A 72,089-nucleotide genomic window follows, 5' to 3' on the forward strand; every position below is an offset into this window, starting at 1 on the left:
TGGGTGGCATACGTTTGATGTACATGGCCTTTCCCTTACACACTAGGCCACATGCAGCCCGCATGCAGCTAGCACGGGTGGGGTTCCTTTATGGAACCAATGGGATAGCGAGCTTGTGGATGCGCACAACCAAGTTTCTTTGGGCTGATGGCATGGTTGTGGCGACATGTCATGCATAACATCTGTCCATTGTCACTTCGAAGGCAGAGGGAGCTCATTTTCAGTTGCTGAGGATATTGTACATACGGCTACCGGAGTGTAGCTGCACGACTGTTCAGGACTATGTAGAGGGGGTATGTTATTTTTGGTTTTGATATTGAGTAGTATCTTTGATGTTCACATTTCAAAATATCTACGTTTTAATGTTATTCGTAGGTTGGTACTTTGTTGCTAGTCATTTTTTCACCCCCTAGAACTGGTGGGTGTCGTCTTCCAAGGTATGATCGAGCGGATGGAGAGATTGCGGCAAATGTACGTGGCTTCTTTGCATATGACGACATGTCGTGGGAGAAGCTACCAGGTACAGATCCCACACAGTGGACGCTTGATCGTATGGGCAGGCCTTATCGTAGAGGTGTTGAGAGGAGTCCAACGTTTGCCAGGTGCTAGAAACTTATTGGATGTTTTTTCTTCATGTTCCTAAAAAATTGAAGGTATAACAAATCTAAAGATTTCTGTTGTTTTGTAGATGGCTACTAGGTACCTTCACAAACATGGGAGATGATGTGCTGGATTGTTTTGCAGGAGTGGGGACATTGGCAGCACAATGTGTACTACTACGCAGGCATCGCATCAGTTGTGAGAAGGATAGGTCAGTTTTCAATGCTTATCTAGAGCTAGCTCAGCGCCTACCTTCCAATTTAGGCTCAACATTGATGTTTCGTAGGAGTGATAGAGTTCATAGACTGAGCATCCAAAGCAGGTGATAGAGTAGATTCATCCGCTGAGCCACCTTTGCCGACACCACTCAACAGTCAGGGCGGGGCAGTAGCAGCTCCATATACTACTTTCACAACCCCAATGTTGGCATGGCATGCAACTGGACCATCTCCCAATGCATTCAGTGCCTCCACATCTGAGGCCTCGACCGGAGTTGATCCATTGCCTCTTTCACTACCTACAAGCCCCCCCACATATGGTTCATACCCTCTACCATTTGGAGGAGTTCCCCCACCATTTGGTGCACTGCCCCCGTTGGCACGACCTTTGTTTCCTCCCAAAGCATATACCCCCCCACCGCCCTTCATCCACCTCACCCATGATGTATCCCCCCCCATATGTATTTACTTTTGATGCAATGGAACACATAGATTTGGGGTTTGCTATATGAAATAGTCCATAATTGTGTGTAAGGAACTTCTCTTTGTCTTATCAATAGTGTATTGAATGCATCCATGGTGGTTTTTGTTTGAATGTAACTTGGCCCTGAACCTGCAATCAAATTTTAGTTGAAGAGAGAGAGAGAGAGAGAGAGAGAGAGAGAGAGAGAGAGAGAGAGAGAGAGAGGTAGATAAAGGATCTTTTGAGAATCCGCTCGCCCGATTCTTAAAAAGCGCTCACCAGAAATTGCTTGCCAAAAAATTACGCCCACCACATGGCAACATACGATCGAGAATGCCACTCTCATTTTTCAAGCACACACTTCAATATTATTTTCTTTATTTCAAGCATAGATTATGTGTCACTAAACCTTTTTACACCTCAATTATTAAGGAGTTGCATAAACCACCTCATGTTATAGTTTTTGTAGCTACATTTCAAAATTTATGTCATGATTTTTATTGGTTGACTACGTGCATTGATGTGAATAAATTTTCTTCATCTTGTTTGGCATGCCAAAAAAGTGAGTCTGCCACCACATAAAAGAAATCATGTATCCACTTCCCATTCCCTCAGAACACAATTCAATGGATTTGGTGATGGGGTTTTTGCTTATTATTCATAAGCATGACATGATTTGAAATGTTATTGGTTATTTTACAAATTAAGCATATTTCATTCATTACAATGAAAAATCTCACAACACATCAAGCTGCACTAACGGTTTCTCAAATTTGTGTTTCCACATCATGGTTTACCAAAGGTTTCTGACATAGATTCAAAGTTTGTAGTACTTTTTGGACTACTTTATTTGAAAATCTTAGCACTAAACTTGGTTTTACTTCTTTATTTCATCCTGAATTGAATCGACAAAAAGAAGTAACTAACCACACTATTATTTTGCTACTAGTAAGTCACCATTTGAAGTTCTATCTCAAAGGGTCCATTGTATAATCATGTTAATATACCATGTGATTTAATAGGAGGGGATTTCTATTTTTGAAAATTTAAGCAACTTAGCATAGATACGTAAATAAGATGGGGTTTTTCAGTCCATTTGGTAAAAAACCCCATTAATTCATCAAAAAGAGGGGTCAATCTATTCATGTCAACATTTTAACAGAGGGTTTTTTTAAGTACCCTACAAACACACGTCATATGGGGGGTTTCTTAACAGTGGACCCTTCAATATATGGTTATTCACTTCCTACAATTGCATCTCATTTGTCTAACACTATACTTGTTTCTATTGATAAAATCTTTCATTGCTTTCATGAAATTTATACTAGAGTTCAATTTACAATTAAGCTCTCACAAGAACGATAAACTAAGCATGCCAATAAGCATAGGAAAGCAATCACAAGAACAATAACTAAGCATGCCAATAAGCATAGGAAAGCACGTGTTTTTAAGAAAGGAGATTATGTTATATTGTGTATAAGCGTAGGATCAAGAGTGTGAATACTAATTCTTTTGTCAAACTTGCTCTTCGTTTTATGGTTATTTTAAAATTTCAGATGTCATTAATGATTTCTCTTTTAAGTTAGATTTACCATGTCCTTGGCACATACACAATGCCCTTCGCATCATTCTTTTGAGACCTTTACTACCCTCTCATTTAATTTATGAAGATTGACTTGCGGCTCTTGCTAGCGATTCTACCTATGTTCTCACACCCTCGGTTTTAATTTGGTTTCCCTCCTTACTTGACAGAGAGAGGGTGCAGTTTGTGCCTCCATTGGGTTGATAATGAAGTTGAGAGACTCTAGTGGTTGAGAGAGTTTGATTGCTTACACGAAGGTTCAACCATAGTCTTCTTCTACCTTCTGCTTGGTGATTTTGGCTGAGAGGAGGTTTGAAGCTTGGCTTGACTCCCAGCCGCCTTGAGATCTCCAACCCGTAACCCAACTTGTGGTCTAAGAAAAATGCACTAGGGATATGTAGGTTTCACTAAGTCATCAAGTAAAACACATCAAAGAACTTCCTTAATAACCTTAAATTAGCCATAGTTAGACTTGCATGGTAGCATGCAAAGAGTAACACTACAAGAGGCTCTTCACATTAGCGACGCTCACACAGCGACGCTCACAAAAAAAATTCCCGGCGTCGCTATGAGCGTCGCTATAAGCGTCGCTATGAGCGTCGCAAATTTACAAAGAAATTTGCGACGCTCATAGCGACGCTTATAGCGACGCTCATAGCGACGCCAGCTGGGGTAAAAAAAATAACCGAGCGCGCCCAAAAACTCAGATCTCAGATCTGAGTTTTTCGGCGCCCTCAAGCAAAGAGCAGGTAACGCTCTCCCTCACTCTCTCTCTCTCTCTCTCTCTCTCTCTCTCTCTTTTTCTTTTACACACACACACACACACACACGAGGAGAGGAAGGAGAGCCAGGTATGCTCCTTCCCTCTCCTCATTCTCATGTTCCCTTCCCCTCTTTCTCTCTCCCTCGCTCTCTCTCTCACACACACACACATACACACACACATATAGTGTTTTTGAGAGAGAGAGAGAGAGAGAGAGAGAGCGAGAGAGAGTGCAAAAACGCACACACATACATAAACAAAGAATGCACACACACATTGAGAGAGAAAAAGAGAGAGAGAACATGCATAAACAAAAAACGCACGCATTGAGAGAGGAAAAGAGAGAGAGAACATGCATAAACAAAAAACGCACACATTGAAAGAGGAAAAGAGAAAGAAAACATGCATACGATCCAAAAAAACGCACACACATTGAGAGAGAAAGAAAGAGAAACTAAGGGAGCGTCGTAGGAAACTAATTAAGATTAAAAGACCTAAAGATCTAGCCGACGAGGAGTTGAACTGAAGACCTATTATTCAAGAGAGAAATGGCATAATCAATCTATCATACTTGGCATGGGTGATAGAAAGGTTATACCATTTATCTCTTTTTATTGGCACACACATCCACACACGCGCACACACACAGGAAGAAGAGAGTTATAACGTCGTAGGAAACTATCTTAAAAGACGTTAAAGATTAGGTTATATGTAGACTTACATTAAATTAGATTTAGGTTTATTTTTAACTAGATTTACGTTTATTTAAGCTAGATTTAGATTTATGTTATATTAGATTAGATGCGGGTCTCCATAGACTGCGATGCCTACATGAAGCGGGTGAAGAAAGCCCTCAATGGAATATAGGGTATTGCTGCCTTCACTCATAGTGGGCTCCGTCGATCCAAAAGTACTGGTGAAATGTCTTCAGAAGATAGGGAAGAAGGTGGATCTTCAGGGCGGCAAGAGTCACTACATCCCCGACACAATGACCATCTAGACAACCTCTAGTCATTAGACTTACGTTAAATTAGATTTAGCTTTATTTTTAGTTAGATTTACGTTTATTTAGATTTACGCTTATTTACGTTAGATCGAGTCCACGCAAGAATTACTGTCGGTTTAGGGTTTAGAGTTAGACGAACAGTGAAAAGATCTACTGTGAAAAGATGTTAAGATGAAGTGAAGTGCTACAGCTAGAGAAGAGGCAAAGGGATTTTGTCCACTACATGCAGTATCATGTAGGCGTGGGTGTCTAGATTTCTTGTACCCACAAATATAGGTATTGACCAATAAAGACGAGATTATAACCCGGTGGTTCTGATCTCCGTGCACCTCTAGACCGAGGTGTGCGGGGATTGGACATGACTAGAGAATGTGAGGTAAAGAGAGAGAGAGAGAGAGAGAGAGAGAGAGAGAGAGAGAGAGAGAGAGAGAGATAAGACGAAGAATGCCAATAGAATATTAAATTTGTTGTCTAGGTTATAAGTTTTTTATCCTCATTATGAGTAGCGACGAGGATGTGGGACCGTCCAACCGAAACACCTATCTCTCAACGAGGGTCTTATGTCCTTGTAATCAATGCAAGCATGCTGTGCGACGGACAAGACGTGTTTCTTTGCAGCACGTTCGTGAATTTGGCGAGTTCGATCCATCTATTATAGATCGAGTTGTTGCCAATTATAACTCGTCGGACTCTGACGCTGGCCAACAAGCAGCAATCTTGCAACCCAATAGACGTATTCGCAGGCGCTTTGGTCAAGCAGCATATGTGAGGCCACAAGATGTAGCCTCTGACAGCTCGGGGGATGATCATGCAGAGCACATTCCCAACGAGGCAATGTTTGAGCCCGAGATTGATGAAATGATCGAGACGATCATGGATTCAGAAAGGCTTATCTATGATGATATGAAAAGTGAAGCCGATACATCATTGTATAATGGAGCACGTATGTCTAGATTGAAAGCACTCCTGGTTCTTCTCAACATGGAGGCAAAGTTTGGATGGAGTGACACTAGCGTCACAGCGCTTTTCAGGTGATCTATTACAATTAGTTTACTTTAATAGAACTCATGGTGTATAATGATCTGATAGATTTTTACACGACTGTATCATATTTTTATGTTGTGTAGATTGCTGAAAGAGCACATTCTACCAGCTGACAATGTGATGCCAGATTCCCGAGATGAAGCAAGAAAGATTTTGCGAAACTTGGGGATGGATTACAATTCTATCCACGCTTGTCCTAATGACTGCATTCTTTTCAGAGGGGAATACACAGACATGGAGAAGTGTCCGAAATGTGATTCCGAAAGATATCGAGTAGATCTCCACGGGACAAAAATTCCACAAAAGGTTTTGCGACATTTTCCTTTGCTTCCTCGCATCAAGCATTTCTTCGAATGTAAGTCCATGGCCGCCCTAGCATCATGGCATGAGGAGAATAAATCTTCGGATGGTGTGCTACGAATTCCTGCAGATTGCGCAGCCTGGAAACATATAGATGGAACATGGTCGGATTTTGCCAGGGAAGCTCGAAATTTGCGCTTAGGCCTGGCTATGGATGGCGTAAATCCATTTGGTCAAAGATCAACATCTTACAGTGTATGGCCCGTTGTCATCGTCAACTACAACATTCCCCCGTGGTTGACTACGAAGAAGGGGCACCTATGGCTAAGCTTGATTGTGCCAGGGCGATATAAAGTGGGGAATATGGATGTGTATCTTCGTCCACTATTGGAAGAGCTACAACAATTGTGGATTGGCATAGAGGTGGTGGATATGAGCCGACACACAGGACGACGGAATGCTTTGATCAGAGGTATTCTAATGTGGACCATGCATGACTATCCCGGGCTAACAGAATGCTCAGGTGATCTATTGACACTCCTCTCTCAGACACTGTAAATCTTGTTTTTCCCCATAGTTGATCTATTATCATGTGTATACATGCAGGGCTTCAAACAAGCGGATACAGAGCATGTGTCACATGTGGACAACCAATTGAAAAGCGCACAACAATGCGGTGACGAAGTGACTGAAGAAGAGTGGGAGTACTCTCGGGGTTGCGCGACCAAGGTAAGTTTGCAATGTACGACTAGCAAGTGACTTTATTTATAAACGTTTGAACGGCCACTCATAATCTTTGTTCGTTGTAGTATAAGTCATACACAGCAGCATGGTGTAAAGGTCGACATTTTAGGGTGGAACGAATCGACAAAAAGCGTTTTACTCAAGATTGTGGAATCATGGCAAAATTTGAACAGTCTAGTCGACGACGTTCCTCTGATGCAGATCCCGTGGTGGCGGAACTCACTTACTTCGGCACGCTGCAAGAGATTTTGAGGATCGATTACAGAGGATTTTTTGTCGACTTGTTCGACGTGCAATGGTTCAAGATAATCATGGAGGGTCGAAACGCTACTGTGCGTAGAGGAGAGTCTGGTTTTCTTGAGGTGGATTCTACTAAGAAATGGACTGACCTAAGAGACACTTTCGTACTACCCGAGCATTGTGAACAAGTAAGTATATAAATAGTTAACATCCCCCTTTTACAAGTTATGTGCTTGAAAGCTCTCATGTAAGTTATGTGGCTCTGGCAGGTAGTATTTCATCCTACAAAGTCTACATCAAACTGGTGGTACGTCATAGAGTTAGCCCCTCGTAGTGCAAGGACGTATGAAGGCTACCATGTGCCAATCACAACGACATCAATGGAGGAGATCAGAGAAGATGCTCAATCAGAAGCCGCTGCGGTGGTGCCAGACGAGCATCAAGATGCTACTACTCTATATGGGGTGCATGCAGAGGAGCTACAAAATGAAACAGAGGATATGTGTTTAAACGGAGAGCTCTATATAGATATAGGAAGTTATGCTGAGTTATGCGAGGATGAGAGAGAGATCTCTTAAAGCCACAAATATTGTATTTGAACAATTTTGCTCCGTGCTGTAAAAGCTCTAGCTCTCTAAGTAGCTTCCATGGTGTGTAACGCTCTTTTCTACTCGCGCTCACATCTTTTGATTGAAAATTCTGAGTTTTCGACTTGCCTCTTCTACCACTCGATTCATTGCGTCATTGTATTTATATGCGTCATTACGTCATTGTATTTAATGGTCTTTGCGTCATTGTCTACTCTATTCATTCAATATTAAGTTTAAATATTCGTGTGTTTAATGCAGGTATGGATGATGAGGAGTTTCTTTCTTCTTTGTCACCGCAGCAGAGACAGTGGTACGTGGAGCGTCATCGCTCTGGCGCATCATCGCGCGTTCCTACACCATCCGCATCTCCCTCTCTTTCGGAGCATTCGGCGCACTCTGAAGCTTCGGCGTCGACGAGACGAGCGTCACACTCGTCTAGACACCGGCGCTCTAGTGGTGGCGGTGGCGGTTGTTGTGGGGATTCCGCCACCGATGCCTCCACACCGCCTCGTGTTCGACGAGGCTCTTTACCCTCCCCTTCTTTGCCCGCCCCCACACCAGCCACAGCATCGCCGTCTACGCAAGGTTTTGCACGGCTGACTGTTCCTAGAAGCTACACACCTCTACCTACTCCGCCAGGAGCCACCCCACTCGACACTCCTCGCTTCGGGGCCCAGACGCCGGTGGAGACACCTGACGTCCGTACCCCCATCGACACGCCGCTAGAGACCCCTGCCGGGACACCCAAGTTCACGCGTCACCGGCCAGAGGGCTTGCCTTACTCCGTCGACATCAGCGGCGGCATCATCATGGATGATGACGGCAAGAAGGTGATCTCGCGCATGCGTGGTCTTTGCTCTCAGCTGTTTAAACACTATATACTAAACAAATGGAGTGAAGTACCAAGTGATTTAAAAAACAGAGTCATCAGCATACTTCATGATGAGTTTCCCGTTCCAACACGGGATCAGCGCTTCAATGAAGACCTGATGAAGATTCGAATGCGCGAATACTGCAAACACAAGCGTTCCGAAGTGCAAAAAGCAATCAAGAATGGGTGGAATAGGCCAGATTGGCTCGCCAAAGAAGATTGGAAGAATGCGAAGAAAGCAGCGCGCGAGAATCCCGACAAGTGGAAGCAACAAAAGGATGCAGCCAGAGCGCGAGTAGAGGCAGGGAGCTCGCACCACTTGGGGAGCGGTGGATGGGCATCATTTGAGGCCGATTTTGTAAGTCTTTTCACATTGCTCTTTATGCATGTTCGATAGTTTAGGGTTTATGAGTTTTTTAGTTCTAACATAATGAAATCTTTGTATATTTTGACAGTGGTCGATGACAGGACGTGATCCCACACCGTACGAGCGCGAGTACGCAGGCAGGAAGGGCTTAAACGCCCTGATGGACATTCTCAGTTCTCGCGGCGGCATGGTTAGTATTAGGGTTTACTCTTTTTTATTTTTTGTATTGTTTTATAAATGTCGTTATATGTTTATACTTACTGAAAACTGTCTTATTGTCTTTTTTTGCAGAATCCGACAGATACGCCGCTTGGACGCGATGAGACGTCTGATTAGACGACGTCAGTTTAGCCGTAGCTAGATAGCATTAGTTTAGGGTTTCTCATAGCTTATGTATCATGAGACGGATTTTATACGTCTTTTTGAACCATGTATATTATTACATTTGTCACCGCAATTCCTTTTGCCAATCAATTCTTTATGCCTATGATGTTGTACAATTGTCATTATTACATTTGCCAATCAATTCAGTTTGTCTATGATGTGTACAATTGTCAATTTTGCAAACAATGCGTCTTGTGGGTGACTATTTTGGGTCTATTATTTACCTTTGCACTTTTTTTAAAAAGTGAATCAAGTACAATATGGTTGATGGGTGGCAGGGCATTGAATGCCCTGCCACCAAAAAAATATTCTCTCAAGCGTCGCTATAAGCGTCGCTATTTATGGCTCTGTAGCGTCGCTATATGCGTCGCTATACTCTTCTGTGAGAGCGTCGCTATAAGCGTCGCTATAGGCGTCGCTATAGACGTCGCTATATAGCGACGTCTATAGCGACGGCTATAGCGACGCATAGCGACGCTCTTGTAGCGACGCTTTTAGCGACGGTTATAGCGACGCCGGGGGTTATAAAAACCCAGTGTATTTCCGTCGCTATAGGCGTCACAAGAGCACATAACCTCTTGTAGTGTAATTGGCCCATGGAAACACATTTGTAAGCAAAAATAAATCTCTATGCTTATGTCTAATAAAAAATCACTAATAAAAAATCACTGCATGCAAGCCACAATATTGCATGCAATTAAGGAGCCGATTAATGCATAAATGAGACAAATAAACTGCACGCAAACATTATTAAGACACCAAAATAGGTGCGCATACAAATAAATCACTAAAGTTGAAGAGAAGAAATCAAGATTGTAATTCCAGGTTGCTTTCGTTTTATGCTTCAAGCAAACTGATCCACATCGTCCATATATGTGATTCACTGAGAGGACCTCAAATAGACATCTTCATAGGCAAGACCTTCGAGTGACTCCATCGAGCTCTTATCCTACAACCTAAGACATTAGAGATTGGCGAATCACCACCCAACTGTCCTATATAAAGGCTCAAAGTTTCCTGCAGCTCCCGATAGATAGGACCTTGTCTTCACAAGCCCCTTCTCCATTCTTGCTTTCCTTGACTACCTTTTCTCATATATCAAGCAAAATCAAATAGCACGGTTGAACCATGGGTTCTCGTGCAATGACTTGATTGGTCCATCAATGCCATGCGTTGGCAAAGGCTCTAGCCAAATTTTGAATTATGTATTTCACATTTTTTGCCTCGCATGAACATCATGGTATATGGAAGAAATCTCAACAAAGTCCTAAGTGAGCCTCAGAGAAGCTCATGAGGCCTATAAATGGCAAACTATTGTTGGGAATTATACACATAGCAGCATATTATCGTCAACAAACTCATTCAACCTTTTAGAAGGCAAACATGGCCTAGCCTACCTCAATTTCAATCCACTCTCTCTCATATACCTCTCTCTCTCTCTCTCTCTCTTCTCTATGTAGTCGCCACGAGAGCGAGCGAGTGGTACGCTTGTTGAGCTGCATCTTCGTTTTTCTTGTAGCCGCCCCCATCCCCGTCTCTCTGTGCAATCGCAGCCTCATTGGTGCCGCCGCCGCGGTCACCACCTCCAAGCCGCAGCGCCCTCACGCTCCTTTCCACTCCTCCACAGTTTGGGCGTGCGTTGCTTCACCTGTGATGCCCCGCAGGCCACAGCGCCTCTTCCCCTTCTTTACGTGCGGGCGCTCGTAGATCAACCTTGCTTTTCTCTCTCCCGCTGTTTTCTTCCTTCTGTAGCTGCTTCCCCGCTCCCTCTTCCTCGTTCAGCCGTATAAGCGAGGCAGCGAACGAACATCTTGAGCGTGAGGGGACGACGCCCCGCAGCCAGGTAGCTGCTTTTTTCTTTAAAAAGGGGGACACTTTTGGACGCAGAGCAGCTTTGCTACGGGGCCAACAGCTCAAGAAGATGGCGGAGACCTTGACTCCGGCTTCTTTAATGTCAAACGCCGCGTTCAAGCTCGCCAATACACAGGTACGGCGCCCATCTCACCCATTTGCTCACGTTTCTTTCATGCTCGCATCATGCTTGCTTTCTTAACAAGACTGCAAGCTTCGTGTTGTCGGCTTGCAGTAGCGCTCATGTTTACATTCTGTAGAGCCGTTCGAGGCTGTGCTCCCTCTTGTTGTCAACAGGGGATCTCTAGATAAGAGTCAACGTAGATCATCTTTTTTTTTTGCTCGCATTGCTGAACTCGCCACTTAGCGAAGTACTTATCGCGTTTCAGAAACTGCCACCCACGAGTATCCGGACCTCCAGGCCTACATGCAACTGGACTTCGTATGTGGGGATTGGGCGCTCCCTTCTCTCAGATCTGCCATGGCTTTTACACAACTAGAGTCCGCCGCAGGCAGCCAATTGGAGTGTGTATCCACATTAGATCTGTGACCCCATCCACCGAACCTCTACACTCAAGTGAGATTGTTCTCATGTGTGGCTAAAAGGGTGGGAGGTTGACATAGAGGTGGCTTTAGGTGCGTCGCACCTTGCGCTCTTGGGAGATTCATGCTTTGATGTGAGTTGGCCAATGCAGTCTTTTCATCTGTGATGGATGCTTGTGGGACTGGAAGCTAGAACATGTAGCGTTCGGCGTAGCAACAATGTAGGCATTTGCTGTCATGTAGTTTACATGTTGCAGAGGCTCAATTTTACTTTGGTGCGCTTCCTCTAATTTTCTCAGTCTGAGCAGTGGTTGACATAAGAGGGAATTGATTGCTTTGTTCTGGTAACTTTTGCATATTTTCAGCATTCATGACGAAGATTGAGAGATGGTTTTTTTGTTCTGGTTTACACGAACGTGGCTCAAAGATCAACTCATTCTAGTGTTGATTGTGACAATGTCAAAACTCTATATGAAGATAAACATATACTTAATAAAGTCAGTACTATGGTATGAAGTCTCTCGTTGATCTAGGGGCTGCTTTTGGTCTGATCTTGACATTATTGTGGAAGTGTGGACAATTGAGGAAACAACAAGGATATCAAGGTCCATGATTCACTTTTCCATAGTGCAGTCAACAATGGTTGTTGTGATATTGAGGAATTCTGCATCATGCAAAGATTGAGATTTTGCATGAAGGAAACCAAAGTTTTGGTCTTGAGGAATTCTACATCGCGCAATGAAGGAGCTTCTAAGTTCTAAGGAAATTTCACATTAAGGAAACCAAGTTTTTGTCTGGAAAGCAGTTTTCAAGCATTGACATCGTGATGCCTCCCATTTTGACGACCATCATGAGCTCTTACTGAACCTGTCATAGTCGCAGTCTGCAGAAATTGATGGCTGTAATGCAAAGGCCTCAAGGCGAATTTACAATACATAATGGGACGTTTCTAAAGTTTGATCCATCCGTTTTATCCATGATGACTACGTAAGGGCCATAGGCAAAGTGCGAAGGGACCCCCAATGTGTGGAAATGGGAAAAAGCCCAATGTTTAAATTTTTATGTGGGTTCTCAAATTGAATAGTGGGCTGTTCACAGTTCTTGTCCTTCCAGGCGATTCTGACAAGGGGACAGGCTATTCATGTTCCAGGAATGCAAAAAGGATGTCCGAATGTCCCTAACCATCTTAGTCTTCCCATTCTCCAGTCATAGTCTTGGCTTCCAAATGTACTTCTGCCTATCCCATGTGACTGTGGCTTCCCATTCTCCAGTCATAGTCTCAGCTTCCAAATGTACTTCTGCCTATCCCATGTGACTGTGGCTTTGTGCCTTGACATCAAACTTGACTAGATTTTCCAAACTGTACAGGAAAGCCCGAACTCATTCCTTCTCGATCTTCCTAAGCTGCTCACCAAGTTGTATAATTAAGACAACACAGGTGCATTATTCTGCTTGAGAATGCAGAAATCATCTGCTAGCCTATCAAGATATTGTGAAGGAAAAAAGCAGGACTTTTTAAATGCTCTTGAGACTCATCTCAACAGTGAGTGAGAAGAGTATCATCATCAGGCTCCGATGAGCATGCTGATACTCAATTTGTTCTCTACCAGTCCCCTCTTGACACCATCAAATTGCATCATTAGATAGATGCGAGTTAAACTTTTCTGTTGTTGCTGTTAGGCGTCATAGAGAAGCAAGCATTAAACTGTTGCAACCATGAATAGATAGTATGGCGCCCATCTAACCATGATACCATACGATCATAGCAACTATATGAGACTGTTATATTTAAGATAACAATTTGAATTTTCTTTTTGCGTGTATGCGTAGTATGATAGAAGGACATGCACATTACTTTGAATATGAGAAAGGTTGTACTTAAATGTTATGAACTAGCCGTATGGATTGAAAAGGTGGGCTTTATGGACAACCAACATGCATATATGTGTTGAGGGCATGAAGGGACTTGGCTGTGTGGTAGACCAATAATTGGGCAGCGTCTCTCTCTCTCTCTCTCTCAAATACAAAGATTTACATTGTTTCTTTTGCTGGAACAACACAATGTGGAATCATAGATGTGACACACTCACGACAGTAGACAAGTACAAGAGTGAGAGAGAATATAGAGAGAGATTGACAAGGGAAGGTTGAGATTGCTTTAATTAGCTATGAATAGATAGGTACAAAATGATAGGCCTAGGGGCTCTTTTATACTTCCCGTAGTAAGAACTAGTGTGAACGTTATATTATTGGACTTCCATCACAGCTACAGAAATACTGTTTGTCTAAGCAAGTTTGTGGTATGGAAGAGCTCATGGAATATGCTGTGATTGGCTACATCCTTATTGAAGGAACCGAACCATAACTTCGTGCAGAATAGAAAGCCAATTCTCTTTCGAGTTCGACTGACCGAGATCCACCTGAAATGATTAAGTTTGCTTTGTCTTTAGAAATTGTTGAATTTTGTTTGAGAATATTGCTTGAAATGGACTGTATCTGTTTTGAACTTGTTTTCTTGATTCTGGTTTCAATTGGCGCAGACATTGGTCTGGGAGGAGTATTCAAGAGAACTCTGTGCTTGAAAATGCTTGAATAGCTCATGGCTCGGGTCTTGATTTTGGGAGGAGTATTCACGTGGATGTGTAATTAGGAAACCTTTATACGACACAAGTTGCAGTCGTGGGAGCGTTTGGTTGTAAATGGAACCTCTGAACAATGCAGGCTGTAGTCTGGGGAGCGTTTGGTTGTATCATGCCTGTGAATCTCATGACTTGGACTTCGGTTCTTGTGGGGAATTGTGCCTTTGAATTTCTCATGGCTTGGGACCTCGGTACTCAAGGGGAGGATTCATTGGAGAGTTTATGTCTTTATGTCTTGTGACTGCATTCGTAATCATTTGTGTGGCATTGTGATATGTCGACTATATTTGCTCCATATTGTGTGAGATTGCCTGGGTATGTAATTTAGTGCATCAAGACACCCATTTAAAGATCAATGCGGTTTGGGTGTGATGGCTAACTTTCCTACGCTAGGATATCAAGAGCTCTCATACAGAATGAGAAAACTGATTGGTCTTCAAAATGATTCTCTGATTTTTGAAGTAACTTGATTGAGTTTTGTTGATCTAATTGCAGACGATTATTTTTCTTTCAAGAGGGGGGTATGTCACAATCTGGTGATGTGGCTCTAATTAAAGATCAACCTAGCAGCAAAAGAAGACTTGATCAACTTACTGAAGATAGCTAAGGGACCTAAAACCTATAATTGAAGTCAGAAGGGGTTACGATTATAAATCCTAACCCTAAACTAGCTACGATTATAAATCCTAACCCTAAACTAGCTTGGACACGTTGAAATCCGTTTCGACGTGTTTGGCTTTGAACTTTAAACTTGTTTGGACTCGTGGAAAACGAGACCCCGCTCTGAGTAGTTTAGACCCTATATAACGGGTGGATCAAGTCCAGATCCTATCACAAACTGATGACGTGGCATGACCACCGAGACAGATTTTGGATAAAATGTCATAAGTGTTCCAACTTATGGGGTCCCCGTCCGATGGGGCCCAGGGGACACATAATTAATCCACCCAAGATAGTGGTGTCTTCTCTGGGAATGTCGGAATCCCATATGCCATATCTCGTGTGAACTATGAGTGCTTAGGTGTGTCCATAGCAAATCACAAGTCACCACCCCGTCTGGAGTGCGCAACCGCTGAATGATGGCTGGCGGGAATGGATCTCTCAAAGATCGTACGCAGTAGCTGATCAAGCTGATGTCGAAGATATCGTCTCCAAATGTCACGTGACACATCCCAACCCTATGTGTCCGTGGACAAGCTACACCACAGCAGGGTTCAGTCAGTTCAGTCAAGTTTAGATTAGCAGTGATCTGGCACTTTTGTGAGTCTATTCGTAGACCGTGCATGCTCAGTCACTTAGCATAGATGCATATCCTCCGGTTGCACACAGCATGATCATCGGAATTCCCATCAGAATCCATTAGCATGAGCTAGGGGAATTTTCCAGTGCATTTAGCCTATTTTCCTATTTATTGGGATTTTCACTTATTATTTTTAAGTGACTTTCCAACAAAAGTAGGTAGGGCAATTTTGCTAAGTTAATATATAAGCAAACCCAAGTTAGCACTAAATGGCAGAAGAGGCAGCAGGAGCACCTTGCTCAACAGGCAACTTCTCAGCAAGACCAACCCCCGCGACTACTCTGGCGTTTTCTCCACAGAAGACCTAGTGTTTTTGCATCAGATCAGCCTTGGCGATTTGTGCACAGCAGATCAGCCCCGGCGTCATCACGACACAGCAGATCAGCCTAGCGTTTTTGCATTTGCAGAACTCCGGCGACAGAAGGACCAATTTCAGCCCGTGGCGTTTTTGGATTTCAGCAGCAAATTAAGACCGGCAATATTCACCTAAAGTGTAGCAGATTCAGCCCGTAAAGACCATCAGTTTTCAGCCCTAAGAAACCTCATTTTTCAGCCAATAAAAACGCAGCCAAAACAGTCATTTTCAGCCACCGAAACAGTCCCGAAATTCAGCGATTAGAAGATCTCAGATTTCAGCCATCGTCGTCGTCGTCGTCATCGTCACCGTCGTCGTCATTGGCATAGACCAAGTTGCATAGTCAATTGCATACGCATTGTACACCTTTGTGCAATCAAGTTAGACCACTCTCGCCGACGAGAGTGGGGCCTTCGGAGGAGGGTTTTACAATCTCTCGGTGTCGTATCTCTTCTCTCTCCTTCTCTCAGTCTCATTCATTTGCACGCACAATATCCACTCACTTTGTTCGTGAACACAGCACTCTATAGACGGAAAGCTCTCTCTTTCCCTAAGAACTAAAAGGAACCTTGAGCAATAAAGATCACTAATCTTGAGAAAATACAACATTCATTCCGCTGCACCTAACACCAAAGCCGTAGCAGTCCACAATAACCGCTCAGACAACCACCGGATGGTGTCATGACGAGTAATGGAGTGATCGACTATCCAATAGGCAAAAAGTAAGCCTACTGTCCACCCAAAAAATGTTGCAAAGGGTCTGAAAACGTTGCTGTAACAGAGATTTTAGGGTGCCTAGGGCGCCCGGACAAAGTGGGTGGCTGGATAGTGCAACCTAAATGCATATGCAAAGGGTGGCCAGCCCGGAGGCACACTAGCCATACATGCATGACCTAGACCTGTGAAGCAACAGTGGTGTAAGTCTAACAGAAGCTACTGTAAGCTGCAACAGTCATCGAGAGACCGCACGGACCACCGCCGGATGATGTCCTTTGAGTAGGTATGTCACGTGACACATCCAACCCTATGTGCCCGTGGACAAGCTACATCATGACCAGGGTTCAGTCAGTCTAGTCAGTCTAGATTTAGAAGTGATCTGACACTTTTGTTAGTCTATTCGTAGACCGTGCATGCCCAGTCACTTAGCATAGATGCATATCCTCTGGTTGCACACAACATGATCATCAGTATTCCCATCAGAATCCATTAGAATCAGTTAGGGTTTGCTCATTTTGGAGCCTGTTTTGGCCGTAAACTGCTCATCCGAGGTCGGATTTGAGCACTTTGACATTGTAGATTGGGGTTCTGGGCCGTTCCGGACGTGATGGCGCTGTCCATTTTGTCAAATTCCTCACTCTTTTTCTGCTGTTTTGGCTGTGTAAGTTTCTCCTATGAGCAAAGCTTCTGCTCCAATTTGTGATTGTATCTGGTACATTTTACCCATATTGTGTGAGCTATTTGCTCCATTGGTGTTGGCCCAAGCTCTATTGTATCTAAACATCAGAAATTCTCCTCTTTTGAGCTGAGTTTTTTTGGGTGTGTGTGTGTGAGTGTCTCTTTGTGTGGAGTGGGTAAATGGGTAATCTCTCTCCTCTCACTCCATCGATGTGTTCCCTGTCTTGGCCAGGTGGATTGTGTAAGCCGAGTGGTGTCCCATAGTGTGTGTGTATATCATCCCAAGAGTGTGTGTCGGGTCGTTATAGAGGCATTCTGTGTGTTTCCATCCCGCTCACATTCTTTTGTCGCCCCCACGGAGGATCTTCTTCAAGTACCTTCGGCCTCGAGCTTCCAGCTTCGAGATTCGGGATTACAGATTGCAGATTACAGGTTACAAGTTACAGGGACAGGTACAAGTACAGGTACAGGTGATTCACACAGGAACAGGTAGCTGGAGCAGAGTGATATAGTAGCAGTGGTGTCACTTCCAGTTGTTGTTGGTATGCATCATTTGGCGCCTGTTTGAGCGCATTGTCTACTGGTATTGTACGTTACTTGTGGAAACTGCCATTGTACGCCTTTGTGGAGCCATATTTGGTTTTATTTTGCAGTCCTAGCCATTTCTGAGACTTGGTCTGGAAGATAGTCATTTCTGAGATTTGACTGTACGCGATTTGCATTAGCCTTCGTGAGAGGGTCGATAGCGTGAGGTTTTATTGAGCTGGGGGATTTTCAAATGTGGAGATCCTTTCGGTGATACAGGTAGCTGAAGCACCCTTTTCGTGACCTCGCCATAGGCTATGTACTAGTGATTCCTACTTGATGCTCGGGTTCTATTGTTGGCAGTTTATGCATACATAGACAGTCTATATTTTGGGTTCTCACTGCTCTACTTCTGGGGAAACTTTGTCAAAAATTTTCCAAGTTATGATGGCTGGTTTTTTGGTCTTTTGAGCCATTTATGCTGTTATGTTGCTGACATTTTGGCAAAATCAGAGGATAAGTCAGGTGTGCCTTCTTGGGAGCTTCATGGTTGGCTTTAATGGATGATCAAAATGGCCCTCAATTCACTCCTTTTCATTTAACTCAGAGAATCCAAAGAAATGTTCATGTGTCCAGGAAGATTTTTTTCCAGCAGCGCATAGTCTTTATGTTCGGGCCAAGAAGATTACGAGAGATCCTGGAATGTCCTTTGCCTGTTGTAATTCCAATGATTAACTATGAAAACTCATTTGATGTACATGTGTTTGTCCTTATCTAAAGCTGAGCTCCATTGAAGTTTCTGGGGATTGGGTAGTGAAAGTTTTGGGTTCTTGTACGTGTGTTCGAAGGGGCTCTCAAAGCATCGTAACTTGGGTAGCCATGGATTTCTCTTATCCGGAGTTTCATGGAAGAAGTGATGAAGATGTGGAAGACTTTTTGTAAAAGATGGAGGTTGCCTGCATTAGCAACCAGATTCATGACCCGGCATAGATGTTACGTCTTCTCCAAATCTGTTTGAAAAGTGATGCATGAGTTTGGTCCAAAGCATTTGAAGAGGAGTTGCGTGTGGCTGATCCACCTGTAAGATTGAGTTGGGACAATCTACGGCATGGATTGTAAGTGGAGTTTGTGAAGATAGAAGATCCTGACAAAGTGTGGCAAGAAGTACAGGCTTTAGTGCAAAAGGAAGGTGAGCCAGTAGATGCGTACATACGTAAGTTCTCATTGGCATGAGAGAGGATGTGCAAGGCCTTAGCACCACAGGTACCCCCGCCTGACATGATGGACAGGTTCTTAGCTGGTCTTTGGGAGAATATACGTTGGAGAGTGGAGCTAAAGAAGCCTAGAACATATGAAGATGCATTGGAAGTGGCAATGAACAAAGAGTGGAAGTTGAGGAAAATGAGCCAGCTAGGGGTGGAGTCTTTGCCCATGAGGTCTGAATTTCAACCTATGGATTCTTCGCAAGGTCGAGTTCATCATGAACCAATGGTTCCTGTTACTCCTCAGATTATGTCAGCAGTGGTCACTACAACAGTGCAAGATGATGGGATAAGGCAAGACATGAGGCAAGTGGTAGATTTAATGAAGAATCTCAGCCTAAACATGCTAGGGTAAGTGGGAAATAATCGAGGTCGAGGGAGGTTTGCAAATCAGCCAGGAGGTGAGGAAAGACCTAGGAATGGTGGTGGACAAAGCAATGGTAGGTTCTGGAGGCAGACGTCCACATGTTATAATTGTGGAGAGTTGGGCCACATCAGCCCGCAATCTGATAAGCCACCAAGGATGGGGGGAGACATGTATCCATTGCTAAGACAGGTGCTAACTAGGTCAAATGATTATGGCATCGAAATTAAGGGAGAAGAAGGAACCAGTGGATTAACCCAAGAGGAAAAGGGAAAGACAAAAGTGTTAAGTGTAGTCACCTTGGAGAAGGCATCAAAGCTAGAGGATACATTAGTGATGCCTATTGGGAAGAGGACTACAGAAGACAAGGAAGGAAGAAGTGCCCCAGGTCCTAGTAAGAAGAAGGGAAAGAGTCATGAAGGCGAGGATGTCAAGGCCAAGAGGAAAAGGAGGGCTCGTCGCAAGTTTCATGTTTCAGATTTTCCACTAGGGGATGGGCAATCAAGCTATGACTTGAAGGAGGATTTGACAAGCAGGAAAGCAGATGTTACTTTTGGACAGCTTATAGAGATGGTGCCTAAGCTAAAGCGACAATGGAAGAGGATGGTTAACCCAATGGAGAAAGAACCAGAGAGAGGTTCAGTGAAGGTGCTTGCGATGGATGAGCTACCAGACATTTGCCCAATAGTAGATGTGTGGCATAAAAGGAAAAATTTGGGACAAGGCTATGTTGATGGCGGGGCCCAAATATGTGTGATAACACACTCATGCGTTGAGAAGATGGGTCTCATAGTGACTGGGGTGTCAGGTTTCCGGATCAGATTGGCAAACCATCAAAAAGTAAAATGTTTGGGTGTTGTAAAGAGCTTAGAAGTGGAAGCATATGATGCAAAGGCAGTGGTTGATTTTCATGTGATGCCAGCGGGGTTGGGAGCATATCCTATTATATTGGGCAGACCATGGTTACGTGCAGTGGGAGCTGTTCAAGATTGGAGATGTGGTACGATTAGCCTCTATGGAAAGACAGGTTGCCAAGAAGCTATATAATATGGACACAAGGAAACGATTGGAGGAGCTTTATGAAGATGAAGATGAGTCTAGTGATGAAGACTATTCCACAGTGTCTGACGAGGACAGTGATAGTACTACCAGCAGTGATGAGGATGCTAATGTTGCATTTCTTTTGATGGATAAAGAAATCCAGGAGTCTGGCTTAATTGCATTTGCGAATGAAGTTGAAGATGAAAGTGAAGGGCCTTATAAAGTGATTGAAGGGTTGATGCAAACCAAGGTTGAATTGTCAAAGAAGCAGGAATTGATGAGACAAATGATTAGTGAAGACCTCTCAGCTATTGAGAAGGAGATATATTTGCATATGTTGGCTAGTTTTCCTGATCTGTTCATTACTTCATATGAAGAGATCAGAGGGTTCAAGGGCGAAGAGATGCATATAGAGCTGACAGAAGGTGCTAAGCCAGTGCGGCAAAGGGTAAGAAGGATGGGTCAAGAGCAAATGGAAGCCTTGCGAGAAGAGGTGGACAAGTTATTGAAGGCAGGGTTCATAGTCCTTGTGGAGACCATAGAATGGGTGAGTCCAGTAGTAGTCAGCCCAAAGAAGGATGGGAAGTGGAGGATTTGTGTAGATTTTAAACCCTTAAATGCAACCACTAAGAAGAACCCATATCCTCTTCCATTCATTGATTAGATCTTGGATTCAGTGGTAGGTTATGAGAGGTACAGTGTGTGTGATGGTTTTTCATTCTATTTTCAATTGAAGATTGCTCTTAAAGACCGCACAAAGACAACTTTTATTACGCCATGGGACTGCTATTGCTACAGAGTATTGCCATTTGGGTTGACAAATGGACCATCTTTCTATCAAGAGAGAGCAAATTGGGTATTGAAACCATTCATTGGTAGTTGTGTTAAAGCTTTTATGGACGACTTTTGTGTCTATAACAGTAGGGCTGAACATCATGAGAAGCTGCAGATGGTATTGGCTCGATATGATGAATGTGGAGGACAACTAAATCCCAAGAAATGTCATCTAGCATAGCCAAGGGTGAAGTTATTGGGCCATATGGTGTCAGAAAATGGCATTGAGGCTGATCCAGATAAGGTTAAGTCTATTCTTCTTCTTCCATCACCTACGAGTACAAAGCAATTGGCAACTTTTATACACAAAGTGAAGTAGATGGCGCGGTTTATTCCATTGTCTTCAGAGCTTCTTTATCCATTACAACAAGTGGCAAAGCATGATCCATTGCAATGGGATGACAAGTGTGAAGAAGTGTTTCAAGAGGTGAAAGAGGTGTTAGGGGGGTTGTCAGCCATGCAGGCTCCTGATTGAGAGAAAGTGTTTTATGTCAATCCATCAGTAGGAGATGATGCCATTGGAGCCATGCTATTGCAAAAGGGGAAGGCAGCCATTATATGAGGCTAGTGTATTGTGCAAGCCGAGTGGAGTTGGTAGCAGAGAGAAAATTCTCGGAAGTAGAGCTAGTGATGGCCAATGTTATATTTGCTTGTCGACGATTTCGTCATTACTTGCTACCACGACCTTTTGTTTTCTTGACGAGTTATGCCTTTTTGCCACAGTTAATTAATGACACTAACATGTCAAATGTGGTGAAGAAATGGGTAATTGAGCTGCAAGAGTTTGAGTTCTCTTTTCTAGTGGAAGACAGTACAAGAGCTGCCCTAGCTGATTTGTTGACTTACAAGGAGAATCCCCTTCTTGTTAAGGAAGAGGTGGTGAGAAAGGTAGTTGAAGAAGTGCCACAGATCAGCAATGCACATGTGTTGTTCTTTGATGGTTCATACAGAAAGAGCCATGATGCAGCTTCAGGGGGTATAGCACTTTATGATCCAGAGGGGAAGCTAGTATGCAAGAGGGTTCAAGTTGGATGCACATAGTAACAATGAGGCTGAATATGCTACTTTGGAAGCCGGATTACACATTTGTTTGAAGCATGGGATTAGAAAGTTGAGCATAAAAGGTGATGCCTTGTTACTTGTGAAGCAAGTGCTGGGTGTGTGGAAGAGCAAGAACAACTCATTGAAGGAAATGTGTTTCAGAATTAAAGGCCTGTTAAAAAAGTTTGAAGCATGGAGCATCAGACACATTGAACGTTCTCTAAATGGAGAAGCACATGAAGCAGCTCAAAGCATGATTGGGGAGTTATTTGTGTTGAGGACCACTTTACCTCTTTATCATGGCCGGGAAAGTTTGGCTCAAGAAGAGGAGTTTTTGCCAATAGGAATCATTCCAAAGGAGATTCAGAAGTCTAAGAAGTATGGTTTTGTGCGTAGAGCATACATATACAAATTGATTGGTGATGTCTTATACATGAAAGGGGCTGATCTCGTGTTGAGACGTGTACCTTGGAGGGAGGAGCTTTACAGAGTGTTGGAAGAGAATCATGAAGGCGCATGTGGCGGCCATTTTGCTCTAAAGATCACTTTGCATAAGATCTTGCAAAAGGGGTATGTCTGGCCTAGTTTGCACAAGGATGTTCACCATTGGTGTAGGTCTTGCAATAGGTGTCAAGCATTTGGGAAGAGAGTGTTGAAGCCAGAGCTACGAAAAACCATTATGGCGTTTGATGTGTTTGAAAAGTGGGGGATTGATGCAATAGGCCCGTTACCTATCACAAGCAGGGGCAAAAGGTATATTTTGACTGCAGTGGACTATCTCTCTAGATGGGCAGAGGCTATAGCAGTAAAACAGATCACTGCAAAGTATGTGGCAAAATTTGTGTACGATGAAATATGTTGCAAGTTTGGGGTGCCACTGGAGCTACTTTCAGATAAGGGGCCTTGCTTTAGAGCTAAATTGCTAGATTTTTTATGCGCAAAGATGAAGATTAGGCACTAGCATATCACTCCTTATTATCCGTAGTGTAATGGCTTAAATGAAAGATTCAATGGTGAGTTGATACAAATCCTTTCGAAAGTGACAGAGCACCAAGGAAAAAATTGGGATTTGGAATTGCCCAGTGCATTATGGGCTTACCGTACTTCGGTGAAGACAGGTACAAGGTTTACTCCATTTCATTTGGTATATGGAAAGGAAGCACTATTGCCTGTGGAAGTGGAGTTGCCTGCAGTCAAGATGTTAGAGAAGTTGCTTGGGCCGCCTAGTGATGCATTCAAAGAGAGGCTCTTACAGTTACAAGAGGTTCCGCTGGATAGGATGAGTGTATTGGAACATTATGGACAGATGCAAGATAGGGCTTTGGCAAAGATAAATGAAAAGGTTAAAAGTAAAGGTATCAAGAAGCATAACTTGGTTTTGCGCTACAATAGTAAGCTGGACAACACCTTCCAAAAGAAGTTTCAAATTAAGTGGGAAGGCCCTTTCAAGGTAGTGTGGAGTGTTTCCCGAATGGTACATATCAGTTGGCTAACCTGGATGGAATTCTGCATAAGTCAAGGGTCAATGGATTGCGTCTTAAATTATATCATGCCAGGTTAATGATGGTGGAGCAAGATGAGTTGTCTGTGGAGCAAGTAATGTTGGTGAGGGATGAGGAAACTTGTGACGCGGCAAGTCTTATATCTCTTTTTGCTGCTGCTGATCATGAATGATCTAGCAGGCTAGGGGATGGGCAAATTATGTCAGGAGTTTTTTGGAGCAAGGGATTGCGCATATGGACATACACATGCATGGTGCATCAAATAAAGAATTGCCCATTCTCCAGAGCCAGGTGGTTATGTGGGGTCCACGTGTGTACAGGTAGGACAACATGTACATAGTGCATCGATTTTCACTATTACCAGTACTAGTGTGTTTTTTCTATAATAATGAGGAGTTGGTAGCGCGTAAAACTTCTCGAGAAAGCTATCCGCGGGCCAACGACATGAGGTAAGCAGGTGCGTCAGATGGCATCTAGTGGCGTCAGGAGGTCGAATGGGTCAATACTTGCACGTGGGTGAGTACGGACACAACGTGGGTGTTTTCTTGTGATAATTATGCAAAAAGGTCATCATGAGGACCATCTTTTGGGGCCACTTCACGTGGTTGCGAGACGCATTATTGGAAAAAGCTGAGTGCCAGGTGTGCGGATGGATGCAGCAGGGTGACAACTATGCACTGCGAGGTCAGTTTTTGGCGTGTTCGGAGTCCGTTTGAGGTCAACTAAAAGGCCAAGGGTGCCCAAGTAATAAAGCTAAGTGTGGGAACTGAAAAAATTGAGAGAAGACCAGAAAAAACGTGGAGGAGAGAGGAGGAACAGCCGCAACTGTGTTTTTGCTCATTTTGGAGCTTGTTTTGGCCGTAAACTGCTCATCCGAGGTCGGATTTGAGCACTTTGACATTGTAGACTGGGGTTGTGGGCCGTTCCGGACGCGATGGCGCTGTCCATTTTGCCAAATTCCTCACTCTTTTTCTGTTGTTTTGGCTGTGTAAGTTTCTCCTATGAGCGAAGCTCTTGCTCTAATTTGTGATTGTATCTGGTACATTTTACTCATATTGTGTGAGCTATTTGCTCCATTGGTGTCGGCCCAAGCTCTATTGTATCTAAATATCAGAAATTCTCCTCTTTTGAGTTGAGTTTTTTTGGGTGTGTGTGTGTGTGTGAGTGTCTCTTTGTGTGGAGTGGGTAAATGGGTAATCTCTCTCCTCTCACTCCATCGGTGTGTTCCCTGTCTCGGCCAGGTGGATTGTGTAAGCCGAGTGGTGCCCCATAGTGTGTGTGTATATCATCCCAAGAGTGTGTGTCGGGTCGTTATAGAGGCATTCTGTGTGTTTCCATCCCGCTCACAACGTGGTAGGCTGTACGGATTTCCGCGTTTTGCGCTGGCTGATGACGTGGCAGCTCTACGGATTTTCGTGATTTACGTTGGCAGCTTTTTGGCTTTGCTTTTGAACCAGATGCTTTTGAGTTTGAAGGCTTTTCACTGTAAATTGTTTTTGGGGCCTAGGGCCTTTAAATATGAGGTTAGGACTCAATCTCTGGCATGCTTCCTGGCGAAGGTGCAGAGTCTCGAGTACCGGCTTGTACTGTGTTGATGCAATATAAAGAAATACCGAAAGGGAGGCCAAGGTTTAGGGCCAATACTCTCTAGGGTGGAATTCCGCCACTCCGTGTCGCGTGTCGTCTCTCTCTCTCTCTCTCTCTCTCTCTCTCAGTTCAGTTGTTATTGAAGTGCTAAAAGTCTGTTCAGTCTGTTCTTTTCTATTGGCACGTGGTGCCCGCCTTGTGACAATGATATCAGAGCATTAGGCGTGAGCTTTTCTGAAAGCATACTAGTCCTACCAAAGAGCAAACATAGCAAGATCGCACTTCCAAAGTTCATTGGAAATTTTGGGTTCGTGCTCCGATCCCGGACTTATTAGCCACTTCCACCCTTACTTCATCGCGCATCGGGCGCGCTCCCGTCTTCACCGCTCATGTCTTACAGGGCATAAGCCATTAAGATCACTTGCAAGAGAAGGATCCAAGATTTTTTTTCGAGTCACTGTTTTTCTCAGAGACAGTACCATGCAGATGTCTATAGCTACCAAGCCACACACTTCCAAGGACTTGGCAAGCTTTTAAGAAAATTTTTTGCCCGAAGCTATGTAGTTTCTGACATCTTCCTTTAGAGTGCAACTTCTGGCAGAGTGGGGTATCCTGAAATGCTTGGCATGGAAACCCTAGCAGATTATAACTTGAAATTTCTCGACATCTCTCAATAGATGTCTCTTCTCGAGTTGATAACCTTGGAGGTTCAGTGCGATTGCTATCTTGGGACTACCATCACCGCTAGAGGAACATTGTCTGTCCAAAAGCCGATGAACCATGACGTGCTCGGCTACGACCTTATGGAAGGAATCTAACCCTGATTTTTGGTGCAGGTTTCAGGAAGGAAAGTCAGTCGACTTTTCGAGCTCGGCTGATGTCGAGATTGCTTTTTAAGTTTGAACTTTGTTTGAGAACTTGTTTGGTGATCTTGTTTGAAATGGATGTCATCTGTTTTGGTGCCGATTTGAAATGTTTGACTCTGGGTTTTAAATACTGGTTTCGCTTATAGGTGATTTTACTCCCGGGTGGAGAAGTAAGAAATACTGTTTTGTTTGAACCTCGAAACGACGCAGGCCGATGCTTGGGGAGCGTTTCGTTGTATGTTTGAAAACCTCGGAACCACACAGGCCGATGCCTGGGGAGCGTTCCGTTGTATGCTAGAAAACCTCCGAACGATCCAGGCCGATGCTTGGGGAGCGTTTGGTTGTATGCTTGTACCTGCAAGCGACGTAGACTGCGGTCTGGGGAGCGTTTGGTTGTACAGTTCCTGAGCTCATGGGCCAGACCTTTTTAGGTTATCTGCGAGGGGAGTGACGAGGTAGTCGTTGAGTAGCTTCATACCGCAGACTGTTTGTCTCGGGGGAGTGCTCAGCGGCGCTGTTTGTTGTGTCTTGTAACATGCATATGTCCCACTCCAGTCTATAGATTCAAGCAATGAACCTATCCAAGAAGAGATCCAAGATCCTCTCCCTAAGTCCATGTAGATGCTCCTGTGTAAGCAAGTGATCTGACGTGTTGAGGTCAAGTGGTAAGTGTGTGTCCACCCAAGATGGTGGTATCTTCTTTAGGAATGTCGGAATCCCATATGCGATGAGTATGACTATATCTCGCGTGAACTCCTGTGATGAGTGCATAGGTGTGTCCATAGCAAACCACAAGTCATCACCCCTCTGGAGTGCACAACAGCTGAATGATGGTTGGAATGAATGGATCTCCCAAGGATCGTACGCCAGTAGATGATCAAGCCGATATCGAAACTACCGTGTACTACAACAGTCACTAAGAGACGGCATGGACCACCACCGGATGATACCTTGGTAGGAGGTAACTTCATCCTCTGTGAAAAACACAAACCATGTGGCTGCTGTCCACCCAAAAACGTAACTGCGAGGTGATGAAACGTTGCTGTCCAGCGATTTTTATTTTGCTTGTACACTCCTTGTAGGGTCCGGAGCGATGCAGAGGGTGTAGGGAGGGTGGGGAATCAAAGTAACAACCCCAGGTGGGGCTGGAAACAAAGAAAACAGCAGGTGTATATGGATGAAATCTGAAGTGTATAGAGAGAGGATTCTGTGGCGGCAACGCACCGGATGCGAAGCCGTGTGGGTTGGGGCAAGATCCAATGGGTGAGAAGCCCAACGCTCCCTCCATGCTGTTGAAACCGCAGGTTATCCCCAAAAACGTAGATGAAGCAGAGGTAGTCCTGGCGATGAAACATGCCTCTGTGGCTAGCACTGATGGGGGAGGGTAGAGATCTGGTGTTCTCCAACAAAAACGCAAGGGGAAGGATGAGGTCTTTGCGATGGATATCCTCCAACTGATGGCGCCTGTAACCAACTTGGACACCCCAAGTCTAGATTCTATCACGACACGAGGAGAATCACTTCACAACTTTAAAATCACAGTTCAATTTTGGTTGACACAGCCCGACGTAGTTCCTTGCCAAGAGAGATTGGCCCCAAAGACTAGCGCCCATGTTGGTATTTCTTTTATATTAATCTTTGAGCAAAGTATAGCTCCCACAGGCTCCTCTGCTCTCAGACTCTGCGTCTAGATGCTCTGAAGAGTGAGGCCCTAGGGCTCGTTTATTCTTACAAGGGATGTCAAAAGCAGTTAAACTCAAAAGCATTCAAGCTTTAAAAGCTTTTAAAATAAAGCAATTGTTCCAAAAGCAACTGATCCCAAACATCTTTAAAAAAAAAGCATCAGCGTGATTTGCAAAAAATCCATACAGCAGCCAGCGTAAAATCCGGCCCTGTCACGTCAGCATCGTACGGACTGCAATGTCAGCATGTCAACGTGATTTCCGGGGATCCATGTCAGCAAAACTGTCCGTACTGGACTGCCATGTCAGCATCTGTCTGTGGGTTTGTCTGGGGACCTGCCACGTCACCAGCTTGTGACATACCCCACCCCCCTCTTGAAAGAATTGTAATTGCCCTCGATTACGCCTGCAAAACAGACAGAGGCCATAAACTGTCTTAGTAGACATTGACTGTTAGTATCGACGCACTAGACACGACACATCTAGCACATGTACAAAAACGACAGTCACATCATTGCACATGACATCACAGGACATCACATGACAATCAATCACAGAAACATTCATTCCAAATCTCAGACAATGACTGCCACCAACATATTTAGTAACCACATCTAGATCCATTCCGGACTTTATTGATGTCGGGTTAACTAATCCCATATTGCGATTATGTCTATAGAGATTAAAAATAAAAATAAAAATTTCCGACTCAAGCATTGTCGTGTTCAAGTAGTCATTCGCCTCAAGCCGTGTGCGAGAAATATTTCACCTCAAGCGTTGTCGTGTGCGAGAATCTGTTGCCTCAAGCACTGTCGTGTGCGAGAAATCTTTTCTAGGAATCTCAATCCATCACTAAGTTCATACTGAACAGAGTGGTCTAGTCATTCATTCCATTGAATCAGTCGTGATTCATGATTCATTATCAGGTTCTTTCTGGACCTGTGCTCGATCTCATTCTTAATCCTGCTCTTTTGTTTTTCCCAGATTCTTTCAGAAAACATCAGTTTTATTCAAAATTCAAAATCATCTTCCAAAAAGTCATGTTTCAGAAATCCATAAAGCCAAATAATGCTAATTCAAAAAGCTGTTCTGGAACGAGTATCGCCTCGTTCTGTTGTTCAGTCAATGTGCCAGTCATTCTGATTCTTGTGGCCTTTTGGGACACTTTGTAGCGATATGTCCTTGTTCTCCACATTCAAAACACTTCCCTGCTTTGAAATATTCATCCCTTTGATCTTCTATCAGTGAAGGTCGTCTATCTCTTCGTCGATTGTTTCTGCTATGACTTGTTGAAGGTTCATCTGATGGGTAAGTCAATTTACCCGAATGTATAGCAAATCCGCGCTTCGCATGTCCCATCAACTGTTGTATAGACTCGGACTTCTGTTCGAGACAGTAGTCTCGAATTTCTTCGGGAAGCCCACAACTAAACCGTTCAATCTGCTCCCTGAAACTGATCTTCTTAAATGATGAAACGGGTAGAAAATTTCCCAAAATCTTTCACAGTAAGAATCCAATGATTCTGTCTTGACCATCTGAACATGGTTCCAGTCAGTAATCACGTCTCGTTCGTATTCTTGTGTGAGCCATGAAGAAATAAAGAGTTTCTTAAATTTCAACCACTTTGTCAGCGCTTGTTTTCTTAACAACAGAGTGGACCACCATGTCCGTGCGTTGCCTTTCAAAATGGATGTCGCCCGTCTAATCTTGGAGTGCTCTGTATAGCGGCCTCCAGAGAATGCTATGTCAAACTGTTGGATAAAGTCTTGGGAGCATCTCGAAACCGTGAAAAATGCTCAAATTTTACTGCCTGTCCTCCCTCCTTGAATTCTTTGGGCTTTTTGTCCTTGTTGTCGAGGAAATCATATTGATTGGCTCTGTAACAATGCTTTCTTTTGGCATAAAACCGGTCATCGTCAGAGTCCGAACTTTCGGAAGATGAGTCCTCGGTAGAATTGTCAGAAACTGGGCAAAATTTAATCTTCTTTGCCTTTTTTTGGCCCTTTCCGAAGCTTTGCTTTTTGCTTCGCTTTTTCCCTTTTCTGTCTTCTTCGCTCGAATCAGAAGAGCTGGAAGAACTGTCAGAAAAAGAAGAAGAAGAAGAAGAATTGGGTAGTCCTTCAAATCGTACACGCTTCTTCTGGTTTTTCGTTGATGTAAAAGTAAATTGACGACCCAAATAATCCGGGAAGTCAATTCCTTTCTTTTGCTTTGTGTCGTGCTTTTTGGCTTTGTTGTTTGCGTCAAAAAGCTACGTAATCCGTGTAACAACCACCTCTTCCAATTCTTGCTCCGTAAACATCCTCGGAGCAGGAGGTTTCTTGAGTGCCGGTTTGATGGGTGGCTCTGTGGCTTTCTGCCACTGGGTGTGCACTTCATCGAAGGATTGCTGAGTCAAAAATTTTGCAAATTTTGGATCCTTCGCAATGTTAACCATCATCTTTGTCGTGTCGTCAACCAATTGTCGATGTTCCATCTCTGCAATTTCTGCCTGAGTAGGCCAAGGTGGGCAGTTCACTTCTGATTTGCTCATGAGAATCTTCTCCGTGATCTTCTCCCGCATCCCTAAATGCAGAGAAGTCAACTGATCTCTGCTAGAATCCATAAGTGTTGCAAGGAAAGGATCGGATCACAGTTCAATTTTGGTCGACACGGCCCGACGTAGTTTCGTGCCAAGAGAGATTGGCCCCAAAGACGGGCTCCTTTTTCGGTATTTCTTTTATATTAATCTTTGAGCAAAGTACAACTCCCACAGGGTCCTTTGCTCTCAGACTTTGCGTCCAGATGCTCCGAAGAGTGAGGCCCTTAGGGCCCTTTTATTCTTACAAGGGATGCCAAAAGCAGATCCCCAAAAGCAGTTAAACTCAAAAGCATTCAAGCTTCTAAAATAAAGAAATCGTTTCAAAAAGCAACTGATCCCAAAAATCTTTCAAAAAAAAGCATCAGCGTGATTTGCGGAAAATCAGTACAGCAGTCAACGTAAAATCCGACCCTGCCATGTCAGCACCGTACGGGCTGCCACGTCAGCATGTGAACGTGATTTCCGGGGATCCACGTCAGTAACTGTCCGTATTGGACTGCCATGTCAGCATCTGTGTGTGGGTTCGTCCGGGGACCTGCCACGTCACCAGTTTGTGACAACGTCTCCCCTCATGGTGTAAAAACGCTGGCGATGTGTAAAAACGCTGGCTGATCTGATTCCTTGGGAGGAGAACCTCATGCGGAAAGGTGCTGAAGCGCCTAGAACATGAAGAGCCTGAGCTCTGATACCATGTGTGTAAGGTGCAGCGGAAGTGAATGTTGAACTTTGCTCAAGATGAGTGCTCCGAATTGTGCTCAAGGGTTCCTTTTACTTACGGAAGGGAGAGCCTTCCATTCCTTTAGTGAGAGAGTGCAATGGACACAAACAAAGTGAATGGACATTGTGAATAAAGGTGCCGAGATTGAGAGATAGAGAGAGAAGAGAATACGACACTAGAATGTTGTCAAACCCTCCTTTGAAGGCCCCACTCTATATGGCGAGAGCGGTCTACTTATGATTGCACAAATCTCTGCAATGCTTGGACTTGCCGACGATGTCGACGACGATGAGGACGGGTTGAAATCAAATTTCAACCCGTCTTGTTGTCCTCATCGTCGTCGACATCGTCGACGACGAGACGGGTTGAAATCTGAAAACAAATCTTTATCTGCTGAATTCTGACTCTATGTTGATGACGACGCGGACGACGACGCAACGACGACGTGCTGAAAACACAGATGCTGAAATCTGCGTTTTCCGGGCTGAATCTGCAAACTTCGCAGGACCTGACTGTGCGGTGAGGATTTGCTGCGGGAAGGTGAGATCTGCGAGGTTCGGGACTTGTTCTGCTGTGTCTAAGTGCTGAAAACTGAAAACGCTGGTGCTTGTGTTGGTTCCATCATGGTAGATCTGCAAAACGCTGGACTGCCAGGCTGATGCAAAAACGCTAGGGCTGAAAACTGATCTTGCGGGGAAAACTGCTAACGCTAGGTCTGATCTGCTGTCATGCTGTGGAATCTGCTAACGCTAGGGCTGATTTGCAATGCAAAAACGCTGGCTGATCTGGGTTCTTGTCCAAAAACGCTAGCCCATCTGCAGTGATGCAAAAACGCTAGAGAATCTTGGGGTCCTGCTGATAAGTTGCCTGTTGAGCAAGTATTCTTGCCGCCTCTTCTGCCAGAAAGTGCTAGCGCTAGGTTTGCTTATATACAAACTTAGCAAAATTGCCCTACCTACTTTCTAACAAAAGTCACTTAAAAATAATAAGTGATGTAAGGTGCAACGGAATGAATGATGAACTTTGCTCAAGATGAGTGCTCCGAATTGTGCTCAAGGTTCCTTTTACTTATGGAAGGGAGAGCCTTCCGTTCTTAATGAGAGAGTGCAATGAACACAACAAAAGTGAATGGACTCTGTGCGTGAAGGTGTATGAGACTGAGGGATAGAGAGAGAAGAGAATACAACACCAGAGACGTGTAAAACCCTCCTCCGAAGGCCCCACTTTCGTTGGTGAGAGTGGTCTACTATTGATTGCACAAACTGGTACAAAGTGGATGGATGAGAACTGATGCAGTCTAGGGCTATGTCGATGTCGACGACGTGGATGACGAGACCGACTCGGTGGCTGAAAACTGATGTGCTTGCTCTGCTGTGCAAAAACGCCAATGGGCTGAAATCTGCTGCTGCAAAAACGCAAGTGCTGGAGCATGGAAAACGCTGATTTGCTGCAGAATTTCAGTGCCTTCTGATGCCCTAAAAAACGCTGATTTGCGGGCCCTTGAAGTCTTCCAAAAACGCTGGTTTGGCTGGTCTTTAAACGCTGAATTTCCGAGGCTTTATTGTTGAATTGCTGATGCTATGGCGCTGCTGAAAACGCTAGGGAAAGGGCGATGAGGCTAATGCTGAAAAACGCCAGGTGCTGGCCTTGCTTGAAGGAAAATCGCCACTAAGGGGGAAACTGTCTCGCTTGAGAGAGAGAGGGGGAACCTGCTGCCTTTGGTCTGTGTTCTCCTTGCTCTTGTGCCAAATAGTGCTAGCCTAGGTTTGCTTATATATTATCTTACCCAAATTGCCCTACTCAGTTCCCAACAAAAGTCACTTAAAATAATTAGTGGAAAATGTCAAAAAATGGGAAAAATAGGTTTAATGCACTGGAAAATTCTGTGATGGTAATACTGATGATCATGTTGTGTGCAACCAGAGGATATGCATCTACTCTAAGTGCCTGGGCATGCACGGTCTGCGAACAAACTCACAAAAGTGCAGAACACTTCCTAAGCTAGACTGACTGGACTGACTGAACCCTTGTCATGTTGTAGCTTGTCCACGGACACGTAGGGTTGGATGTGTCACGTGACATCCCCTCCTTTTTAAAGTGAGGTACTCGTACCGAGCTGCATAGCTTTCTTGTAGTCTGTCAACAACTCTGGATAATCCTTGAAAAACTCTTCGTCGACCCACACCGCTTCGTGGGTTCCTCAATCCTTGAACTTCAAGAAGTATTGTCTCACTTGCTTCTTCGAACCATATCAAAACCGATGCAACAACACTTGCTCCGGCTCCATGACTTCAGCTTCATCGATGATCTCCGGTTCTTCTTCTTCCGAAATGTCCTTTGGAGGTGTTCTCTGAAACACTTTCAACCAAGAAACATGGAAAACGTTGTGCATTGACCATGTGTTAGGCAACTGCAATTTCATTGAAACCTCATTTATCTTTTTAATGACTGGAAATGGACCATACATACGAAAAGACAACTTTGGACACTTCTTTCCAACTTGCTTAAGAAGTTGCTTCATGATTCTTAAATACACCCAATCCCCTTCCTTGATCGAAACATCCTGACGATGCTTATTAGCATGTCGTGAATAAGATTCTTGAGCCTTGCTTAGCCGAAGCTTCACACTCTCAGAAATCTCATCCAATGACTGACTTTCAACATTGGCATCAAGCATTTGACTGATCGAGCGAGTCAAAAGTGACTGGAACGGACGGCCAAAAGCTGCCTCATACGGAGTTCGATCAATGGCAGAAGAAAAAGAGTCATTCAAAATAGCCTGAACCAATGGGAGATAGAGCTCCCACTGAGACTACTGATCATGCACATATGACTTTAAAACATCAAAAGCCAATTGATTGTAAATCTCTGTTTGACCATCTGCTGTGGATGAAAAGCTGACGAAAAATTCAACTTAGTGCCAAAATTTTTAAAGTGCGCGCGCCAAAAATTGGACGTGAACTTAACATCCCTATCTGAAACAATTGATTTTGGCAAACCACAGAGGAGGTACCAATGCTTAATGAACAACCGTGCTACATCTTGTGCAGTGATTGTGGCTTTAACATGCAAAACCTGCTGAAACGATCGACAATTGTCAAACATTGAGTGTTTCTTCAATGCAAACTTGGTTGAAGGTTAGTCACAAAATCCATGGAAATATCTTGAAAAGGTCCATCGGGAATAGGCAGCGAAAGCAAGAGGCCTTGTTGCTTACCCCGAGGAGCTTTTACCTTTTGACATATAGTGCACTAAGTGACATAACGATACACATCCTTTCACATTTTAGGCCAATAAAAGAATCTTTGTTTTTTTTCCAAAGTGGTGTTCATTCCCCTGTGCCCACCCATGAGAGAATCATGTGCATCATGCAATATGGTTGGCCTGAGAGAAGGCACACACATAAACGTTGACGAAAATACAACAAACCATCACGAATGAGAGAGTTGCTTGGCCCTTGGGAAGCAAGAGCCTGCAACCAATGCTTACCAAACTCAGAATCCGCATACTGATTCTTCATGCTGTCGAAAGACACACCCTGAATAGAAAATGTGGATCTTGACTCAAGAGCCAAAATTTGTCCTTTGCGACTCAACGCATCTGCAACAACAGGGTTAGCTTTTTTAGGCACATACTCAATCAAACCTCCAAATTGCTCAAAAAATTGTGATCACCATGCCTGGCGGTCACTCCAATGAGCACTAGGCATAGACTGGAGCCACTTGAGGGCTTGATGATCTGTGCGAACTGTAAACTCTCTACCATAAAGAAAATGCTTCCAATGCTTAAGAGAGTGAATGACAGACAAAAGTTCTTTATCATAAACTGAATAATTCTTTTCCGCACTATTGAGCTTCCGGCTAAGGAAAGCTACAAGACGACCATGCTGCTAAAGCACAGCGCTTATGGCGCCATTGCTCGCATCCGTCCATACCTCAAAGGGATCATCTCAAGAGGCAAGGATAAGACACGGTGCTTCTATCACCGCAACCTTGAGAGCTGTGAAAGCCTCAATGGCTGCTTCGGGCAAGTCTACGCGTTGACGGCGAGTCTTTACCCCATTCAAAACATCAGGCATAGGTGCGGCAATGTGTGCAAAATTCCCTATGTGCGAACTATATGCTTGACATAAACCAAGAAAAGAACTCACATCATATGCAGTTTTGGGCAAATCCCAATTACGAACCTGTTCCACCTTCGCGGGATCTAGCTTGACTTCTTTTGCAGAAATGATATAACCCAGATAAGTGACTTCAGTAAGAAAAAAATTCAGACTTCTTAGCGGCAATGTACGACTGTTAGTACCCTTTCGATATCCCTTTCATGTTGTTCCCACGATGCAGAAAAAATAAAAATATCATCCAAAAAGATGAACACACATACACCGACCATATCGCCGAAACGACCTACCATGAGACGATTAAATGTAACCACGGCACCTATCAATCCAAAAGGCATAACAATATACTCCCTTTGTCCTCTCTCGGTGCGAAAAGCGGTCTTGAAGATGTCGCCTTTGAATACCCGTACCTGATGGTATCGACTCTTTAGATCGACTTTGCTGAAAACCTTTGCCCCATTGAGCCTATCAAGGATATACTCAATGCGAGGCATCGGAAACTTGTTCTTGACGGTCATCTTGTTCAATGCCCTGTAATCAATACACAAACGAGACGAACCATCCTTCTTGCGAACAAACAAAATAGGAGCAGCAAAAGGACTTACACTAGGACGTATGAATCCTCTAGCCACCAACTCCGTGAGTTGTCGCTCTAGCTCTTCCTCTTGTGTCTTGTTCAAACGGTAGGGAGCCTTAGTGACAGGCTGTGCCACCTCCATAAGCTCGATACGATGTTCCTCCGGCCGCTCGGGTGGGAGACGGGGTGGAAGATCGTCCTGCAAAAGGAGATGTTTAAACTTGGTAAACAAATTTGAATACTTAGCTGGAGCCTGAATGCTTTGGGAAACTGGAGCAGCACAGATGAATGCCGCTTGTGCTCCTCGTCGTAATTCACGCTTTACCTGTACATGAGAAATGAGAGGCAAAGAATGGAAACCCTTCTCAGCTCGAATGAGGAGGGGGAAGTTAGTTTTGGCATTTAATGTGAGAGTGTTAGCCTCCCAATCAATGAGAGGGTTATGCTCACGAAACCATCTTATGCCCAAAAGCATATCACATCGTGAGAGAGGAGACACAAGAAATTTCCTACGGAAAGCAGCTTGTTGAACTGTAAACATCACATCAAGGCACTCTTTCGTGATGAGAGAGTCCATACCAGGAGCGAAGCTAGAAACCTCGAGAGGAGATTTCTGACTAACCTTTAGGCGGGCTCTCTCAACAAGAGGCACTAATCACATCATGCATACTGCTTGGATCAAACAATATGACAAAACGCTGACCCTTTACATGACCATAACACTTCATGAGAGACTCATCAATATGTGTGTCAGAGACATGAGAAGATTCAACTTGGTTCATTAAAGTGCTTGTGGTTGCTGTGGGTGCCTTTGGTTCTTTAGGTAGGGATGTCTTAGGGCAAGCCTTCTTAATGTGACCCTTGACGTGACATTGATAACATGTACCTTAGCATAAATCACTTGTTCTTCAGCCGTGATGTATCCTCCTATAATTCCTTGTGCAGCTTTTTCATCCGGGGTTAGCTTAGGTTTTGCAGGTGCTTTAGCTTTACCCTTAGATTCATTGTTAGAGTTCTTTTCCAAAGAATTAGAGGAAGATAGGCTAGAAGAGTTACCATTCTTACCATTCTGCATGTTCTGAGAATTCTGAGGGGTTCCTTGAGAAGTCTTGTTTTCCTTAGGCTTTCCCTTGTTGTGCTTCATCTCCTGTGTGAGAGCAATCGCCACCGCCTTGTTGAGATCAAATTGGATCAAGCACCTCCACATCAAACTTGATATACTTGTCACAAGGCGGGCACCACGTGCCAATAGAAAAGAACAGACTGAACAGACTTTTAGCACTTCAATAACAACTGAATTGAGAGAGAGAGAGAGACGACACGCGACACGGAGTGGCGGAATTCTATCCCAGAGAGTATTGGCCCCAAACCTTAGCGCCCCTTTCGGTATTTCTTTATATTTCATCAACACAGTACAAGATGGTACTCCAGACTCTGCACCTTCTCCAGGAAGCATGCCAGAGAAATGAGCCCTAACCTCATATTTAAAGGCCCTTGGCCTAAAAAGCAGTTTATAGTAAAAAGCCTTCAAACTTAAAAGCATCTGGTTCAAAAGCAAAGCCAAAAAGCTGCCAACGTAAATCACGGAAATCCGTACAGCGTGCCACATCATCAGCCAGCGCAAAACCGTACAGTCTGCCACGTCATCATGTCAGCGCAATTTGCGGAATTCTACCACGTCATCAGTTTGTGTGTGTGTCCACAAGTCCTGCTTTATTGTAATCCTTTGTCACTTGGGGCCCCATCGAACGGGGTCCCCATAAGTTGGTAGGACTTCTTCTGTTACTTGCTCTTCTTAGGGTTTAGGCCCCTCAGCCGGCATTTGTAAGTGGGCTCCATTCTTTAGGCTTTGACACCTCAATTGTTTGTTACATCTCCCCTTCTTGAAAGAGAGTAATCGTCCGCGATTACAGCATATCTGCAAAGCAACTCAAGTTAGCTCAAAAATTTCCGAGGGTCATTCCGGGGGACAATCAGAGGGACAATCAGTTTGCTCTTTTTATTAAGGAGTTTGCTTCTCCTTTCAGCTCTTTTGATCAAGGAGTCAGCTTCTCCTTTCAGCTCTTTTGATCAAGGAGTTAGCTTCTCCTTTTAGCTCTTTTGATCAAGGAGTTAGCTTCCCCTTTCGTCCAGATCGGAACTCTTGATATTCCGGCGTAGTAAAATTAACCATCACACCCAGACCGTACTGATCTTCCAAGGGTCTCTTGATGCACTAAAATTACATACCCAGGCAATCTCATCCAATTAGGAATATTCAGTAATTGGCACATCACAATGCAACACAAATTCTTACATATGCATGTTACAAGACACAACAAACAGCGCCGCTGAGCACTCCCCCGAGACAAATGGTCTGCGGTATGAAGCTACTCAACGACTACTTCGTCACTCCCCCCGCAAATAACCTAAAAAGGTCTGGGCCATGAACTCAGAGGACTGTACAACCAAACGCTCCCTAGACCGCACTCTGCGTCGCTTGGAGGTTCAAGCATACAACCAAACGCTCCCCAGGCATCGACCTGCGTCGTTCGGAGGTTTTCTAGCATACAATGGAACGCTTCCCAGGCATCGGCTTGCGTTGTTCTGATGTTTTCAAACATACAATGAAACGCTCCCCAGGCATCGGCCTGCGTCGTTCCGAGGTTCAAACAATAACAAAACAGATTTTCTCACTTCTCCACCCAGGAGTACAATCACCAATCAACGAAACCAGTATTAAAACCAGAGTTAAACATTTCAAATCGGCACCAAGACAAGTTCAAAACAGATACCATCCATTTTAAACAGATTCCAAACAAGATTACCAAACAAGATCAAACAGAACTCAAACTTAAAAAGCAATCTCGACATTAGCTGAGCTCAAAAAGTTGACTGACTTTCCATCTTAGAACCTGCACCAAAAATTAGGGTTAGATTCCTTCAGTGTTCGGGAAAGTAGAAATTCCGTCCCAAAATAGAGAAAAATAGTGCAAAAACTTCCAAAATAGTGCAAAATAGTGCTAAGTTTGTATAAGTAGAAACCTAGCGCTAGCACTTTCTGGCAGAAGTGGCAGCAAGAGCACACGCTCAATAGGCACCTTCTCAGCAGGACCCCCAACAGCAGGCCTAGCGTTTTTGCAACTTAGCAAACCTAGCGTTTTTGGACCAGATCAGCCAACATTTTTGATTTTGCAGATTCCTGCCGACAGCAAGAAGCAGAAGACTCCTAGCGTTAGCAGATTTGCACTGCGACAACAGATCAGCCCTAGCATTAGCAGATTTTCACCGCAAGTCGGATTTTCAGCCCTAGCGTTTTTGCATCTGCCAAGCATTTCAGCGTTTTGCAGATTTACCGCGACGGAACCAACACAAGCACCAGCGTTTTCAGTTTTCAGCACTTAGACATCGCAAAACAAGTCTTGAACCTGGCAGATCTCACCTTCTTGCAACAGCAGATCCTCGCCGCACGGTGAAATCAGCAAAGTTTACAGTTTCAACCCGGAAAATGCAGATTTCAGCATGTGCATTTTCAGCGCGTCGTCGTCGCATCATTACCATCGACATCCTCACCGACATAGAATCAGAATTCAGCAGATAAAGATTTGCAGATTTCAGCCATTAGCATTTTCAGATTTCAGCCCGTCTCGTTGTCGTCGTCCTCATCGTCGTCGGCAAGTCCAAGCATTGTAGAGATTGTGCAATCATAAGTAGACCGCTCTTGCCATAGAGAGTGGGGCCTTCGGAGGAGCGTTTGACAACATTCTGGTGTCGTATTCTCTTCTCTCTCTATCTCTCAGTCTCAGCACCTTCATTCACAGTGTTCATCCACTTTGTTTGTGTCCATTGCACTCTCTCACTAAAGGAACGGAAGGCTCTCTCTTATGTAAGTAAAAGGAATCCTTGAGCACAGTTCGGAGCACTCATCTTGAGCAAAGTTCAACATTCACTTCCGCTGCACCTTACATTGGTATCAAAGCTTTGGCAGTGTTCTGTATCACGCAAGGAAAGAACCACAAGAACCACATCTTTGCTTGTTGCGGTCGCACGAAACCCAAGTCCTCTTGGGTGTGTCGATTCCTAATCGTGTATTTGAAGAGTGACAGGAAACCCAAGAAAGAAGGGCTTGTCCAGCCTCCCCTTGTGCTTCTTTTCACTCATTGAGAGCGGACCGTGCACTTAGCGGCCGGCCAATCGACGTGAGGTGGGAAAAAGCAACCTTGGTGTGAGCGCAAGGCCGCCAAGGGGTGCGCCCGCGGAAAAGAGTAGAACTCGGGTGAAGAGAAGAGCCTTCTCTAACACAGATTGCAAGCTAAAGAAGAACCTCAAGAACCTCAAGACCCTCAAGAACCCCAAGAACCAAGACCCCAAGAACCAAGATCCCAAGAACCCAAGTTCCTCGTGAACTTAAGAACCCAAGACCACAAGAACCCACAAGAACCCGAGACTTCAGTGGATGGTCATCAGTCGAAGCGGAATGGATACTTTGCTTGGAGGTGATGAGCATGAGAGAGGCGAAGAAGAATTTTCCCCACAAGGAGGTTTTTCCGACCCTCCCCCTTTCCCATCTATACGACAAGGATTGCACTAACTCCTATGGAGGCTTTCGACAAGATGATGATGGACAATAAGCTAGAAAGCGACGAAAAAATGGCAGCCATAGAACGGAAATAGGAAGAACGAATGGCAAGCATAGCACGTGAACGCGAAGAAAGATTGGTAGCCTTTGAGCGTAAGTACGAGCGAGCGTGCTTGGAAGACAAAGCAAGAGAAGCAGAATTTGATCGCGAGAACAAAGCAAGAAAAGAGAAGAGCGACCAACACATGAAAGAGTTCTTGCGACTTTTCAATTGTGCAGGCGCAGTTTGAACAGAATCAGGAGAAGGAGACTCTCTTAGTCTCTTCTTCTTCAAAGCATGACACACATGCCGATTTGCATGATGATTTGAATGATAATGACAAGCATGTTGAATTGCATGATGATGATTTGCACGATCAACATGTGATTTCTCACAAGCATGATGAGTTGCATGAAGATGATGTCATTGTTCACAAGGATGATGAGTTAGTTGATGCTTTTTCTAGCGAAGCTAACCTCGTTGCAGATTCGATCAAACACGAAGAGCCGATCTTGACTCTCGAGCCTAGGTCCAAAGAATCCTTACAAGAAATATTATGTGTTCGCATGATTAGTTAGCACGCATTGTACGAGTGTTTCATTCATGATCGTTGCCTGTATTTTAGTCAGTTTCTTTATGTGGTCCCTTTTCTTAGGCATGACATATTGTATGTTGAGCATGTTTTACTCATGAATGAGCGCGGATGTATGTGGATTTTTCATGAAAAGCTGAAAAGTATGCATTCACGGAAGTCACATTCCATGTCTCTTCCTTGACATGACAGATTCGTAGAAAGAGCACAAGAAAGTATGAGCACCAAGCATGGGCATTTCCATTGTGTTTTGCCACAATCGACTGATTTAGATCAGAAAGAAGACAAGATGTGATCTCATTGTTTGCGTGTGTGTGGTGAACGGTTTGGCACTCCGTCTATTTGTTCATCTATATTGTATGCACAGTCTTTAGAGAAGACGAGATTTTATCCACACTTTACATGGAATAGGTATGTTCATGTTTTTGTGTTGGAAGTGGTTTCAGGAATTTTCAGCCATGGAGATTCTGAAAGAAAGAAGAAGCATGACTCTAGACGAAGTTGAAGCATTAAAGGAGCCACAGAAGAATTTGTGTCGCTTTCGGCGCGGCCCAAAGAAGCAAGCGTTGCAGACCTTTATGAAGTTCAAGTATCGCGCGACCCACACCTCAGAGTGGGCCGGCGAAGAGTCCTTTCCAGGATTCCGGATGTTGTTAGCGATCTCCCTCGATGCCATACAGTTCGGTACCAGTACCTCACTTTGAAAAGGAGGGGATGTCACGTGACACATCCAACCCTATGTGTCCGTGGACAAGATACAACATGACCAGGGTTCGGTTCAGTTTAGTCAGTCTAGAATAAGAAGTGTTCTGACACTTTTGTGAGTCTGTTCGCAGACCGTGCATGTCGAGGCACTTAGATTAGATGCATATCCTCTGGTTGCACATAGCATGATCATCAAATTTCCATCAGAACCATCAGGAGCATTTTTACAGTGCGTAGACCTATTTTCCCTATTTTTGACTATTTTCACATATTAATTTTAAGTGACTTTTGTTGGAAACTAGGTAGGACAATTTTGCTAAGTTTGTATAAATAGAAACCTAGCGCTAGCACATTCTGGTAGAAGAGGCAGCAGGAGTACACGCTCAACAGCCGCCTTCTCAGCAGGACCCCCAACAGCAGGCCTAGCGTTTTTGCAACTCAGCATCAACCTAGCGTTTTTGGACCAGATCAGCCAGCGTTTTTGATTTTGCAGATTCCTGGCGACAACAAGAAGCAGAAGACTCCTAGTGTTAGGAGATTTGCACAGCGACAACAGATCAGCCCTAGCGTTAGCAGATTTCCACCGCAAGTCAAATTTTCAGCTCTAGCGTTTTTGCATCTGCCAGGCATTTCAGCGTTTTGTAGATCTACCGCGACGGAACCAACACAAGCACCAGCGTTTTCAGTTTTCAGCACTTAGACATCGCAGAACAAGTCCCGAACCTCGCAGATCTCACCTTCCCGCAGCAGATCCTTGCCGCACGGTGAAATCAACAAAGTTTACAGTTTCAACCCGGAAATGAAATCTGTGTTTTCAGCGCATCGTCGTCGCATCATCGCCATCGACATCGTCACTGACATAGAGTCAGAATTCAGCAGATAAAGATTTGCAGATTTCAGCCATTAGCATTTTGAGATTTCAGCCCATCCCGTCGTCGTCCTCATCATCGTTGACATCGTCGGCAAGTCCAAGCATTGTAGAGATTGTGCAATCATAAGTAGATCGCTCTCGCCATAGAGAGTGGGGCCTTTGGAGGAGGGTTTGACAACATTCTGGTGTCGTATTCTCTTCTCTCTCTATCTCTCAGTCTGAGCACTTTCATTTAGAGTGTTCATCCACTTTGTTTGTGTCCATTGCACTCTCTCACTAAAGGAACGGAAGGCTCTCCCTTCCGTAAGTAAAAGGAATCCTTGAGCACAGTTCGGAGCACTCATTCTGAGCAAAGTTCAACATTCACTTCCGCTGCACCTTACACCACAGCATGGTCCATCAGCTCTTGGACAAACAGTGTTCCTTTGGCGGCGATGGTAGTCCCAAGATAGCAATCGCACTGGACCTCCAAGGTCATCTGATCATGAAGAGACATCTATTGGGAGATGTCGAGAAACTTCAAGTTATAATCTGCTAGGCCATGGCAAGCATTTCAGGATACCCCACTTTGCAAGAAGTTGCACTCCGAAGGAAGAGGTCAGAAAACCATATAACTTCGGGCAATTTTTTTTTTTCTTGAAAGCTTGCTAAGTACTTGGAGTATTCTGCTTGGTAGCTGTAGACATCAACATCTGCATGGCATTACTTTTGAGAAAAACAGTGACTTGAAACAAATCTGGATCCTTCTCTTGCAAGTGATCTTAATTGGCTTATGCCCTGTAAGACATGAGCGGTGAAGACGGGAGCGCGCCCGATTTGCGATGAAGTAAGGGTGGGAGTGGCTAATAAGTCCGGGTACAGTAAAAAGCCTTTAAACTTAAAAGCATCTTGTCCAAAAGCAAAGCCAAAAAGCTGCCAACGTAAATCACAGAAATCCGTACAGCCTGCCACGTCATCAGCCATCGCAAAACGCGGAAATCCGTACAGCCTGCCACGTCATCATGTCAGCGCAATTTTTGGAATTCTACCACGTCATTAGTTTGTGTGTGTGTGTGCAGGTCCCGCTTTATTTTGATCCTTTGTCACTTGGGGCCCCATCGAACGGGGTCTCCATAAGTTGGTAGGACTTCTTATGTTACTTGCTCTTCTTAGGGTTTAGGCCCCTCGGCCGGCATTTGTAAGTTGGCTCCATTTTTTAGGCTTTGACACGTCAGTAGTTTGTTACAATACTAGCAGTTTGTTACAATACTCGTCCAATCCATAAAATAATGCCTCCTTGCGCTCCGCATCCGATTTGCGTAATTGAGTGCCGAGCTGCAAAACACGATTAGAGAAAGACATAACTGGCATACCATTTTGCTTGAGAGCACGCCAATCATCCTTCAATCGTGCGAGGTACTGAGGTGGCATAAACTGCGCCTTGAGCTTGTCTTGGAAATCAGCCCAACTGAAGGAAAGGGGCGTAAATTCATCAGCTTCCTCTAGGTGCGTGGCCAATTGTGCCTCTTGCCATGTGTGGTACCAATTTATGGCATCACCGGCAAGGTACATGGCTGCCGTCAAAACTTTGCTATTTCCTGTCTTCTTAGTTGTCGCAAAAAAAACATTAAATTGATGCAACCAAGAATGAATAACCGTAGCATCCATCTTACCATCATACTTACTGAAAGTCAACTTCTCTCTGGCTCGGTTGTTGGAGTCGGAATTGCGGTTTGCGCCACTTGAGGAACTACCAACATCTTTGGCTGGTTCGGACTTCGAGGCAAGAACCTGTCGAACCAATTCTTGAGTGCGTAGGTCTCTTTGAGCCTCACGATCGGCCCCAAAGGCCGCTCGTCTTGCTTCGGCGTCCCCCTTTCTTTGTGCTTTTCTTTCTTTTCGTGCATCGCGCTCGCGTTCCAAAGTAATGCGAGTCGTTTCTTGTTGTGCCAGCGCAACGCGATTCACTTCTTGTTGTTGTGCCAACGCAACACGATTTGCTTCTTGTTGTTGTGTTATCATGTCCATCATTGATTTCACCAAAGCCTCCATAGGGTTTGGTGCAATCCCTGGCGTAGATGGCGAAGAGGGAGGGTTAGGAAAACCTCCATGGTGAGGAAATTCTTTTTCACTACTTTCATGCTCATCACCTCCATGCAAAGTATCCATTCGGCTTCGGGTGATGACCATGCACTGTGATCTTTGGTTCTTAAGTTCACGAGGAACTTGGGTTCTTATGGGTCTTGGGTTCTTGAGGGTCTTCTTTCGCTTGCAATCTGTGTTAGAGAAGAATCTTCTCTTCACCCGAGTTCTGCTCTTTTCCGCGGGCGCACCCCTTGGCGGCCTTGCGCTCACACCAAGGTTGCTTTTTCCCACCTCACGTCGATTGGCCGGCCGCTAAGTGCACGGTCCGCTCTCAATGAGTGAAAAGAGGCACAAGGGGAGGCTGGACAAGCCCTTCTTTCTTGGGATTCCTGTCACTCTTCAAAAACACGATTAGGAATCGACACGCCCAAGTGAACTTGGGTTCGTGTGACCGCAACAAGCAAAAAAAATTCATGTGATTCTTATGGTTCTTTTCTTACAGGATACAGAACACTGCCAAAGCTCTGATACCAATGTAAGGTGCAGCGGAATGAATGATGAACTTTGCTCAAGATGAGTGCTCCGAATTGTGCTCAAGGGTCCTTTTACTTATGGAAGGGAGAGCCTCCCATTCTTAATGAGAGAGTGCAATGAACACAACAAAAGTGAATGGACAGTATGCGTGAAGGTGTATGAGACTAAGAGATAGAGGGAAAAGAGAATACGACACCAGAGACGTTGTAAAACCCTCCTCCGAAGGGCCCACTCTCGTTGGCGAGAGTGGTCTACTATTGATTGCACAAACTGGCACAAAGTGGATGGATGAGAACTGATGCAATCTAGGGCTATGTCGATGTCGACGATGTGGATGATGAGACCGACTCAGTGGCTGAAAACTGATGTGCTTGCTTTGCTGTCCAAAAACGCCAATGGGCTGAAATCTGCTGTTGCAAAAACGCAAGTGCTGGAGCATGGAAAACGCTGATTTGCTGCAGAATCTCAGTGCCTTCTGATGCCCTTAAAAACACTGATTTGCAGGCCCTTGAAGTCTTCCAAAAACGCTGGTTTAGCTGGTCTTTAAACGCTGAATTTCTGAGGCTTTATCGCTGAATTGCTGATGCTGTGGCGTTGCTGAAAATGCTAGGGAAAGGGCGATGAGGCTAATGCTGAAAAACGCCAGGTGCTGGCCTTGCTTGGAGGAAAATCGCCACCAAGGGGGAAACGGTCTTGCTTGAGAGAGAGAGGGGTAACTTGCTTCCTTTGGCCTGTGTTCTCCTTGCTCTTCTGCCAAATAGTGCTAGCCTAGGTTTGCTTACAAGTTATCTTACCCAAATTGCCCTACTCAGTTCCCAACAAAAGTCACTTAAAATAATAAGTGAAAAATGTCAAAAAATGGGAAAAATAGGTTTAATGCACTGAAAAATGCTCCTGATGGATTCTATTGGATTATGATGGTAATGCTGATGATCATGCTGTGTGCAACGAGAGGATATGCATCTACTCTAAGTGCCTGGGCATGCACGGCAGACTCACAAAAGTGCAGAACACTTCCTAAGCTAGACTGACTGTTTTCGGGTAGTGGGGACGTAGCAAAAGTATTCCCACACCTTAATACATCATTTGCATAACCTGTAATTTGCTGTCATAACCTGTAATTTGCTGATTTTGACCTAATTTCAGTCTGTTTTAGGTCAATTTCACTTGCCGGGAGCTGTCTAGTGTTTGTGGACGAGTCCTTTGGCGACGAAATTGCAAGATCTCGCGTGAAAGTTGACCTTCTTGGCTGAAATTCAGCGTTTGCAGGTTTGGGGGAAAACCCTAATCGGGCTCTGATACCAATTGATGAGCGCACAGCGGTGTGTGCAAGTGAAAGAGCACGCGAGAGTGTGCGGGGTGTGTGCAGGGAGAGGTGGCGAAGACCAGCAAGGAGCAAGGCGCTAGCAGAACGATAGAAGAGAGAGAGAAAGCACGCTATCTGTAGGGGAATAAGTGAGTGAGTAAGTTAAAACTCACTTTCCCTTTATTATTTGTATAGGACCAATTTATAAGTTAGTGGCCAAGTTGAATGTGAACTTGGCCAAAGGTTAGTAACCTTTAAAATATACATTAAAGGGGGCCATTTGGGCCTTTAACCCAACAATAGGCAAGGTTTTTGACTTACTAACCTGCTGAGGGTTAGGTAGGGTAAATTATCCACTAGACCCAACGAAATAAATCATATTAATGATATTTTAATGAATTGAACCAGGGGATCAGTTTTTGAGTTAAACTATTGCACATCTGCCCACTTGGGAATCTGATCAACGCGGAGGGTTACCTGCTGAGGGTTAGGTAGGGTAAATTATCCACTAGACCCAACGAAATAAATCATATTAATGATATTTTAATGAATTGAACCAGGGGGTCAGTTTTTGAGTTAAACTATTGCACATCTTGCCCACTTGGGAATCTGATCAACGCGGAGAATGGCTCGTTGGATTCCCCTAACCATTTGTCAAAACACGTGTATAATCCCGGTCTTTCCCAAGGTTAACAAACATACTAGTATCCTGCGCAAATGTGTGTAAAGCATCAAGATGGCGCTGCATCCCCTCAGGTGAATCTGAAATAAGCACAATATCATGTGCATACAACATTAGGGGTGTCCATGTCCTTGCCAATTGTGTTCCTCTGTCACCCTCCCTCTCTACGTAGTTTGAAGCCTCATCCACATACATGCCAAAAAGAGTGGGGGATGGTGGGCAACCCTGCCTCACCCCAATGGTGGAGTGAATGATCTCTGACATTCCCTGGTGCGTATGCATTCGTCCTGTAACTGTCCTGTACAAGGTCATGATCCCCCATATTTGAGAGAGAGAACACAGGCCACAATGCAAGAAAAACAGAGAGAAGTAACATGGAATGCCCATTTTTTGGCCTCTGGTTTCAACTATCCCTGTGTCCCCCTCGTGTCAACGTTGTCCAAGCCGTCCCCCTTGTTTCAAACCCCCCTTGGGAATCAAGGTTCCCCTCTAAACCCTGTCCCTCGTTCCCCGCCTTGACTATTTGGGATGTGACCCATGTTCCTATGAATTTGGTGCTCTAGAGATATGGTGTGCATAGCCTGTTGCCCTGTGGTTTGGAGTGAGTTGTTGTTGCATGGAGCAGGTCAGTGAGGCGTTTTGTCTTTTCAAATGAAGGATGTTCAATGGTTTTTCGCAGTGCTTGGGCCACAGAAGAGCTTCGGGCAGGTTTATGCAGCAGCTTCAACTCAGCTTTTGCCTTTTATTCAAGCTGCATGTACAGTGCTGCATTCCTATCTTTTTTCTGTCTGTACTGGCTTTTTCCCCATGGTTGTTTGCATTATGTATCTCAGCGATCCTTTCCCAATTTATTGTGTGCTCGTATGAATAAGTGTCTACTCATTTATACCATTGTTGTATTTCATTTAATTCCCCTTTTGGGCAGGCTGATGTAGAAGTGTCTACTCATGCATACCATTGTCGTATTTCATTTAATTCCTCTTTTGGGCAGACTGATCTTACTTTGGGTCCCAAGGCTGGAGAACCTGGTTTTACACCCTATGTTGGAGAAGCAATCACCAGTCCAAATCGAAGGGCTGTCATCAATCTTGTGAAGGATATTATCACCAGATATCCCTCCTTTGCCAAGGCCATACAAAAAAGATATCTGGGCCCGTCAGGAAGAATGGTAAGATTTGGGTTGAACAAGAAGAGTTACTTTGTTTGTCATATTTATTTTCGTTAATGTTGCAGGCGCTTCCAGTGTTATTTATGAGCACATACTTACTTGGATCAAAAGGACAAGCAGTTTTAGAGGATGAAGATGGTCTAAAGTGGAAAGTCGAATGGATGGGGTACATGCAATCTGGAAGGAGGCTTGCATTTACTCTCGGGTGGCCAGAATTTGTGTCATTTCGAAATGTTCAAGATGGGGATGTACTCATCCTTGAAATACTAGCGCCAGATTATTTCAGGGTTCATGTCATTCCTGTTGATGCTCCCTCCCTGAGGCAAGCGAGCTTAGATTTGGTATGTAATTTGCACTAGACTGTCAATCTCATTCAAACTTGTTTCATGGTCCCAGTCAAATTCAAGCTTTGTGGTTTTGCTTGTTAAGAATGATAATGGAGAAGCATACGGTATGTCCATGGATTCACCAGAGTTGGAAAGTGATTTCGAAGAGGATACAAATCTAGCACCGAACAGTGGGGAGCTCAGAGTTTCTTTTCCTCTCCTTGGAAGATCAACTGCAACTGAGAGTATAGCTTCAAGAAGCGAGAGATGTCCAGAAAGAAATAATGCCAATGAATCTTCTGATTTGAAATACACAAATACGGATAATGGATGGGTGCAGGTCAGTGGACTTGATCAGCTAGTTCAGGCATCCCTTTTATCTGTAGATTGTTTGCCTGAAAGCTCAATGCACATGGAGAATGAGAAACGCCCATCTTTGGAGGGGGTGGTCTCAACTTCAACATATGCGCCAATGAGGGGTACATCATTTAGGGGTGTCGTAGAAAAGCCCATTTTCAATAAGAAGCAGACTTACGAAGCTCAATTCTGCCTATCAGTCAGGGAATCATGCTCTCAGTATGCTCTACATGGATTCTGTTATTGCATTAAGCACATACTTGAAGAGCCTTCGGCTCCTTATAAGCAATGTGATTTTGTCGAGGGATTCACGCGTGCAAGATGCTCGTTTCCAGTGTGTCTCCACCTAGAGGACACCAGGTAACTTCCAAAACGTGATGTGCTTTGTTGTATCGATAGTTGGTTTGAGGTATGAAACTTGAACAGTTTTTGCTGTTTTAATTGCAGATTCTGTCAAGCCCATCAACAGGGGGGGTCTGTGGTTCCAAATGGACGTATCTTGTTACAGAAATATGAGAACAGCCTGTCCAATTTGGGGCCATTCTCTTCAGTGATGATGACAGCAGTGATGGCTCATCAGTTAAGAAATGAGGGCTATGTACAATTCACTCATGATACTCATACACTCCGTCCTTATCGGAGCTTGCAACCTGTAGCTCACGCTTCAAGAAAATTGCCACAAACAGATGTTCCTTCTCTCAGTAGTCTCGGACGTGCTTTAGCTACTGCGGCTGTCAACCGGAGGCACTTTGACACTGAAGCAACCAAGAATGCTAGTGAGAGTAAAATTTTACATTTGTTTTCTTCGAGAGACCATGAATATGGTGCTGAAAAGAAAGATGTACTCCACTTAACTGAGAGTGGAAGTTTTGGAGGAGCATCCAAGGAAAGCAAGAGTTTTTTTGCCAATTTGAGCAAAGACGGTCTTAGAAGAAATGCCTCAGAAGAGAAGGAAACCCAGTCTCTTTTAGATGTGGGACCAGTGAATGTTATGCAAGTGGGGCAGATGTGGGATCCTTCGAAATGGCAAAACCATCCTTTGCTGAGCTCAACTGAACTGGAGCACCAAAAGCAGCAGATTATGCCAATGTCAGAGACTGGAGTCTTGAGTGCTGTATCAGACGCTGGAGTAGTGAATGCTACGACAGTGGGTGGCCAGTCTGCTGCTGAAGGGAATTTTAGACTGGTCAACTATAATAAGAAGCAGAAAGAGCTTGAAATAGTGCGAAGTCAGGGTAAACGCATTTGTTTTTCTCGGTTTGTAGGTGTCCGCAAACGACCTTGGGGTGCCTATGGTGCTGAGATACGTACCCCTGAAGGGAAGAGATTGTGGCTAGGAACCTTTACAACAGAGGAAGAAGCTGCACATGCCTATGATGAAGCTGCCCGAATGTACCGTGGCAAGGGAGCAGTAACCAACTTTTTGCAAGGAGCTGTGCAAACTGCAGATGCGAGCGGTCCTTCACAAACTGATGCTTCTGGGTTGTTGAAAGAGACTCCAAAAAGGAGGAGATCATCGACTGGGAAGAAAAAAGATGAGGCCACAGCATCCAAAAACAGGTTGCTCAACAATTCAGCAGCTTCTGGTGGTTCAGAAGCTGGAACTGATATAACTACTTCGGCTTTCAAAGAGGACATAGAGGTTTCCAAAGCTCAAACCACTGATGGTGACAAGGAGGCATCAGTTTATTGTGGAGTTAATAGGGCAGCAGAGATTGACGGGTCTTCTGACCAAGAATTGCAAGAAACTTCAAGATGCCTTCTCAGTTTGAGAGATGAGCCACACTTGAGCTTTAACCTGGGGGAGTCTGGTGCAAAATCTCGTCAAGGATTTTCCAAAGAGGAGGGAGACTCTAAGGATAACCCAAGTAGTAGCTCATGCTTTATGCGAAGTGATGCTTCTCTGAGCCAACTAGATGGTGCAGAAAGTGCTGATCAAAAGGGTGCTTTGAAGCAACACAAAAAGCGATCTTTTATTCCGCGTAGTGGCAGACAAAGAAAGAAATTCAAAAGCCTATCATCAGCTGTAGCAGGAATGCAAGAAGCTGATATTCAGGCTGAATGCAACACCAATACAGAACAACGAATCTGCGAAGAAAAAAGTTTGGATTCTTTATCACTCCACAAGGATTCTGGTGAGTTTCAAGACCATGATGAAACAAAGAGCTCTTCTACAAGTACATTAGCTGACAAAGTTGAGAAGTTGTCTACTGGAGACCAGAGCATTGGTGCGGGTACCCATGTTAAAAAGAAGCGGAAGAGTGAGATGCTTGACAGGCTTGTCACCCAGCCTGGATGGGCTCCCGAGGCTTGTGAGGCAGTCAGTGGTGATGAGAATAAGGCTGCCTTGAGCGTGCCTAACCAAAACTTTAGTCTTAAAGTCTGCAAGGAGGAGCCTGGAGCACAAGTTTCCATGAAACAGGCTTCAACCAAAATTTGTGATATTTTAAGCTTGGCACTTGAATTGTTTCCGGTCAAAGCAGAGATTATAGACAAGGAGGAGGTTGGAGAGTTTGATGGAAGGCGTCCTGCGGTTGACAGCACAGAGCAGGAAAAAGAGGAAGCAAGCTGTAGTCAGCGTCAGAAAGCTGCAACTCATTCTGAAAGTGCTGAAGGTGGACGCCCTTTGAGGCGGCATAGAAGAACAATGCCATCATCTTCTGCTGCTACAAGAACCCGGCGTACGAGATCGCTTTATGGGTTTGATAATGACTTTTATATTGAGTCTGAGTACTCTCGCATATACAAGACGACTTCCCGACAACGTGCTTTGCAGGATAAGCAGGAGCAAAGATGTTCAAAGGATAAGGACAGAGATGATATCGAAGGTAATTCGGACGACACTCAACACAAGCATAGCTATGACGACGGTGAGATGAATAGAAGCCCCAATAACACGAGTAGAGTGAAGGAAGAGGATCCAAGTGAAACTAATGGCAGGGATATGGAACGTCCTCTGCCACTTCATTGCTCTAATTGGCCTGCTCCTTCATTTGGCCAGCTAGGGAGTAGTGAAGTAGCCACAGCAGAGTCCTGTGAGAGGAAATCGACAAAGCAATCGGAACCTTTAGCAGAGAGGCACAGAGTTAGCTCTGGTATGGGTTCTTCTGGTGCTGCACCAAAGCAGCACAGTAGCCGTAGTTGTCTTCCTTATCGTGGTGTTTATGTTACTAGGCACAAATACCAATCGTTATACTATAATCCGTCAACAAAGAAGCACACGTACTTGGGTACATTCTGCACAGCGGAAGAAGCTGCTTGCGCCTACGATGGGATGGCGATAAGGCAGTTTGGAGACTCTGCTGAGCTGAATTTTCCACCAGCAAGCCAACCAGTTTCAAGCAGTACTGCTGCATTGGATTCTTTTCCTCAGACACATGAAAGCTAGAGAAGGGAAGCTTAGCTTTTTTCTGGTGGCAGGTCCTCAGAGCCTCAGCTTGGGGCTCTGCTGATTGTAATGGTGGGAAGCACTTTCCGAAGTGCCGTGGCTTTTTGCTCTTGAGCTCTATCTCATGGGTCTTCAGAGAAAATATACCATGTCAAATAATCTGTGGAAGGCAGAGGAAATTTAAGCTTTCTTTGAAGAGTCCTGAAGCGTATACAGTGGAATGATTTTTTGTGGGAATCTTGTATTTATATTCCCAATTTCTTTGTATTTTGTAATTGTCTTGCAATGGCAGGTGGAAGTTTTGATTGGTGGTGTTTCAATTTGAAGCTACCTTTGTGGCTTGCAGAACGCTGTACAGAGGGTTTTCCAAAACCTCATTAATATACAAGAAGGTTTAATTGATCTTCTATACACAAAATTTGAGTTCCTTGTGCTTGGAGGGCTCTGCTTATATGAATTAAGGACTAGGGTGGTCACAAAGCACAAGCTTAAGCCTTTATCTCATGGGTCTTTGTTAAAAAAAAAGTATGTAGGGTAGAGGAGCCAATAAAAGGACGGTCCCAATCCTTTGTATCTTTTTCATTATTTGAATATTTGGTGTGGACGACATTTTGTACCTAAAGATTTTCACGTCAACCATCTTTGACATAAATTTGATTCAAAAAATCATGGAATATCATAAGAGATGGAATTGTGAAGATTGGAATTCCCTTAAATTGGCCCATATGATTTGAGTGTCCCTAAACCGGCTCCTCTACCCTCCAGTCCGATAAATTTTTTTTGTGTGGGAATCTTGTATTCATGTTCTTGGTTTCTTTGTATTTTGCAATTGTCTTGCAAGAGGCAGGTGGAAGTTTTGATTGGTGGTGTTTGAGTTTGAAGCTACCTTTGTGGCTGGCAGAATGCTGTCCATAAGTTTTCAAAGAATCACCAATTCGCTGTAGGGTTTTATTGAAATTCCATATAAAAATTCTGAGTTAAAAGTGTGCTTGAAGGTATGTGTGTGTGCGTGCACGCGTGTAAGAACATAATCGGCGCGAGTTTGTTGGTCAATGTTCTTATTTTGCCGGTTATTGGATTGCATATGTTGGCTTGCAAGATTTCTCGGGTTTACTAGTTCGTCATGAACTTAAGCCTGTTTTATTGCATAATGATCCGCATGGCCGGTGGATGGTTGTGCAATGTTTGTTAAATGGTCTGGTATGAATTTGGAGGTGTTATGTATATACAACCTCTGGGCACAGAGCGGCTTTATGGCAAGATATCTCCTCTCACCCATGGACTTCCAATGTATTTTTTTTTGTGGTGACCTTAATAATACCCATGCTACGAATGATGGTACCATGGGTAGTTTGCATGTGTTACTTGCGGAAAGGCAAGAATGGGCCTCTGCTCAATTGATTGATCTATGGCGTTGTCTGCATCCAAATGCTTTTAGATTTACCTTTCAGCATGTTGCTCATTCTTCTTATCCTGCATGGTTAGATCGTTGGCACTTGCTTAATTGGTAACAATATGAAGAGTTTGTATGTGATATGAGGGTTGATTACACACTGCGGTTATCGGACCGTTACCCTCTTTTATTGTCCTTGTACTTTGGGCAGTCTCTTTGTGATCGGCCTCTACCTAGGAAACGTTTGCTACATGTTAACAATGCCTATCTTACTCATGAGGTTTTTCGAGACATGATTGCAAACGTCATTCCCCCCACTCCACTTGTTCATATTCATCTTGATCTGGATACTTCCTGGTATCGTCTTGTCATGAGGGTACAATGTTATCCATGACTATGGTACGCATTATATGTAGTGCACTTGGAAGGGTGTCGTTGATGCGAAATAGGTCTGTCAACGATTGCAAGAATTGGCATGTAAGAATTGGTTGATTTGTAGCCTCTTTCTAACTCTGAAATGGTAGAGTTATGTGAAGCTACTGTGTGTATTCAACAAAATGATAAGCGGAAAGTTGCTAAGAGGCAGATGCGTGCCTGTCAACAGACGTTTATGGATAAAGACTGTGCTTCGAAGCATTTTTTCAAGCATCTGCATCATACAAGGGTCTTTAAAGCAATCCAGCGGGTTGTGCTTTTCTCGGGTGCATGGACTTCTTCGAAGCAGGAACTTGGAACTTACTGATGTTATGGTTTCACACTATCGACAGGTGTTTGCTGCTCCTTCTCAGCCTTCTTCGATTGTTCACAAGATGCATAATGCCTTGAGGACCCTTTCACTGATTCTGAATTGCATAGCGCTTTGCTTGCATTGGGCCGTTGGCGATCTCCCAGTTGTTGGGACGGCTTTACTATGGAATTTTTCCTCTCCTTTTGGAATGTTCTCAAACAACCACTGCTTTTCATGTTAAATACGACATGGGAGAAACAGGATTTGCCACTATCATGGAAAGAGGGTCTACTTAAATTGTTGCCTAAGCAAGGGCTTTGCAAACAATTCACTTATTGGTGGCCTATTATTTTGATGTCGGTTGTTACCATATGTTGGTGCATCGCATTAAGGACCATTTGTTTGCAGGGCTGCACTAGGCTCAATATGGTTTCATTCCACGTCCTCAAATCCTGGACAATTTGGCTAATGTTACGATTGGCATGGAGTATGCTAAGTACATGCTGCAAGATGTGTTGGTCATGCAAGTGGATATTGAAAAGACCTTTGACTCGTGCAGTGGGACTACATTGCTACCATGATGAGGTGCCTACGGTTTGGTCCTAAATTGACCAATATGGTTTATTTCTTGTATGCTTGTAGTATGTCTTCGGGGATCCTAGAAGGTGAATTGACAGAATCTTGGCCACTTGGTTGTTTAGTTAGGCAAGGCTGTTCCCTTATTAGTGCTTTGCTGTATGCTATATGGCCACTCACCCTTTGTTGATGTATCTTGATCATTTGACCTCTCTGCGGAGCATCTTCATGTCTTGTAGGTACCCTCGGGTCATACCTTTATTGGGCAGGCTTATGTGGATGACCCATTGTTTGCGCCTTGCAACCAGCAGAGGGATGTCCAAGTGATTATGGAAGCCTTGGAATTGTTTAGGATTGCGACCGGTCTTAAAGTCAACTTTTGTGAATCAAAGCTTCTGGCACTTTGTTCTTGCGTTGGCACAACCTATTGTGGCCAAGTGAGATTGTTCCTCCAAATGTGATCACCAGGAATTTGTGATATCCACAATTGTCTTTCATTCATGTGGGTCAGATTTTGGGCTTACTGGACTCTATGCCGACAACATACTGACTATATGTTCCATCGCATTCATGCAGTCACCTTTCCGTTTTTCAAGCTCTCTCAGGAAATCTTTGTGGTTCACCTTGGAAGTTGGTGATATCACCCTAGAGATACATTTTCCTATGAGTGGTTTTAGCCTTTCTGTACAGCTTAATCAAATCGCTTTACAAAAAAAAAAGTGTGCGTGCGCGTACTCGTGTGTGTGTGTGTGTGTGTGTGTGAGAGAGAGAGAGAGAGAGAGAGAGAGAGAGAAGAGAAAGAAGAGGTTTTATTGAAATTCCATATAAAAATACTGAGTTAGAAGTGTGCTTGAAGGTGTGTGTGTGTGTGTGTGTGTGTGTGTGTGTGTGTGTGTGAGAGAGAGAGAGAGAGAGAGAGAGAGAGAGAGAGAGAGGAGAAATGAAATGAAATGTTATATTAACGTCTTCAAACCAATGGGGAGGAAGCCTAAATTGTGAGACCAATGCCTCAACAACTAAAGACTCTCCTTAGCTGATGAGCTTCCTCCCTTAACTTCGTTTTGTCATTGAAGCATTTGTTTACGAGCTTGCTAGCTTGGGCTCTGCATAACTTTTCTTGAGAGTTGCTAAATTGGATCCCTTCCTTAAATTAAAGGCAATCAAGAAAAAAATCGTAACCTTGAGGGGATTTACAAATCTAATCAACTTCGAAATGTGAAAATTGCATCATGCTCCCAATGAAAGATGAATTTGATAGTTTAAAGATTGATATTTTTTTGACTTAATTTGAATGTTTAATTCTAGAAAAGTCAATATTTGAGTTTTTTCAAAGCTAGAGACACTCAAGGCCCAATAACAATACACTTTTCAATAAATCAAAAGTTGATTCCAACGGTAATGACTCATTTACCCTACTTTACTCCACACGTTTACGTTGAGAGCGATCATTGAAGAGCATTAAGAGTGATCATTCAGGAGGGTTGAGCACGGAGAAGAAGCATCTATTGTTGCTTCGTGTGTTGGAGTGACCGCTTAGATTGCTCCATTATTGCAAACCTTTAGATATTTAGCAGCAAAGTGTGTATCATGCGTCCACAGACCAAGCCCATTTGTCTATCAAGTGCCCACTCCTCTGGCAACTTATCAAGAGGAAGTTCAAATATGTAGCTTCTTTCTTTATGTATATATGAGGCTCTTTGTAATCACTTCGAGTTTTTATGACATTTTCTCGTAATCATGAATGTTTCATCAAGTATTCACCTTAACCATATTGTAGCAGAGAAGGTTAGGGGTTAATACCTTCTAATCGTACTTTGATTCTAAGTAAGGTCTTTTCTTTTGATATTGTGTGCATACACATTTTGTTGTTAAGTATATTACTTTGAGCTCTCTTTGATCAAGCGTATTCATTGAACTCTTGGTTCCTTGATTGTGAGTACGTTCATGGATCACTATTCATCATATTTTTGAGTGTAAATTGTGATGTAAGTAGAGCTCAAAGAAAGCCATAGTAGCACATAGTAGAAATATGATTAAATGTGTAGAGCTCAAAGAGAGCCATAGTAGCTATGGAGATCTTTGTGGGAGAGACAGAGAATAGTGAGCCTTCTGAGAGAAAGAGGCCTTGCTCTGCACGATGCGATTACCCTCTTGTGCATCAATAATTTGTATTTTTCACTCTCTTCCGCTCCTCGTTTCAAAAAGGGTTCAATACAAAAGTTGTAAATATCATTGTTTCTGGTCTATGCATGGAGTTGTTTTAAGAGATCCGCTCTCTATCATGAGATATTTCAAAAATAGTTTCACTAGGTCTCCTTTTGGTAGTTCAACCACTTCTAAGCCTTTCATTTCATTCTTTACCCACTACTTCCGTCTTGAGGAGTATCCACCACTCCTCCTTAAGAGGTGTGTGTGTTCATGGATAACTAGGAATCTTCAAGCTAAGTTCAAATTAGCCCACATTTTCCTTTTAGTTGGCATTCTCGCACACTTTTGGAAGCATTCAAGATCTGCGTTTAATATTTTTACAGTCCCATCAAAGCACATTGGATTTTGAAAAAAATTCCATTGGCAAATGTTGCTTCACCATTTTGGCATCCGAAGGTCGGAAAAGCACCTTATAACCATCTTCATAATTTTGGTCTTTTTAGTCTTTTTATTTTCCCTCTTTGAAATGGCTAGTTCTAAAATGAGAAAATTATTTAAGTAAACCAAAATTAAATTTGGTGACATTACCTCTTCATGTAGATATACAAGACAAGGTGAATTAGGTCCATTATTGGCATTTAGCTTGGTGCATTGAAACCATTCCACAATATATAATAAGTCTACAGGACACTTGGAATGTAGAGCTCACAAGCGTGTCTTATCATTGTAGCTAAGACACCGTTTTGCAATAGTAGCAAATCTACTTAGTACATGGGAGACGTAGCTGTCGCAAGTGTGTGTCTTTTTGTATTCATACATTTTGACATATTTAAAACATAAATGAAGAGCATTTAGATGAACAACTCAAACAAAACCAATATTTTTCTTCATTTTCTTTTGCAACATTTACATCAATGATTACTTTTCATGCATTTCATTGTAAGCATTAACTAAGTATACTTAATCCTTCAACTTAAATTAGCTTTAAATTAGATAGATATATTCTTAATGGCTTTTGAATGCTCCAAAAACATGCAGCTCATTTAGAGTCTAGCATGACCATTTCCATTACATTTACATCATCGATTCATACATTACAGATTATTTTCTTCCTCTAGCCTAAAAGGAGAAAATCATGTTTTAAATTTTAAAATTTATTTTTGTCAAAACATTATCAAATGTTACAAAATTAATTTCAATTATTAAATTTTGATGTGGCTCTTACCAAAATATAATTTTGGTGACATTACCTTGCCCTTGCATGATAGTCTTCCTGTCACGCCAAGGGCCAAAGGGTTTGAACGGCTCAGTATGGCTAGAAGTCAAGGGCAAGGCATAAGGTTAAGGGGTCCTACTTGCAAGAGCCAAGGGCTTTAAGTAGGGAGGTTGGAAAGAGATCATTCTACCGGTCCACCCTTTGGTCTTAGATTGGTATCAGAGCATAGGTTTGGAAAGGGGGAAAAGAGGGCGTGGTCCTACTAAGGCTTGCATGACTTTGCATGGCCGTGGAGGAGAAGGATAGGATTTTGAAATGTGTAGCAGGGCAGAGAACCGTCGCTTGGAGAGGGAAATAAGCTGAAGCTCTCAGAGCTGAAGTCATGCGAGAATGACTGCTAGCACACCCTCTTGGGGTTTCGTCGACTTGCATGCCTGGGCTTGATGGGAGCCCCCCTCATGGGCTGAAAACTTAAAGCATGGCTCAGAGCATGCTATATCCATTTTTTCCCCTGCACTGTCTGCTTGTTGATGCCACCATCGCTACAGAGTTTTTTTTTTTTTTTTTAGTTCACATTTTTGTTGAAAAAGGGACGCCCTATTTTGGGCATTCGACTGTTGTAATGTGGGACAAGCCTTGTAGATGTGGGGGGGGGGGGGGGGGGGGGGGGGGGGGGGGAGCAGTACATGAAGTGTAGTAACTGTTGATGATGGAAAAAAACGGGGCAAGGTGACAAAAATAGACAACATATAGGTCATGCGATGGCAAAGACATAAACACTTTGATGTGGAAATTTTGAAAGCAACGTATCTAATGCAGCTTCTTACAACAATCCACAATTGTGGGATCCATGCAAGGCATGCTAGAGGTTGTAAAAAGGGATGGACATGAAAAGGGCTGGCAATCTATCGGATTTGATCATGCACTAGAATCGAGCCAAATCCTATCAGGTACATTTTATTTAAAATCTGTTTTTTTGATGTTATCGAATTTTGTAGAAGGTGGCACCGTTTGTGTGCCTACGCAAGCCCAAGCTCTTCAATGAGCTTTGAAACTCTTATGGTTTCACAAGATCAAAAGTAGAAGGAAAAGTAAGAGCTTGTCAAGCCTAAACTTTTTTCAGTATAGCTCTCAAGGAAGCCAGAGCTCATACATTTCAAGAATGGGCGGTAAGTACGTTCAAATTAGAGATTTCAATTCTGTCCTCTTTGTGCTGTCAAGTGGAGGGGAAAATCAAGGCATTTAAACGCATGGCTCCCAATCTATATTTATGCATTAGGTGCATGATCCCTCCAAAGAAATTGTAGCTTGCCAGAGTGCATGCAAAGTAAGTACACGAAGTACATTGATAAAAATTGATAGCTATGCTTCTTGGGCTATCTATTTCAAGATTGGGTACTCTAAGGGTGCTCGATAAGCTGTATGCTTTGGCAAGCCTGATTTTCTTTATGAAAGATCAACAAGGTCGACTTTTTTTTTTTTGGCTTATTCTCCATTCTGTGGCGAAAGCCATTTTATGTTGATCTTTGGGATCTATAGTCAATTGTTTGTAACCAGAGAAGCCATCCAAAAAGCTATAAGCCTCCTTGCCAGCTACTCGTTCTAGCACATGGTCTATGATAGGAAGAGGATAGTTACCTTGTATAGTGGCAGCTTTCACCTTCATGAGATTCACACACATTTTGAGTTTTCCATTGTTTTTAGGCAACATGACAATTGGTGATACCCAAATCAGTGTGTTCTATCTCATAGATGAACTCGGCCTCCTTGAGTTTCTCGATCTCTTCCTTGATCTTTTTGGTAAATGTCTTATTACAGGTATATGGTCTTCGTCTGCTCAGCTTAGCATCATCTCTCATAGGAATAGTGTGCTGGCAAATGGCTGGATCCACCCGCTTGAGATCTTTGTAAGACCATGAAAAGACATCCCTATATTCCTTTAAAGTAAGAGTGAGAATCTCTTCTTCTTCTTGCGTAGCTAGGTATGCTGGTCTTGACTCTTCTCCATGCTCTGCAAGGTTGATTTGCTTGGCATTCTCAAGCCATTCAGAATATTTTCCTGGTTCTTTTGTTTGCTGCAAAGGTTTCTCTACAATGATCCTTCGATCTTGCAAAATGTACTTTTTATAATGGGATGGAACATTGATTTCTCCCGGTTTGTCATTATCCGACTCCATCTTCGTGGTGGTCAGAGTTCTTTCAAAGTTCGTTTCAGCTCTTATGTATTTTTCTTCGTGTTTCGTTTTTGTCATTAGAGGTTCTTTTCCTTCGGTCTTATCAAACTTGTGCAAATTTGGTTTTGTTTTGTTTTGTTACTCCAAATGTTTCCTGTTTGGATACCTTCTCATTACCTTGTCTTTTATGCAGTCTGCTGTATTTCCTTTCATCAAGAATTGAGTTTTGTTTTCCGACACAAGTTTTGCTGTTCTCTTTTTTAAGTTATTTCCGATATCTTTGTTGATGTCTTAGATGTTGATTTGGACATTCAAAAAACTTTTCCTCTCCTTCCTTGAGTAGAAGTTTGGCTCTTAAGTGCTCTTTTTTTGAATCTAATTCCTCCATTGTAATCGTTTCTTCTTTCAACTTGTCTGTGGTATTATAGTAGTGATCGGAGAAGACATGTTGCTCCTCGACCATTTCAATAAATACCATCTGGATCAGGACTAAATCATAGCCTTCCTCGTCACAAAATTGTGTAGGTGTAGATTCATTAATGCTCACATCCATTATGGAAAACTTCTGGGTCCACTTAAAAGGTTCAAACAATGTGTAGGGAATGGTTCAAGTATGTACGCTGTATCATTCACTTCTCTGTCTGAAACGTAGTATTCCTTTTGTGAACTACCCGATTCAAAAGTCTTGCACATCCAAATTAGATTATCTTTGTGTATTCATGACAAAAATTTAGTCCTGCTGAGGTTTTAGAGTCCAATTATTGTATACCTTGGGACATCCTTGTAGGAGTGATCTTTCAAGTTCACTCGGGTAATTGCTCCTACTTATTTCAGGTAGAGAGAATCATTGCCCCAATCTTGGATTAAGTGTATTTGTCTCATGAATGGTCTTCTCAAGATAGTTTCATAGTTGAATTTCTCTCCAAATCTATAATGGCAAAAGTGTGTTGGTAGTCAATTCCACAGGAGTTGACTATAACATTCTCTAGTAAGCCCATCGATTTCTCTACGTGTCCATCTGCCAATTGTAGTTTCATCCTTGTTTGTTAGATTGGTGGTTTTTCCCAAGCTTCCCAAACAACTTTAGTTGCTATGGCAATTACTGCTCCATTGTCCAAAATAGCCATGGTTATTACATCATTCTACTATACAAGAAGGGTAGTGTTTTCCTTGTTCTCTTCACAATAGTCTCCTACTTTGTTTAATTATGGGCACATAATTGACAAATTTAGTATGTGCCTCTTTGTTTTGCAATTTTTCCAAGTTCATTTGAGATACTCCCTTTAATCCCATATTTTTCATGGTAGTTTGAAAATTTCCCCATAGGTGTGATCATAACTTCAGTAGCTTGCCCAATGTGATTGTGCACTGAATTGGAATTAACATAATGGATTGTAAATTAGCCACATCCAGGTTTTGTTTTAGCCTATTTAGTTTCATCGTTTTGTAGACCATCAATTTCTCTTCGTCTTCTCCTAGTTACGAAGATAGTGTCTGCAGCAGTCCAACTTTTGTAGAGTGTGACTGCTTCAATCTCCAATATCCATACAAAGATTGTTCATCTAATTCGATGGTGGCGTATCCAGCTGTACTTCTTCAATTGGAGACGAATTTCAGAGTCAAATTCCCATCTTTGGCTTCCCTTACTTGTTCCACAGGTGGTTTGGCCAAGCTTCTTTGACTATTGGCACCATCCTTCCTCACTATAAAAAACTATTAGATTATGTAGTTGTGTGTCATCGTTCTCCAAAGTTTCCAACTCACCCTTTTCTTGAGCTTTTTCTCTAATGATTTTGGTCTCAAGTTCTGCTGGTTTCCTTATGATTTCTAATTGAGGTTTATATTTTTTTAAGCATGGTTTGCATGATTTGCATCAAGTTTTTGTATGCTTCTAATTTAGCTGCTTTCATAATAGGTGCCGCATAGTTTTCCCATTTGGTTTCTAATGTTTGATCAAAGGTAGTGTTGATTCGTTCGTAAATTTTATTGATCAGTATTGATCCAAGTGATTTTAGTTTAGGTTCCTTAAATTATGATGAAAGAGTTTGCATCTTTTCGTCTACCTCCTTCCGTATCTTCCCTTTAACCTTCTTTCTTGGTTTTTGTCTTTTCAGTTTGTATCATTTGCGTCTTTCTTTTCTAGAGTTTTTGGATGAGTTGTTGGGTACGTCCAACCCACTTGAATTTTTTTTGTTTATTCCCCTTGGCTTGTGCTCTAGTCACTACTCGAGCTGGGATTGTAGGTTCTCCTTCCAACAAACTACTTGGCACAACTTGAACAATATTTATTGCAGTCTTTCCTTTATTCACTCGATTCCTAGGATAGTCTTCAGGAAAGTGTCTACCCTTGTGGGCACATGCTCCACAATATGCCTCTATAGGTCTCACATTCTTATGTGGTTCAGGACAATTTTTTTTCCAATGGTAATGTGTCCCACAATTATGGAAATTTTTGGTTTTTGGTTTGGGCATTGGTTTGATCATAGGTGGTCTAGCTCCCTATGAAGTAAACCAGTGCTGTATCTGCAAGTGATTGATACATTGGTTCTATAGGAACTAGTGCCGATTGATTATACCACTCTTCTTCTACCCTCATTGCTACTAAACTCGTTTCAAGTTATGGTGTAATAGGTACTAGAGTCTGTTTATCCAGTTATCCCTCATGCAACATATACTTGACTAGTATAGAATTATTCCTTGGGACTGGTGGTTGTTGGTCTAACACTGGTTGTGGTCTCTCCATATTCATGGGCCATCTTTGCATTGGTGCCACATTTGGTGGGTATCTATACATGGGTTGCACTTGTGGCCTCATTGGTGTATACTGGACATCTCCATCGTATTTGGGCTTGTGGTAGCACTTATTTGTCTCATGATTTTTCCATTTTCCTTCAATGTCACACCATTTTAACAGCCTATTTTGTCCCATAGGTATCCTTGATTTGGTTCCTGTTCCGTGCCTCTCATAGGCATCCTTTGCATGTTGGTCATCATATCATTCATACATTTAAGCATATCTTCTATAGCATGGTAGGAGTTGCAATGGCTAGTCCTACTTGTGCTAGCACAATGGATGTAGTTCACTCGCACTGGGTATCTTTAGCAATGCTCTCCTTGTTGAAGATCTCGCAATTATCACTCAAGTCAATATCACTCAAGTCATTCACATCCAGACTACATGCTTCCCAAGTCATGTGTTTTTAGTTATACAAAATAGCATGCAAATATTTGTTTAATAGTCCCTCTAAAAACAGTGAGACAACTCTTTCCTCAATTGGAATCTCCAACTCCGGACATCTATCTATATATTGTCTCATCTGCCAACTCACACTATCTCTAATAGTTTCTCCTTGTTTTTATTTGAAACTGTAGATTTGTGTCACCGTACTATAATTGATTTTCCATTTTAGAACAAGCAGCAACAAATCTCATTGCCAAAGTGGGTAAGTCAGATATTGATCCAGGAGGTATGGTCTGGAACCAAGTGAAAGCTTTGCCCTCTAAGGTCATACCAAACCCCTCAAACTATGTATGGAAGTCAGTTATATGTTCAACTCTCAAAACCTATTCGAAGCTCGCTAAATGGTCATATGGATCCTTTGACCCGCTGTATTTTTTGACCCATTTTTGGAAGTCTATTGGTCTGACTTCATGGTTGTGCTCAGAGCCCTCTCTCTCTCTCTCTCTCTCTCTCTCTCTCTCTCTCTCTCTTCTAGCCGATGTTTCTCCCAATAAGCCTTCAAACTAGCTGTTTGGTAGATGTGACTCATGTAGACCTCTCCTTGGCCTAGTGCCACCCATTCTTTCCCTGTTCTAGGTGGTTTTTTTATTAATACCCCTGGTTCCATCATTGAGGTGGCTACCCTTGTTGTGCTTCCTCTTTGATTGAACATGCTATCATATGCTCTATCATTTGGGCCTACATTCTGTTCAATTTCATAAACCATCCCCGTAATCACTTCTCGGACTGAATGTCCCTAGTATTTGGTGTAATGGAATATGACTATGACATGGATAGTAGTGAAATTTAAATAACTATGACATGGATAGTAGTGAAATTTAAATAACCATAGTGAACATTTCAATTAAGGGGGTTCTTTAAGGAGTATAATAAGAGTACTTGGTTAAAAGTAGCAAAATGAACATTACACCTAATTAGCTTGGCATGAACAATACTTGTAAAAGAGAGAGAGAAAGGATTAGAGAAATTGATACTTGGAGCCGGTTCCCCCTCCAAAAGGCTTTTGTATTATAGATTTTTCCATATAGAGAGACTTGGTACACATTAGGAAAAATATGAACCCTCTAGGGGCCCTTTGGGATTAAGGTTAATTAGAGGTCAGCCAATAGGAAGAGGGTGGTGGACACACTCTATACCCTCAAAAAAGTAGGGGGACAAGGTAGCCTTACACCTCTTAATTGTCTCTTACCTAGTGAGAAGGTAAGGGAGGTGGCTAGGGGAAAGAGGGGGAGGGGGGGGGACCACTTTGACCTCTTTTCCCCCACTTTTTGGCCCGGATTTAAAAATACACTAAAAATTTCAAATTTCAAGTTTTCCCTCCTTAAAAGGTCCCCAAACCTATTTCATGGTCAAAAAAGTATTTTTGACCTTCAAAAGTTAAAAACGTGTACTAAAAAATCCAAAAAATTGATTTTTTAAAAAAACAAATCAAAACATCATTTTCACCCTCCAAAGTCTTTCCAAACCTATTCTATAGCTAAAAAGTGTTTTTCTCTCTCTACAAACCTTTTTCCAAGCTCTCCATTGCTGCAACAACCACATGCACCCCCTATAGTCTATCATTATCTCTCTGCTAGCTTTCTCCCACCTCCATTGTAGCACCAAGCAAGCTCCTCCTCCATCTCTTCCCCTTACCCACCACATAGTTTCACACCAAGCTAGCTCCTCTCCCTTCTCTCATCTCCGTTACAACATGAAACAAGATTCTACTCCTTCTACTTTCATTCACTCACACTACATGGAAACCTCTACTCCCGAAGGTGGCAAAAGTATGAGCTCACATGAGTTGCATACCACAACAATAGGAGGTGTGAATATCGCGTGGGCATTGCAAGGGTTCATCTCCAACATAAAGATAGAATGGTAAGAAAACTACCCTTGTAGCTTACATTCAGAGCTTAACATCATCTCCATCTTTAAGTTTATCATGCTGGAGAGAATTAACCTCTTTATGGATTTCAGTGTTTAGGCTTCACACCTCATAACATTGGGTGGTGCTATTTTGTTGATGACTTTGGTGCACCATCTATAGTTGTGTAGCATGTAATTTGAGTCTCACAATGTTAGTAAGTTGTGTTATCTATGGAGAGTCGTCAAAGATTTTTCTTGTAATTTATTCTTCGTATAATTGTCATTAGATAATTGGAATGATATCATTTTGTACTTTATAACTTTGTGCTCACATAATCTTTTGTTTACCTACAGATTCAACTTGTTTTAAGAGGACATGAGCAAGCAACCATGTGCAGAGATGGAAATCACTCTATTTTTGTTCCTTGAGGAACCTTTCACTACCATGTTAAAAGATTTTGATAAGAATAGTAGGTGTTTTTTAGAATCTTGAACCAATAGGGACTCTCTAGGAGCTCTCATAGAAGCCATCCATATAGTACTACTATCTTCCCTAGTGTCATAGACACACAAATACTCAAGTGTATATGAATCTCTAGATGAGGAAGACAAATACTTGTAAGATAAGCCTAACAGCAACAACATTGTCTCCATTTGTAATTATTTTTCATGAGGCTGGATTCCTCTATAAATGCAATATAAATATGTTTTTTTGTTAAATGGTGTCGCATTGAGTGAGAGTATTTAATTTAGATTACTGAAGTTTCATACAGATCTGAGAAATATTGTTTACTTTTATGGATATTTTGATTTGCCTGTACGATGATTCAAGTCGCAAGTCTTAATCACTCCACCTTGAAGAAATTCAAGCAATATTTTGATTTCAGTTTAATCATTAATGGTTATTCTTATTAAAGTGGATCATAAACTTTGTCAAGATGTCCTCATTTGGGGATGTTGAATATATATCATTAGCAATGTTTCACAAGAACACTAGGTGGACACAAGGAAGTAAAAATTGGCTCCTTGTTTGGTCGATTTCTAGTGTTTAATGTTTAGTGCACAGGATTTGTGAGGCCGTTGACATGGGGAGTTCACTAAAGTATATGTAACATAGCACATGTGTTCAACAGAAGGGATTTTATATTCTTGTAAAGTTGCAGAAACATGTGTAGATAAGGCCTATAAGGGGTACTTTTAATCCATTCTAGTGAACGCACGTGATATAGGAAAATTTTACATAGTGAATGCTCCGGACCTTTGAACACAAAGAAAGAGGGGGGGGGGGGGGGGGGGGGGGGGGGGGGGGGGGGGGAGCTCTAATTACATATGAGTGAAAAGAAGTGGAATTTGTACTGTCATGTTGCATAAAGATTTGCTTTCACTTAATCTAAAAAAAATTTGGTATCTTGGGGTGTAGACAAGGCCATATAATGCAAAAAAAGGGGTGGCCACAAGCGCGCGTAGTGAGCCATCCAAAACTGCTGGATGGGCCATATGTGGGCCCTTGTGGCCACCCTTTTTTTGCATAATTAAGCTATTGCTGCACTCCAAAACCCTGGAAAAGATGAGATGAACCTAAAATTGAACTTTTCAAGCACATTATGTCTTCCTTCAACTCAACTTACTAGTTCCTTGCACCAAAAGGGCAAATCACATTGGACAGTATAAAAATCTAGTCTCATGCTGCATAAACATCTGGTTTCATCAAATATTAACATTCTTGCTATTATAAGGGGTAGACAAGGCCATATAATGCAAAAAAAAGGGTGGCCACAAGGGTGCGCATGTGAGCCATCCAAAACTGTTGGATGGGCCATCTGCGCGCCCTTGTGGCCACCCTTTTTTTTGCATAATTAGGCTATTGTTGCACTCGAGGACCTTGGAAAAGGTGAGATGAATGTAAAATTTAACTTTTCAAGCACATTATGCCTTCCTTCAATTCAACTTACTAGTTCCCTACACCAAAAGGCCAAATCACATTGGACAATATAAAAATCTAGTCTCATGCTACATAAACATCTGGTTTCATCAGCTATTAACATTTTTGCTATCCTAAGGGGCAAACAAAGCTAGAAAATGCAAAAAAAAGGGTGGCCACAAGGGCGCGCAGATGAGCCATCCAAAACTGCTGGATGGGCCATCTGCGCGCCCTTGTGGCCACCCTTTTTTTTTGCATTTTCTAGCTTTGTTTGCCCCTTAGGATGGCAAAAATGTTAATATTTGATTTAAATTTAACTCTTCATGGCCAAAACCACTTAACTTAAAACACATGGATAAACAGAAAAGCCAAATCACTATGGAGACAGTAGACACAACTCTTAATTATTTTGTCATTGCAAAGTCATCTGAAATGATGTGAGCCTCTACAACTTCTTGAATAGCCTCCAACGCTATTGCTTGCATTTTATAATGATTTCCATAGCTTTGAAGCACCTCCTTCACCGTGTGAGCATATTTTTGATGCATGGCCATGATTCAAGTGTTGAACTTTTCGGTTGTTTTCAACAGCTTCTAGATTTCAATCGGCTCCGAATCTGTCTGGGCTTGTCTCACATGAATTTGTTCATCTCATCGCGTTCTTCGACCATCATGTGATGAGAAAAAATCATATCTTGCTCGCATTCTCCAAAAATCAATGTGCAAGTTGACAATTTATTTAAAAATGATGTAAAACATACTTTTTTTACTTTTTTCTTAATCTACGGGCTCCAACGAGCATTAAAACCATGGAATCTGAAAATACTCAAAGAACCATTGTTTTTTATTGTGTTAAAGACTGTATTTCCTACATACAAAACTTTCCCAAAATCTTGCCCTAACACCTTCAAAAGTGGCTTCCAAGGAGTGTACTCGGTCAAAATTTGAAACTGAAGAAAAACAATCAGAATGAACTCCTAGATTGTGTATAAATTTTAGAATAACCAAAATTTCCTTCAAAAAAAAGTTATGCTAAAAATTTGAAAATAGCCCCCCATTGGACTCCCCACAATGATAGAAGTCAAAGGGTTCAAGGAGAGGTATGGTGTCACAAGTGCATGGTGGGAATCTCATCGAGGTTTATTCTGGCAAGATCTCTTGTACTTTATCATGTCTTCTCATGTACAATCTTACAAAAAAAAAAGATACTTTAAATGACTACAAATCTTATTTAACTTATCAAACAATCTAAAATATGGTAGACCAAGAGTGCTCTTACACATCAACAAACAAAAAAGTCCAAACTTCTTCTCTTTAACTTTGATAAACATACATTCATGAACAACTTCCAAGGGGTAGTGCAGTCATAGTTCTTACATCCATTCCATGACATGGTATGCTCATGGGGTGACCTATCATATAAAAATATCTCTAGTGGGGGTGCCCTCATGTTAGGAAAGGGTGTGCTGCTGATGAAAAATTGTTGTATTGTCCTACTAGGGATCTCTCCATGTTAGCATAGTGATTTTTGGTGTAGTGGGAGCCACATTGCTTAAGGAGATCTTTGTGCCACCGTAAAAGCTTCATGTTATGCTAGTTCCTTGAGCCATTCTTGCATTAGGATGAGATTACCCACCTCTAATAAGGATGGATTTGAAGCACCTACTTGCAAGATGTAACAAAGAAGGCTGTTTTAGAGGAAAAGTGGTGACACTTGACCTCTCTAACCTGCACCCACTATTTCTTGTAATGCCACTGTTTTGAGCTGAAGAGCTTGACATTCGTGCATCCACGAATCCAAAGAAGCACCTGCACCCATACACAACCAATTGCAATAGCCTAACAAGCCTACTTCTCCCCTCCCAAGATATTGAAGAACCATACACATTCGTCTCACTGACAATATGACGATCTTGGGATGACCTCTGCTCACCCTCACGTGCGGCCTTCGGTGCAAACACTGCGGACAAGCAATATGTACACTTTTGTTGTGCGGAGTACATGGTGGTGGAGGGATACGATTTGTGATGTCCGTGAGCACCATGGCAGTTGTTGCGTGAGGAAGCAAAGAATGAAAAGAAAGAGGGGGGAGGGAGAGGGAGGAACATGGGAGGAGAGAAGGGGGCAGAGGGGGAGAGGGAGAGAGAGGGGAGGAGGAGGAGAGAAGGGGGTAGGGAGGGAGAGGAGAGGAGAGGAACATGGGAGGAGAGAAGGGGGCAGAGGGGGGAGAGGGAGAGAGAGGGGAGAAGGAGGAGAGAAGGGGGTAGGGAGGGAGAGGAGAGGGAGAGAGGAGGAGAGAACAAAGGTTTTTTTTTTTGGGGAGATTTGTTTTTTGAAAAAGTGGACTTTTAGTGTTTGTAGGTTTAAAAAAATGTCAAAAAATGATTTTTTGATGTGTATATATGTTGGGAGGGAATTTTAAGTCAAAAATAAGTAAAAATAACTTTTTTGAAAAAAGTCAAATTTTGGCTCTTACTGACCCACGTTTTTGCTGATGTGGCCACACCCCTTTACTCCCTTCACTTTCCAAAAGCTAAAGAGAGAAAGTGACCTCTTAGGTCCACATCTTACATGTGTTTAAAAAAAGGCTAAAAAAGTCTACTCAAAACTAGCTTCTTGAACGCCCTTGTCCCCTTAACCCTACACAACATTAGCCTTAATCCCTAAAAATTAGGATTCCTTACAAGGCCCATGCAAGGTTCATATTTCTCCTAATGAATACAAGATTTATGTTTGTTGAGACCTCATTGGTGTGAAGATGGAAAGCTTCATGCATTAAGATTATGCCCTTAACTATCTTACCAAAGCATCAACTTGTCCTCGGCCTCAGTGCCAAGACCTCAAACACCTTGGAAGGTGGAGAGAGCTAGCATGGAATGAGGGCAGGAAAGAGGAAGAAGAAGTAATATACAAGAACTACATAGAATCCTTACTTGATATTACTCTTGTTGCTTAGCATAGCATAATAGCATAGTAATGGGTAAGTCGGTTATTGATCCAAGACATTTGGTTTGAAACCAAGTTAAAGCTTTGCCCTCTTAGGTCATTCCAAACCCCTCAAACTGTGTATGGAAGTCAGTTATACGTTCAACTCTCAAAACCTGTCTAAAGCTCGCTAAATGGTCATTTGGATCCTTTGACCCGCTGTATTTTTGGACCTATTTTTGGAAGTCTATTGGTCTGACTCCATGGTTATGCTCATATACCTCTCTCTCTCTCTCTTCTAGCTGACGTTTCTCCCATTAAGCCTTCAAACTAGCTGTTTGGTAGATGTGACTCATGTGGACCTCTCCTTAGCCTAGTGTCACCCATTCTTTCCTTGTTATAGGTGGTTTTTGTATTTCTACCCCTGGTTCCATCATTGAGGTGGCTATCCCTAGCCGTGCTTCCTCTTTGATTGAACATGCTATCATATCCTCTATCATTTGGGCCTACATTCTGTTCAGTTTCATATACCGTTCCTGTAATCACTTCTTAGATCGAATGTACCTAGTGTTTGGTGTAATGAATATGACTATGACATGGATAGTAGCAGAATTTAAATAACCACAGTGAACATTTTTTTAAAGAGGGTTCTTTAAGGAGCATAAGAAGAGTACTTGGTTAAAACTTAAAAGTAGGAAAATGAACATTACACCTAATTAGATTGGCATGAACAATACTTGTAAAAGAGAGAGAGAAAGGCTGAGAGAAATTGAGAACAGTTGAGGACCGGATTTACTTGGAGCCGGTCCCCCCTCCAAAAGGCTTTTGTATTATAGATTCTCCCATGTAGAGAGACTTGATAAAATACAAGATTTGTGTTCCTTGAGACCTCATTGATGCAATGAAGATGGAAAGCTTCATGCACCAAGATTATGTCCTCAACTATCTTACCAAAGCATTAACTTGTCCTCGGCCTCATTCCCAAGACCTCAAACACCTTCGAAGGTGGAGAGAGCTAGCATGGAATGAGGGTAGGGAAGAGGAAGAAAAAGTAACATACAAGAAAGACATAGACTCCTCACTTGATATTACTCCTGTTGCTTAGCATAGAATAATATAATAGTAATCGAGATGACAAGCATGCACTTTGGAGCATGGATCTTGGTTGGATTTGCATTCCATAGACAAAAGTTGTTGGTGTAGGCTCTCAACTTTTCAAGCTTGGAGAAGGAGATGGTGTTCTTGCACAACACACTATGAGATTCAATGTGTGTGTGAGTGAATGAGAGAGGGTATATGGGCAAGCACACCACCTCCTTTCTTGGGTCGACCCCCTCTTCTAGCTCTTTCTTGATGGTGATTGGAACTCCTC

At 43.1% G+C, this 72,089-nt stretch overlaps 1 protein-coding gene across 6 annotated transcripts; it reads left to right on the top strand.

Annotated features, from left to right (window-relative positions):
* Positions 1-10,622: 10,622 nt before the first annotated feature.
* On the top strand, positions 10,623-52,964 carry LOC147441662 (uncharacterized). Of its 6 annotated transcripts, XM_086483223.1 has the most exons (7): positions 46,820-48,015; positions 48,233-48,475; positions 48,541-48,816; positions 48,905-49,518; positions 49,606-52,253; positions 52,333-52,388; positions 52,579-52,964. In XM_086483223.1, exons 1-7 carry the CDS (start codon positions 47,959-47,961, stop codon positions 52,768-52,770), a joined length of 4,086 nt encoding a protein of 1,361 aa, XP_086339349.1. In that variant the 5' UTR covers positions 46,820-47,958; the 3' UTR covers positions 52,771-52,964. The 6 variants fall into 6 exon arrangements, with proteins under 6 accessions (XP_086339346.1, XP_086339347.1, XP_086339348.1 ...); XM_086483221.1 differs by lacking the exon at positions 46,820-48,015 and adding exons at positions 10,624-11,159; positions 11,413-11,700 and having other exon boundaries at positions 48,299-48,475; positions 49,606-52,686; XM_086483222.1 differs by lacking the exon at positions 46,820-48,015 and adding exons at positions 10,624-11,159; positions 11,413-11,659 and having other exon boundaries at positions 48,299-48,475; positions 49,606-52,686.
* Positions 52,965-72,089: the final 19,125 nt, after the last annotated feature.

This window comes from Adiantum capillus-veneris, chromosome 15 (genome assembly GCF_014529385.1).
Source record: "Adiantum capillus-veneris isolate H3 chromosome 15, ASM1452938v2, whole genome shotgun sequence".
NCBI lineage: Eukaryota > Viridiplantae > Streptophyta > Polypodiopsida > Polypodiales > Pteridaceae > Adiantum > Adiantum capillus-veneris.

What these genes read in the sequence shown, in the direction of transcription:
- LOC147441662 (XM_086483218.1), top strand. Translation starts at nt 11,737, where the DNA reads ATGCTTGTGGGACTGGAAGCTAGAACATGTAGCGTTCGGCGTAGCAAC. An exon ending in AGAGGCTCAATTTTACTTTG is followed by an intron (nt 11,842 to 48,298) that starts GTGCGCTTCCTC and finishes TCTTTTGGGCAG; the next exon opens with ACTGATCTTACTTTGGGTCC. An exon ending in TGGGCCCGTCAGGAAGAATG is followed by an intron (nt 48,476 to 48,540) that starts GTAAGATTTGGG and finishes TTAATGTTGCAG; the next exon opens with GCGCTTCCAGTGTTATTTAT.